The sequence below is a fragment of the Salvia splendens genome, chromosome 2, assembly GCF_004379255.2.
Source record: "Salvia splendens isolate huo1 chromosome 2, SspV2, whole genome shotgun sequence".
NCBI lineage: Eukaryota > Viridiplantae > Streptophyta > Magnoliopsida > Lamiales > Lamiaceae > Salvia > Salvia splendens.
In genome coordinates this window covers 32,862,398-32,926,354 of record NC_056033.1, presented here as the reverse complement: position 1 = coordinate 32,926,354, position 63,957 = coordinate 32,862,398, and the positions used below count along the sequence as shown (strand labels likewise).

At 37.0% G+C, this 63,957-nt stretch overlaps 4 protein-coding genes and 2 pseudogenes across 5 annotated transcripts; 4 read left to right on the top strand and 2 right to left on the bottom strand.

Annotated features, from left to right (window-relative positions):
* Nucleotides 1–5,043: 5,043 nt before the first annotated feature.
* LOC121778536 lies at nt 5,044–6,529 on the bottom strand (annotated as a pseudogene).
* Nucleotides 6,530–10,968: 4,439 nt separating this feature from the next.
* Nucleotides 10,969–13,866, bottom strand: LOC121778527 (annotated as a pseudogene).
* A 3,529-nt stretch (nt 13,867–17,395) lies between these two features.
* LOC121792273 (serine/threonine-protein kinase AFC1) lies at nt 17,396–22,379 on the top strand. 2 transcript variants are annotated; one of them, XM_042190146.1, is made up of 12 exons: nt 17,396–17,633; nt 18,167–18,332; nt 19,513–19,539; nt 19,638–19,791; nt 19,873–19,921; nt 20,037–20,151; nt 20,319–20,410; nt 20,977–21,133; nt 21,223–21,287; nt 21,442–21,539; nt 21,618–21,723; nt 21,851–22,379. In XM_042190146.1, the coding sequence occupies exons 1-12, from the start codon at nt 17,520–17,522 to the stop codon at nt 22,004–22,006; spliced, it is 1,299 nt and encodes a 432-aa protein (XP_042046080.1). In that variant the 5' UTR covers nt 17,396–17,519; the 3' UTR covers nt 22,007–22,379. The 2 variants fall into 2 exon arrangements, with proteins under 2 accessions (XP_042046080.1, XP_042046081.1); XM_042190147.1 differs by lacking the exons at nt 17,396–17,633; nt 18,167–18,332 and adding an exon at nt 18,948–19,070.
* An 18,344-nt stretch (nt 22,380–40,723) lies between these two features.
* On the top strand, nt 40,724–41,597 carry LOC121764726. The gene is made up of 3 exons (XM_042160739.1): nt 40,724–40,877; nt 40,969–41,074; nt 41,246–41,597. The coding sequence occupies exons 1-3, from the start codon at nt 40,842–40,844 to the stop codon at nt 41,395–41,397; spliced, it is 294 nt and encodes a 97-aa protein (XP_042016673.1). The 5' UTR covers nt 40,724–40,841; the 3' UTR covers nt 41,398–41,597.
* A 3,362-nt stretch (nt 41,598–44,959) lies between these two features.
* On the top strand, nt 44,960–46,306 carry LOC121764714 (protein SLOW GREEN 1, chloroplastic-like). The gene has a single exon (XM_042160731.1). It carries the CDS (start codon nt 45,047–45,049, stop codon nt 46,097–46,099), a length of 1,053 nt encoding a protein of 350 aa, XP_042016665.1. The 5' UTR covers nt 44,960–45,046; the 3' UTR covers nt 46,100–46,306.
* Nucleotides 46,307–51,861: 5,555 nt separating this feature from the next.
* On the top strand, nt 51,862–57,885 carry LOC121792272. The gene is made up of 5 exons (XM_042190145.1): nt 51,862–52,421; nt 53,610–53,698; nt 53,821–55,812; nt 56,657–56,840; nt 57,124–57,885. The coding sequence occupies exons 1-5, from the start codon at nt 52,373–52,375 to the stop codon at nt 57,726–57,728; spliced, it is 2,919 nt and encodes a 972-aa protein (XP_042046079.1). The 5' UTR covers nt 51,862–52,372; the 3' UTR covers nt 57,729–57,885.
* The last annotated feature ends 6,072 nt before the right edge of the window (nt 57,886–63,957 follow it).

Below are 63,957 nucleotides of genomic sequence, written 5' to 3'. Positions count from 1 at the left end.
AATGAGTATATGAAGAATTCTGGGTTTCTGAAATCATCTTATGATGGGTGTGTGTACATCAAGAATGTAGGTGGAACTGCAGTTGCCTACTTGTTATTGTATGTGGACGATATGTTGTTGGCTGAGGCCAATGTGAATGAAGTCCAACAAGTGAAGAAGGATCTTAGTGAGGCCTTTGAAATGAAGGATCTAGGGCCTGCCCGATGAATTCTGGGAATGACTATTGTGAGGAATAGAGAATGCAAACAGATATGGCTCACTCAGAATGATTATGTATCCAGATTATTGAGGAAGTTCAAGATGGATAACATCAAGAGTGTGGCTGTGCCAATGGGACAGCAGTATAAACTGACATCTGAGCAGAAACCGAAATCAGAATCTGAGATAATGGAGATGCAGAAAGTCCCTTATGCGAATATCATTGGCAGTATAATGTATGCCATGATATGTACACGGCCAGATATAGCACAAGCCATATCAGTGACTAGCAGGTACATGACTAACTATGGTAGGGAACATTGGTCTGCCTTGAAGTGGCTGATGAGGTATTTGAGAGGAGCCACTGATTATGGAATCATGTTTGATGGTGGCAATAAGTATAAGGGAGATGCTTTGGTGGGATGGAGTGACTCTGATTTTGCTGGAAATTTGGATACAAGGAGATCACAGTCTGGGTACTTATTCACTTTATTTGGCTCGATTATCAGCTGGAAAAGCAGTTTGCAATCGGTGGTTGCGTTGTCTACAACCGAGGCTGAGTTCATGGCATTAACCTCAGCGGTGAAGGAGAGTTCATGGCTCAGAGGCATATTGAGAGACTTTGGTATACTTCAAGAATCAGTGAGCATAGGCTGTGACAATAACAGTGTCTTATGCTTGGCTAAACATCAAGTATACCATGAAAGAAGTAAGCACATTGATGTGCGATTACACTTCATTCGGGAGAGGATAGAAGATGGAGAGATAAGGGTCTTCAAGGTTAACACAACAGATAATCCAGCAGATATGCTTACTAAACCAATACCAAAGGCGAAGCTGGTGCTGTGTATGAGTTTGATAAATCTCAAGAAGGGCAGCTGATTGACAGTCGAGTCATCAAGGTGGAGTTTGTAGAAGTTAAGTGATGAATCGAGCTGCAAATGAGCTGCATCAACACTGAAGAAGTCGAGGAAGCTGAGACGCTTCAGCAACCGTCAGATCTCGCGTTTTAAGATGGATTAAATCCTGAGCGTTCGATTCTTTCGACCGTTAGTTAGCTTAGTTTTAAATAGCCGTTGGTTTGTTTCTTTTCAGTTAACACAACAGCTGATTTTCGTTCTCTCTCAATTCAATAAGATTTCTTCTTTTGCGAAACATTCTTGATTCTTCTCCAATCAAATACTCATTCACACTCTCGCAATCATAACCTGCTCGTAATCATAACAATCCATGTAATAATCATTGACCTTCTCTGCATATTCACTCAAATCCCTTACTTCTGAACACAAAATATTATGTATGTTAGACAACTCCAGCAACAATTTCTTGTGTACCTGAGGTTTTGTATATTTCAAGTATTAGCCGGTTCTATCAGAGAACGCAAACATGTTATTGTTGCTATCAAACATTAAACTAAAAATAAATACTTTAAAAATAACCATTCAATATTTTCTAAATAATACTACAAATGCATATTAATTTCCCGATTCTAATGCACTGATTTAATTAATACTACAACGATTTAAATAATTCATTTTTATATAACACTACAAAAATTTAAATAATTTATTTTGAGATAATATACAAAGATTTAACAACAAATGTTTTTTATCCTTAAAAAATCACAAAAGTAAATAAACATTCAAAATCACAAGTTTGGTCTTCAAATCAAACTAAATGGACAAATATACTCCTCCAGGACTAAAGGGTAGAATAGTAGAAATCGAGACTGAATTTGGGATTTATGGAACTTTTTAAATGTTAGAATTTTGTAAATGTTGGGTACTAAAAAGGTGCAAAGCCTATTTTCTAGGTACTAATTTTGTAGTTCACTCAACAAAATAAAGGAACAACTTATCATACCAGTTGTTTGTAGATGTCAGATTTGATAATATGGCCCATAGCTAATTTTTCTTCTTTAGAAGCTTCATCTTGTTGCAACTTACAATAGTGTATTCCTTAAATGCCCAGTATGTGATGCAGCCAAATAATATGGCAGAGGCTCAGATGAACAACAAGCACCTTACCAAATTCATACAAATTAGCAATATGTAAAAGCTAATGGGGTGTCAGGTGAACAAATTCGCCCCAGATTGTTCCCTTTCTCCTTGAAGGATGAGACCAAAGATCGGTATGTCCCAACTTGGGATGCGATGGTGGAGCTCTTCTTGGATAAATATTTTCCACCCAGTGAGGCACTCAAACGACAAACTTAAGTGATTGATGCAGCCAAATAAGAATGTCCAAGAGGCATAGAAGAGATTCAAGCATTTGATGAGAAGATTCCATAACCACGGTTTGAGTGGGGAAAAAAGATCTTAGCCTTTTACAAGGGAGTGGCCTTTTATCAGGAGAGCACTCCTGAGGCAATGTGTGAGTTGAACATGAGGGCAAGGGGATCTCTCCCTAAGTTAGGAGAAGCTTAAGCTCTAGAGGTGATTGAAAAAGTGGCTTCGAATGAAGAAGGGAGGAAAAATAAGAGAATGAAGTCCTACATGGTAGCATCCACATATGATATCGATAGGATGGACACGATGTCCAAGCAATTAGACTTCATAACTAGTAAGTTTGGCTACATGGGAGCAGAGCTGGGTTGGAGAGCAAACAAGGGGTTGAATATGTAAACTATGTGCACCAGGGAGGAAACGATATGAACTTCACCAATTACCACCCTAATTAAGGGGGTGGGCCGTATTGGCGGTAATTGTTAAGTTCATATGGTTTCCTTCCAGGTGCACATAGTTTACATCTTCAACCCCTTGTTGGCTCTCTGACTCAATCTGCTTTGCTCCCATGTAGCCAAACTTACTAGTTCTGAAGTTCAGCTGCTTGGTCATCGTGTCCATCCTATTGATATCATATGTAGATGCTACCCTGTAAGACTTCTCTCATTATTTCACCCTCATTATTCGAAGTTACTCTTTCAATCACCTCTAGAGCTTCAGCTTCTCCTAACTTAAGGGGTGATCTCCCTACGCTCATGTTCAACTCACGCACGTCCTCAGGTGTGCTCTCCTGATAAGAGGCCACTCCCTGCCCCCTACTCACTTCTACTCAGACCGTGGTTAGGGCATCTTCTCATCAAATGCTTGAATATCTTCCATGCCTCTTGGACATTTTCATTAGGCTGCATCACATACTGGATCACTTAAGCTTGTCGTTTGAGTGCCTCACTGGGTGGATAATATTTCTCCAAGAAGAGCTCCACCATCTCATCCCAAGTTGGGACCAAATTGGGCCCCATGCTGTCGTACCAATCTTTGGCCTCATCCTTTAAGGAGAAAGGGAACAATCGAGGGCGAATTTGTTCATCTGACACCCCATTCGCTTTCACCGTATTGCTAATTTGTATGAATTTGGTCAGGTGCTTGTTGACATCTTTTGTAGCCCTACCACCAAAAGCATGGGCCTCTGCCATATTAATCAATTCCAGCTTAAGTTCAAAATGGTCGGCGGTGATCCTATTATTGCCAATTGGTGGGTTAGCAACCCTTTGTATGCAAATAAATTCTACACGGGCTCCACAGCTGGCCTCTCGTTCTGTTGATCCAACTACATCTGCATGGTTGCCATCTCCTGTAGTAGTTGAAGGACAATAGGATCTGAATGTCCCCCAATGTTCTCCTCTGTGTTATTGTTCTCATTGTTGTTCCTAGGGTGGACATTCTCCATTTCGTTCTCCATTAGAATTAGAGAATGAGGCTCGTACTGTATGGGTGATGGTGATGGAGTTGGAGATGGAATAGGTGATGGAGTTCTCTAAATGGAAGAAGGTGGACGCCTTTAGCCTGGTGAAGAAACCCGGATCCTTTGGTTCAACCTCCTCTGAGCGTTCCTTTTCTGTTGGATGCTTGGATCTCGGGATTGCATACTCCGCGCCGTAGTGCGAGCGAATGAGAGGTATACTAGGGACTTAAGCATGTAGCGCAACACGGGGTTCCTGACTGCATTTATCTTGGCTTTGGAAGGATTGAACTTGGAGACCTCATCTTCCTTGGGAAGAGTGATCAGGTTCATAACTCTAATCTCCGTCATAGTCCTCAGGCTCTTCAGTATATCTCTCTTCGTCTTCTCCGATGAGTCTGAACAGAGTGTTGCACTGAGATAGAGTGATGACATGTTCCTTGTTCAAGAGGCGGAATGAGATGAAGTCCATCTTCTTGTCCATGTAGGATACCTCCATGCTTGTGAGGAATTCGACGGTGAGGACCTTGTAGGATTGATATTTCACGCCAAACAAGTGGGCTAGACCCTCTACCTCGACTAGTCTATTCCATGAGGTTTCGATGCCTTAACCATAGATCGCATCCCAATTTGGATATCGGGAGGATGTACACTCAGGGCTGTGAGGTTCTTCCATCTCGTCTTCTCTTCGTCCCCTCTTAGTTTGACCTTAGCATCGCACACAACGAGGTGGAGTACCACACAACTTCCCCAAACTTTAATCCACTTCAAGAACTTGCACTTAGTCATTCAATAAACTCAAATTGCAACTGGAAACCAAAAGTAGGAAGATAGACTCGATTCCTAATAGTTCCAACTAATTCAATCCATACAAAAAAGGCAAGACAAGCTAGATTTTAGAAAGATAGACTAAATTCGTAAAATCTTCAACACCACAAGCCAAAGAATGAGATACTACTCGATCCTTACACATTGTACTCATCAATTTAACAAATGCCAAAACTCAATTCCACAATAAGAGTAACGCAAGTCAACCTAGATTGTAGGGAGGTAAACTCAATCCGTATATCTTTAGCACATGCATTCATCCAAAATCGAAACCCAACAATTCATCAAGAAGTTATACTTCAACTCACAAATATCCCAATTTCATCCAATCAACTAGGGAGATAGACTCAATCCCTATATCAATTTCAACAATGTCTTAACTAGAGCACATAGAACATAACCGAGATTGAAAACTACTTGTTTCTAATATAACCAAAATATCAACAGTTGCTCTCACCTTTACATGAACATAATGCTCCACCAATGCATTGATGACATGACCTAAAGTTAGTAAGCACTTATTTATTTTGTGCAAGTAATGTTTCTGGAAAAAAGATCCTTAGCTAAATCATGCAGGAATTATCAAATTTTAATAGTTGCACACTTGTTTTCAATCTTTTAAATGTGATTGGGTTTTACTACCTCTGGAATACCTGAACAGTAGATGTTCTCTGATCCTGCTAAATCAATAAGATTAAGCTTCCTGCATTTGATGAGTTCTTCCTCGAATGTGATCAACTGCAAAATAAAGGTAATAGGTTTTATTTTCAACATTGTTGAAGAAAGAAATTCATTGATCAAACTAAAGCAAACTAACCTTGATCATCTTATTCAATAAAGTATCTGATGTGCGTCTTCTTGCAGCACCTCGCTCCAAAAGGTTGTGGATCTCATTAACACTATACACCATTTCCTTTTCAAGGCCTCTTACAACCACCAAACCCTTTCCATCCTCCTTCAAAGAAGTAGGCTTCTTTGGTGTATCTTCTGTAGATTTTAGTTGATCTTCTGGGGCTAGCATGTCGGTTATATCCCCATTCCAGAGTTCTGAAAAGGTCACTTTATACTGTAATAAGCATTTGTGCTTCAAGGGTGTCAAATTTTTGGCTGACTGCTCTAGGAATAATACCTGCATCAGTCGGCAGTTCACCACCCCACCAAAAATAACTCAATATCGAATTCGAAAGCATACCAACAATTTTCTGTGAAATATAAATCCTCACCTTATTTCTCATGTCTCCGTTCATTGGATATGTCTTTCCAGTTCCACACTCCCTATATGCAAAGGCAATGCAGTTGAAGCCCTCTAAAACTTCAGCCACAATGGGTGAAATAGCTTGATCCTATATAGACCTTTGTTGTGATTTTGGCCCAAAAACCTTGTAAACAACAGAAAACGGTATGTATTGTTAATTTGTTATGGGGCAGGAACTTGGTATATCGGGTAAGCTTCAAATGTAAACAATCATAAACTGGTTCGAAAGGAAAATACCTTATCAAAGGTGAAGACTCTATCCACAACCTACTGTTCAACCTTTGCTCATTAGTAGTTAAGGGCCTGAGGTCAAATTCAAATCAAGCAAATTTATCAAAATATTTTTCAGAAAATTATGCCTATTTACTAACCCATCAGTTCCGTGACCATGACATTGCTTTAACTAAAAGGGAAGAGATCGGATACTCTACCTGCATTGAAGCAGAGCCTGCACGTTCCCCTCTTTATCCTTGTCTGGATGATTATAATTCCAATCGGAACCTCTCGAATCAGGGCGCCTCCTTTCGGCCGCGGCGTTAGAAAGGGTGCCGGAGAAGGAGCCATTGACATTTGACACGGAGTTCAGGAAATCCGGTGTCAATGAGAAGATTTTGGAGTTGAGAGCCACAAATCCGATTCACCTTGTTTAGATGAGAACCTAGGGGAAAATTAAACAAGAGATCACAGACACGAACGGTGAAGCGATTTTGGAGTTGAATCGGACGAAAAATTAGGAATCTCATACCGAATTGTTGGCTGCATGGAACAGGTAGTTGATAGAGAGCAAGGGCTTGTGAGCGGTGTGTTTGGGAGAATCGATTTTCATTTTTGTCTCAAAAAGAAGAATCGTTTGAATTTATTGCAGTGTTTGTGTCTGGTGGGCCCAGATGCCAAATTCAAAATTTTATTCAATTTATAACGTTCATGAATATAAATTGGAAATTGGAAAATCAATTAATAAAGCCAGTTTCATTTAAGTAGTATTAGTAAAAAAAATAAAATATTAGTAAAATTTCTCCAGATCAACGTGCCACAACAATTAGGTTAGACATCGACTCCTATATTTTAAAAGAAGAAAAAAAATAAAGCAAGATAACTCATTCAATTGACACAAAGCTAAAGGAGATATGCATCCAAACACAATAAACAAACCAGAGTGAACATGATCATTGGAATTTCTTCTTTCATTAATTGGTCATAGTATCATTAATTAATTACATTTGCAGCAATTAAGTATAGCTGAATTCTAAAAGAAAAAAACAATGAAATTTCAAACCACATGAAAGTTTGGTTCTTTCATATTTAAGAGTGTGGACAAAAATGGAACATCCAAAGATACGAGGTTCAAGAGTTAAAGGTGGAGGAATTTTGATAAAGGTGGATCAGAGTTGGAGTGGTGTTTGATGTTTGAGGATACTTGTGGGTAGTCGGTTTAAAAGGTAGGCTGAGGAGGCAATGGCTTCTGGCCAGAAGTGTTTTGGGGTTTTTGATTCTATGAGCATAGAGCGGGTCATGTCGAGGAGAGAGCGGTTTTTTCTTTCGGCGACACCATTTTGTTCAGGAGTATTAGGCATTTTTCTTGAAAAAATTGTTTCATGCTGGTATTAACAAACTCTACCCCATTATCTGATCTCAGGATTTTAATAGTTTGCTGAAACTGGGTTTGGATAAGATTGAAAACAAGGGAGAAATGTGCAAAGACTTCGGATTTGTGTTTCATAAAATACACCCATGTCATACGGGTACAATCATCTACAAATACTAAGTAGTATTTAAGGCCCTGCGCCCCAGTAACTGGTGCTGGCCCCCATACATCCGAATGTATTAAGGAAAAAGGAGAATCAACACGAGTATTATTTAAAAGATAAGAAGTTCGATGGATTTTGGCTAAAAAACAAGTCTAGCAATACATGTCATGATTAGGAATAAAATCAGGAAATAATAATTTTAAGTAACCGATAGAGGGATGTCCCAAACGTCGATGCCAAAGCCAAGCTTTCCGATCTGCAGACCCGTGAGTTGGCATGGTAGTCCCTTTTTGAGCTATCTCGTCTACGTAGTAGAGCCCATCGCGCTCAATACCACGTCCAATTATTTCCCCGGTTTGGATATCCTGTAACAGACAGAAGTGCGGCTGCATTAGTAAAGTACAATTCAACTCTTTTGTAACATGGCTGATAGACAACAGTTTATGAGACAGTTTGATAACTGCAGGGTAGGCGATATATTCACAGTTCCTGCCCCTTCAACTGTTGTAAATTCACCATTAGTAGTCTAAATATAAGATTTCTTTGGTTTTTGGATATTCTTAAGATCTGAAGCATCATAAGTAATTGTGTCGATAGCACCACAATCAAATATCCATCGATCATTTTTCCCAACATCATTAGATATTTTACATGCAACAAGGTTTTCTAAGGGCTGAAATCGATTTTCACACAAAATTTGGGCATTTTTGGAGTTATTTCGTAATTGAGGGCTCAATTTGGGTGAAAAAGAAGTATAGGGGTCAACTTGCAAATCTGGTAAGTTTTTTTTTTTTTCATACAAAGGAGTGCGAGATACATTTTGGCAAGCGAACTAGCTCTACACAGCCTCTCGTGGCTCGAATACTAGCCCCCCAGCCGAGCACTAGCCTGTGAACTAGCCTTTTCAAGCCCGTTCTCTAGCCCCCTGGTCAGCCGGGTCCGGCCCCGTAGACTACCCACCACCCTCAGACGTGCCCAGGCTCGAAAGCTTGCCAAGCCCCAAGGAAACAACCTTGATCAGGCCCACAGGGGAAATTAATCCCAAGTTGCACCATCCAGGATTCGAACTCAAGACCTCCTGGATGGTGCCATATCCTTGCCATCCTTCTCAACCACTTGAGCTAGGAGGCTCGGATTTGCAAATCTGGTAAGTTATGGGGTAGAATATGAGATTTTTCAAAAATTTAGGGATCCAAACATAAAACCTCCCCAAACCCTAACCCTAACCCTAACTTACCTTGTTGTGTCGTTTCCTCAGTCTCGGTCAATTCCGCCTCCGCCTAGTTTGCAATCACGGTCCCGCCGGCAAAATTGGCCGCTCTTGTCTGATTCACCGACTGAAAACCTCTGTGCGCGCCTCCTCCATCGCCGCCCCGAGTTTGAGCGACCTCTCGGTTGCCCTCGGTGGTGGCGAATCGTCCTCCATCTCAGGCACGATCCTGTTCTCCGACGGTAGCGGCAGCGTGGCCGTCGCGGTTCCATGGTGTTGTGCGAGCAATCGGCGGTTTTCCACATTTTTCTATCCACCAATCGGGGTAGCCGACTAGCTCGAAACATGACTCTTTGGTGTGTTTTTTTCTCTTGCAGTACGAGCACACCAGTTTGGATTTGTCCTCGTCGTCATTCCGCCGGTTCCATCCAGTTCCGCTGCAGCGACCGTCGTCCCGCGAGCCGTTAGGCGCCCAGCCGCTGGGCTGATTCTGTCTTCCTCGAACGGCGAGTCCAAACATAAAACCTCCCCAAACCCTAACCCTAACTTACCTTGTTGTGCTGTTTCCTCAGTCTCGGTCAATTCCGCCTCCGCCTAGTTTGCAATCACGGTCCCGCCGGCAAAATTGGCCGCTCTTGTCTGATTCACCGGCTGAAAACCTCTGTGCGCGCCTCCTCCATCGCCGCCCCGAGTTTGAACGACCTCTCGGTTGCCCTCGGTGGTGGCGAATCGTCCTCCATCTCAGGCACGATCCTGTTCTCCGATGGTAGCGGCAACGTGGCCGTCGCGGTTCCATGGTGTTGTGCGAGCAGGCGGCGGTGCATTCAGCGGTTTTCCACATTTTTCTATCCACCAATCGGAGTAGCCGACTAGCTCGAAACATGACTCTTTGGTGTGTTTTTTTCTCTTGCAGTACGAGCACACCAGTTTGGATTTGTCCTCGTCGTCATTCCGCCGGTTCCATCCAGTTCCACTGCAGCGACCGCCGTCCCGTGAGCCGTTAGGTGCCCAGCCGCTGGGCTGATTATGTCTTCCTCGAACGGCGAGTCCAGCGCCTACACCGTCTGAAGTAACTCTATTGTTGGAGTTGCCGGGCTGTAACAGGTTGTAGGCTTGATCTACAGAGGGAAGTGGCTCCATCTTCACTATCTCCCTCTTGGTAGTTTCATACTTACTGTCAATTGCAATTAAGAATTGATAAAGTCTCAGTTCTTGGATGAATTGATCGTGTATCTCGATATCTTCGGGGTAATTCATCCGAGTTGTTTGTTTTTGATCTATTGATAACCACAAATCTTGTAGGGTACTCCAAGTTTCCTCCAACGATGGGTTGCCCTGTTTCACCATACTTGCTCTCGTGTACAGGTCGTATACTTGGAGTTTGTCTCCTCCGCTCCCGTACGTGACGGCCAACGCATCCCAGATATGCTTGGCCATCGGTTTCTTCGAAACCCGGTTGCCCAACCGTGGTTCAATGTTCTGTATGAGCCATGTAAACACGCAATGGTCGGCTTGCTGCCATTGCGGGAAGGCTGGATCTGTCCGTGGCGGGGAAGACGACACTCCAATTATGTGAGAAACCATCCCCCTGCCACTTATCGCCGTTTGCATCAGTACGACCCATGTGGAGTAATTCTCCCCATTCAATTTGTTTCCTCCGATGTGGAGAGGTTGAGTATCGATTTTGTAGGTTATTGGTAGTTCTGGTGGGTTATTTGTATCTTCTGGTTTGACTGTTGTTGGTGGCATCATCATGGCAAAACTTTTGCTCATGATTTCATCGATTTGCCGAGCGATCTCATCCGACTGGGATGAGACCAATGTTCTATCGTCTTCTGACATGGTTTATTGGGTGGTTTTCTGCAGATTTTGGCTATAGGGTCGAGAGAGGTTAGGGACGATGATGATATGTTTCTGAGTCCTGCTCTGATACCATGTTAAGCGGTACAGAAGAAGAGATAGAAAATAGTTTGTAGAAAATGATGATAATTCCATTGAATATAGCTCCCTTTAAATAGGGAGTAGAATACAATATACATGGTAAGTATTGCACAAGGAAAAGAATTATCCTATTCTATGAAACTTATTTTATCAATTACGTGATTTAGGTAATTGATCTTAATTACAATCTTTCCTTTCTTAATAGTTGAATATGCAATTAAGAGGGAGTACGAATGAGTATGAGAGCAAGGAATGATCAAGTATTGAGTTTTGATGCAGCGGAGCTGAGTATGTGGAACTCTCGCCACCCTCCAAATATCATCAACAATCATCTCTCTCAAATTAATCCCATTGTGGAGCAAAAGATCCACCCACAGCAGCTCATCTCTTCCCATGCTGAACCCCTTCATCTTGATCTTCTTCATGTGTCTGAGCCGACCGCCTCATCCTTGACCGTCGCGTAATCCTTCCACAGATGAGGCTCATGCCAATTCTGGTGCTGATTCAATGGAAACTCCACATTACTCAATCCCTCCTCCATCTGTACTTGATCACAATTAAAATTAGTAAATTAGTTGTATGATCTGAATTATCTGATCAAGGTAATAGTAAGAAAAACTGACTCTGATGAGATTTAGCTCCTCCATGGCCGGTGCGATGTGTAAGAAACAGGCGAACGAGTCGCGTGTTTTGGCGCTGATTTGGGAGCACATGACCTTCAAATCCTTTAGCCTGCTGAACTGGAAATCCAGCTTGCTGAATATCACTCCAGCGCTGCACAGAGCCTCAATGAGCCAACTGCTGAGCTGAAGCGACTCGATGTCTTTGACGGAATAGATAAGAGACAGAGAATCCTCGCAGTTGAACTCGCTCCCGCCCAAGCCATCTCTGAAATCCAACGCTGCTCGAACCAAATTCGGAACGTTGAGAAGCTGAACAAGCGCGAAAGCTCCCTTATACGAGAAGGAGCTGAGGTTTTGAGCAGACGCCAATACTATTCTAGCAATGCTGGGACAGTCAGAGACCTCCAAATTTTTTAAGCACTGGCTCGATTCGATCTCAATGCTCTGTAATCCGCTACATTTCTCGATCTTCAAGCTCTCTATAGACGACCAGCTCGAGCAGAGATCGCTCACCGTCTCCCCCACGAGACGGAAGATGGATCTCAGTTGCAGAGTTTTTATTACAGAGAAGGTAGGACGAGAGAGAGGAGAGCTGGTTTGTTTGATGATCAAACCGAAAAGTGATAGTAATGGATGTTGGTTGTGTTGTGAGAAGTTGAGGTGGAGGTCGCCGTTGGGCCCTAGGGTGCAGACGGTGGAAGAGGCGTCAAGATGGAGCGTGATGTTGGCAATTGAAACATAAAAATAAATATAATAATATCTCACACTGGTATACACAAAGAGCTTTATCCACTATATAAGTCTCATGGGCCTCTCCTCTTATCACCAATTAGTTTTAAGATGGAACCCATGAATTTCTATCATGGTATCAGAGCGGATCGCCGACTGTCAGTCATATTTAACTGACCCAGCAGTATATCTGAGCTGAAACCGAAAAAAATAACTGACCCAGCAGTATAACTGGGCTGAAAATTTGGGCCAATGGTCCAACCGATCGAAAAAAATTTGGCCAATTGTCCAATCAATCATAAAAAAGTCCACCGAAAAAAATGACTGACCCAGCAGTATAACTAGGCTGAAAATTTGGGCCAGTGGTCCAACCGATCGAAAAAAAATGACTGACCCAGCAGTATAACTAGGCTGAAAATTTGGGCCAGTGGTCCAACCGATCGAAAAAAAATGACTGACCCAGCAGTATAACTAGGCTGAAAATTTGGGCCAGTGGTCCAACCGATCGAAAAAAATTGGGCCGATTGTCCAATCGATCATAAAAAATTCCAACCCCTCCAAGATTCACCTTGAAGGGTTTGAGGGAGAGTGTTAGCAATTGAAACATAAAAATGAATATATAATATCCCTCCAAGATTCACCTTGACGGGTTTGAGGGAGGGTGTTGACAAATGCTTCCAACCCCTCCAAGATTCACCTTGAAGGGTTTGAGGAGGGTGTTGGCAATTGAAAAATGAATATAATAATATCCCTCCAAGATTCACATTGAAGGGTTTGAGTCACCTCGAAGGGTTTGAGGGAGGGGCAAATGCTTTCAAACCCTCCAAGATTCACCATTAAGGGTTTGAGGAGGGTACCTTGAAGGGTTTGAGGAGGGTGTGACAATTGAAACATAAAAATAAATGTAATAATATCCCTCCAAGATTCACGTCATCTTGAAGGGTTTGAGGGAGGGTGTTGGCAAATGCTTCCAACCCCTCCAAGATTCACCTTGAAGGGTTTGAGGAGGGCATTGGCAATTGAAACATAAAAATGAATATAATAATACCCCTCCAAGATTCACCTTGAAGGGTTTGGGGAGGGTGTTGGCAATTGAAATATAAAAATGAATATAATAATATCCCACATCTTTCTACACAAAGAACTTAATCCACTATATAATTCTCATGAGTCTCTCCTCTTAAGTCTCATGAGCCTCTCAGCAATTGAAACATAAAAATGAATATAATAATATCCCTCCAAGATTTACCTTGAAGGGTTTGAGGGAGGGTGTTGGAAATTAAAACATAAAAATGAATATAATAATATCTCACATCTTTCTACACAAAGAGCTTAATTCACTATATAAGTGTCATGGACCTCTCCTCTTAAGTCTCATGGGCCTCTCCTCTTATCACCAATTGGTTTTAAAATGGAACCCATGGATTTCTATCACGTGAGTGTGCGAAAACCTGCGGATTCGGAGAGGGATTGGATGATCTGCTTCAGCTCTTGTTTGGATGAGAGGCTGAGGCGGGAAGGGCACATTAGACTTCTCCACGATGTGGATAAACTGCTGATTTGAACTGCTTCTTTTAGAGGAACTTTTGACATTATGTGGTGTAGGATTTCGTTAGGCAAACTGCTGATCAGATCAGCTTTTTCTTCCATTAGCATGACTCTTTCTGTGAGTTTTGAAGACTGATGAAAAGTGTAAATGAATGGATTGTGAGTAGGATGATTAGTCTTCAAATTATTTGAGTAATTAACAAAGTGGTTGTGTTGTGTTTTCATTGATCAAGTTGATGATGGGATTTATAGGTACAAATGAAAGGGATTGAAATTTGGAATATGGAATATGTATTGACGTATTCCACTGTGGCCTCCGATTGGGAAGAAATTGTGAAGTTCAGATAGTGAGGGATTGAAGACTTTGCACGTTCTATTTAATATAGATAATGATAGGATCAACTAGCAAGTACGGATTAATAAGCTTTGACTAGGAGTATATTATTTCAATTACTACTACGAACAATTAGTCAATGATCTAGGATTTCTTTATTTTTTTCAGCACAAGGTTTTACCTTCCTGAGAACTTCAGTAATTGTTTATGGTATATTAATGCAAACTAGTAGTATGATTTTCTGATTATCTAGGAACAGATAATAAAATTAATTTGAGATGTCACTAGAAATATATGGCAAATGCACATAATATACAGCTAGAACAATACATAATCATGCAGCCACTGTTGTAGGTAACTTTTAAGTTTCTTTTTTAGTTATTTAGATATTACTAGTTTATTAGTAGTCATTCATTATGTTTATCTTTTAGATTATTATAGGTAATTAGGAATTTTTATTAGTTGTTATAGATAGGACCTTGTAAGGATTGTTTGTAATTACATATATTGAGATTTTGGCTTGCTGGGGCCTTTTTAAAGTACTAGTACTATTATCTAGTATTACTTTTTCGATATTTCCTTCCAATAAATGTGTGCAGTTTTAGTATTCTGTAATTTTCCATGCTTATTTCTTTTAACAAAGTCCACGAATAGCTCTCTTATCACAGCAGCTACTGAATGATCCACATTTGTTAGTACTCCTTCAGTACTACTCCCATCGCACAACCATTTTTCTTTTTAATTTATCTTATTCAAGATCACTTGTTATTAAAAATAGGAACATATTTATTTTTATTTTTTCTGTTATTTTATATTGTTCATTCAACATATAAAATAAAATTTTGTGTCGCCTAAAGAAGAAATCATTTTCTTTGGGATGGAATACCACTCGCTATGAGATTTACCACTCTTATGAAATTTAATGGAAGTTGAAACAAAATAACATTAAAAGCCGACATATTTGGAACGAGTATATTATTTAATAGGGAAAAATTAATGCAAGATGATTTATTAGGTAGAGACGGCAGCTGGCAGCTTCCATGGTCAGCCACTGAATAAAACTACTCCGGAATATATAAGGAACAAAAAGTAAACGCTCCCTTTCTTCTTCTTTTTTTCATCAAACAATAATTAAATCGTTTCATGGAAGAAATCAAGAAAAAACAATGCTGAGGAAGATATCTTCGCATGAAAGTAAACTATATGACTACTCCCGACTTATTACATTTATTATATAAGTATATAACGATGAATTAGTTTTTGTGTGTTTTAAAAACAAATTTTTAAAAAGACTAAGCTTAACCCACTTAGTATATAAAAAAATCCATCGGACTCACCTACTTAGAGAATAAGAGAGTGGAGTATATAAATTGGAGGAGTCTAAGTTAGAGATAATTTTATTAGACTTGGACCATTCATACTCCCTCCATTCCATGGTAGAGTCTAATTTATAGATAATTTTATTGGACCTGGATCATTCATACTCTCTCCGTTCTGCGATAGTGGAGGGTTTCTTTTCGACACACGATTTAAAAAAAAAATTATTTTAAGCGAGTTAAGTAAATGAAAAATAAAGTTAAAAATGAAAATTGTAGATAGATGAAGAAGAGAATAGAGTTGACTTTTACTCCCCCTCATTCCAATTAAGTTGAGTCAAAACTTTTGGACTTGAAGATTAAGAAATTGTGTTGAAAAGTAAGAGATGAGAATAAAACAGGAAAGATACAGAGAAGGTAAAGTATGTGATATAATAAAGTAAGAGTGATTGAAAGTTTTGTTTTTTTGTCATAAAAGGAAATGACTCAACTTAATTGAGACATCCCAAAAAGAAATACGACTTAACTTAGATGAGACAAAGGGAGTACGAAAAAGGGAAATGACTTCACTACTATGGAACGTACAAAAATGACAAAATAATTCCACTAATGTGGAACGAAAAAAGTATTAATCAGGCATGGTCCATTAGGAGTGACATCATAATTAAAATGACAATCAAGACAAGAAATCTGCGATATAAAGATGATGACTCATGCTGATATAAAATATGTCACATAACATTTATATATACACACATCATTAAAATCCTATTTGATCCTAACTCAAATGCGAAGCCCGAGAAAGAATGTTGTGGGCCTGTTACAAATTAAACCCATTAGGATGAGTGGGCTTTAAATTAAAATAACCCAATATGTACACCTCCTCTAAATAATTTCTATTTAAGCTGCTTAACTTTTCGATTGCCATTTAATTTAGGTTTTAATTCAAATTAAATTCAGCATTTAGAAACGTAAGTACGTAACGGTCATTTTATATTCCACCTGACATTTCAATCCCATTTTTCAAATCGCTCTGCTCCAGCGGTACCCTGATTTTGTCTTAAAAACGCGATTTTACAACACAGCGGATAAAACCGGACCAATGAAACCGGACAAATAGAAAATACCCCTTAACCCACGGGGTTTAACTGTAGTTAACTAACTACGATTACTTTCCGCTCGTCTTCTCTCATTTCAGCTTTTCTGTTTCGCTTTTCAAATATGTTTTTGGTTACACGTTTGATGCAAAATGTTTTGCCTTTGTTTGAATTTAATACAAAATATATTAAGTTTATATATTTTATATAAAAAATTTACTTACTATTTCAAAATAATACATTCCGTTAAATATTTTAAACACCGTTAGTTAGTTTATAATTTGCTCAACTTATCATCATAATAAAAGAATAATTAGAGATTTAATACATTTAATCACTCTAAAAAATAACAGTCAATATCAATTCTTCCAGTAATTTATCATAATTTTAAAAAATTCTATTTTTATTGTATTCTTTATAGAACACATTATAAAATAAGTCCATATTTCATCTTTACAAAATGACTAATTTGAGCTTCAAACAGTCAATAAGTCAATATTTAATTTTTACAAAAAAGATTCAATATGTTTTTAGTTGTATTCTCCATTGTTACATGAGAAAGCTTCGACAATAAAATATAATTCGCTAATTTGATGCTGAAGAGTGGTGATTTTTTTCACTGTGTTTTTATTTTTGTGAGTAATAAAAATAATTGTATTTGAAATCATTAATGGAAAGTTTTAATTTAAAATTTTTTGTACAAATTTGAAATATTGATGAAACTTTTTGTATGTATGATTTAATTAGAAGTAACGGTGTTAGTGGAGACTCAGAATGTATTATTTTAAAAAACTAAGTAAACTTAATAGTACTTTTTATACTAAATTAAAACAAAGATAAAACCTTCTAAATATGTAATTAGGGAAATTCTGTGCTAGATGAGATTTTGATTTAAAAATTTCCCGAATCATCTCATTTTTGGCTTGCTTTTTTTTTGTCCTTGACTGAGTGATTTTTTTCGTATTATCCTCCACCGATGTGAACTTTCTTTGATTTCTTTTTGTGTGAATGGAGACACAGAGAGTTGTGGAATTTCCTCACAGGAGCATGGATCAAAGGCCTCGGAAACGACCTCGTTTGACATGGGATCTGATGCCCACTGTCCCTCCAGCTCCTCCAAAGGTTCGATTTTCAGATGCATTTGTTTTTTTTTGTGTTGCAAATTCGCAATTGTTCAAAATGTATGTTCTGAATTGTTTTCCGGTATGCTGGATTTTCTTGGCTGTTGTTGGTACACATCAAGAACTAGTGTGGAGTTATAACGAAAATATATTTAACCGCCTTCACACGAATCTTTTTAAGTTTATATGATTGAGCTTCAGTAATTAAGCTAATTATTCATGTCCATATCTGTTATTTTTTGAAAATTAAGTGTAGGAGTGCTGTCTGTTTCTGGAAATTAGATAAACAGGGGACACTATAAATTATAAGGGGTCAGGTTCCTCCTGTTCTTTAGGCCTTTCTTCTATTTGTCTTATTTCATGTCTAATTTTGGAGTTGTAAAACTGGTGTTTGGTAGAATGAAAACATAGTTTGCTTGATGATGTTAAGAACTGGATAAAGCATTGGAGGGAAAGTCAGCTAGAAAATAAGTTTATATGCATTTGTTTGTCATTTATTTTCCTTGTAAAGATTAAAGTTTGTCCCTTGTGCAGATTCTTCCAACTGTATACTGTGCCCAAGAGTTTGGGGCTGTCCCTAGTTATGCATGTTCGTCAATATATAATAAAGGGATTCCGCGTAATGGTTCTCCACCTTGGAGACTTAATGATAAAGATGGGCACTATGTTTTTGCTATTGGAGAGAACTTAATTCCTCGTTGTAAGTACAATAGAAATACCTAAGATATTTTTCATATGAAATGCTTTGCTTCAGGGACTTTATTAGCATTTTCTGTCCAATAATTTTGCTATTCCTCCTTTAATGTCAGTACATAGGGAAGATTACTGCATTTTGACTATTACATTGAAGATATTTTTATATTGATGAACCCCTTGAACATTAATATAGTGGAGCCTACATCCTAAGTGTTTATTTTCTTATATATGAAAATATTGTTCACACTGCATGTCTTCAAGTTACTCTGTGCATGCTATGTTTCTATATGTCTATATTTGTTTGCCTTATTTTGATGAAGAACAAGCCTTTCCTCATCTTACCGTGGATCCTCAGATAAATGATTGGTGGATCATGTAATTTAGAGATTTCCACTTTTCTGCTTTAGTGATATTTTTTTGCAAGTCAAATTATTTTTAACTTAAGGATATGAGGGCATCCTCCCTTTAACTATTTAATATACCCAACAGCTGACTGATACTGACATGCAACCACTGTATGGGAATTCTTTGAAATTTTGAATTATAAATCTGGTTCTGAAGTGATACTTGTTAGCGAATAGCAATAAGAGTGTATGTTTCCAACCAGTGAGAAACAAAGATCAGTCTGTCTACTATAGATTCGGCTTAGTTATCCGTAATCAGAGTTAACGATCTCAATCTCCTGATCCATCTCCTTCTAATAGTTATTCCTGCATGTGAAGGAAAACAATCTATTCCAAAGGTTAGATCTAGTAGGGTAGAAGGTCAAGCAACATCGATTTTCTCTTTGGATAACATAACAATGGGAGTTGACCAAATTGACTTTATAATTAATAATGATTGGGCCTAGTTATCTCTAATCAGAGTTAAGGATCCCAATCTCCTGATTCGTGTCCTTCTAATAGTTATTCCTGCATCTTTTGTACCCTGAGAAGGAATTAAGGAAAACAATCAATTTCAAGGATTAGATGTCGTAGGGTAGAAGGTGAAGCAACACTTGCCTTCTATTTTGATGATACAACAACAAAAGCTGTCCATATTGACTTTATAATTATTATATCTTCTCTGACATCAACATATTCTTTTTCCCTCTTGTTGTCTATTTTCAATTACATTTTGTTGTCTTTACTTCTAATTCTTTTATTAATTTGTCCTTCTCTAATTGTCTTGTCCCTGATTTGCAGACAGGATACTAAGTAAAATGGGTGAAGGTTAGTTGTTTCATTGTTTCCCAGTTTCCATGCTCTAATCCTGTATTTAGTTAGTAACGAAAAAAAATCTCTTACTATGCTGGATGGTTTGGTTGCAGGGACTTTTGGGCAAGTTTTAGAATGTCTGGACAATGAAAGGAAAGAGATAGTTGCTATCAAAGTTGTCCGTTCCATACAAAAGTACCGGGAAGCAGCAATGATTGAAATTGATGTCTTACAGAAACTAGCAAGGCATGATATCTGCGGTACACGGTAAGGTTCCCTTTCCAATTACAATAAATTGTATCCTAGAAACTGAAGTGATTATAGTGTAAGCTGTTTCATTCTTTGCAGTTGTGTGCAAATACGGAATTGGTTTGACTATCGTAATCATATTTGTATTGTAAGTATTTAATGTGATGTATGGTTTTCTTTGATTTGAAAGGGTATGATCTTTCTTCATGCCTTGATTATTTGTGGGTTAAATACCTGTGGATGAATTTAAATGGTCTTAACAGGTGTTTGAGAAGCTTGGTCCAAGCTTGTATGATTTTCTACGCAAAAATAGCTATCGTTCATTTCCCATTGATCTTGTTCGGGAGTTTGGCAGACAACTTTTGGAATCTGTTGCATGTGTGTCTTTGCAACACTATAACTCCTCTTATTACTATATGAACTTTAATTAAAGTTATACCTTCATTTTTCGTCATTACACTGATGTTATACCTCACTCTCTACTTATTCAAAAATTTTGGATGCATGTCTTGGATATCTTCTTAGATTTTTTGTTCACCTTGCAGTTATGCATGATCTTCGCCTGATTCATACCGATTTAAAACCAGAAAATATTCTTCTGGTGTCCTCAGAAGATATTAAAGTTCCAGACTATAAGGTAATCTCTAGTATCATGTTATTTCTCTTTCTAAATTGTTCCGCTTTCTGTAGAATGATTTCCTGAAGATATTTTTAATTTACCCTCTTAATGAATGATTTATTTCATGGCTCAAGTCCGGTTTAGATTTCCTCTGTAAAAGACTGGCATTCATTTCTTTCTTCTTCAAGTCTATTTCTTCAGCATGAACTGTTCTAGAACATTTTTGTTGTCAGATTATTAACAGAATGTTATTATTCTGTAAATATTATTGTTAACAGTGGCAATCACTTCTGATGTGTATTGGTTTATCAACTGAAATGTCATCATGCAGGGTTAATCTTTGTTATATATTTGGCTTATTCAAACAGCTCACATCAGGAATGTTTTCTGCCATGTCTTGTAAACTATAGATGCCTTATTGTGCTTGTTTTCATCCTGATTTTTTGTGATTCCTATTGAGAATCACAAAAAATCATAATCCCTTCATTGATTTGGTGAAAACACTGGCTTTCTGTTCCTGATGGTATTCCTTTTTTATGATCAATGCCTGATTCTTCTGTTTGCAACTCATCTCTGTTTTGAAGTTTCTATCAAGATCTGCAAAAGATGGTCCCTACTTTAAAAACCTACCTAAATCAAGCGCTATAAAGCTTATTGATTTTGGAAGTACTACTTTTGAACATCACGATCACACCTATGTAGTGTCTACACGCCATTATCGTGCACCAGAGGTTATTCTCGGTAATTGGTGGATCTCTAACAGATTTTGCTTTCCATATTTGATATTTTGCATTTTATGTAAGGAGTCATCTTTGTTTTGTTTCCACAAGGTCTTGGATGGAACTACCCCTGCGATATGTGGAGTATAGGTTGCATACTTGTTGAACTGTGCTCTGTAAGTGATAGATATTAAATTTTCTTCTGCAATCTGACGTTGCTTGTAGATTATTTTATTGTTTCTTCTTCTCCTCCTACTAATGACTTGTTAAAGTATGATCTAATGTGGCACTGGTATGTTGATATCAGTTTAATTTTACAAACTGTGGCAGGGTGAAGCTCTTTTCCAGACTCATGAGAACTTGGAGCATCTTGCAATGATGGAAAGGGTGCTTGGACCACTACCTCCAAATATGATCATGCGAGCGGAGTATGTTATTTTATGAATTTCATGGAGTATGCCTTGAGAGTGTGAGGCTTGATACTGATTTTGTTTCTGATTTCACAGTCGTCGGACTGAGAAATATTTCAGAAGGGGTACAAGACTGGATTGGCCAGAGGGCGCCACCTCCAGAGAAAGTATGAGGGCAGTCTGGAAATTGCCCCGACTTCCGGTATTGTTACTGAAAATGGGTGTGGTGTTTAGTGCTAAAATTAGCTCTCTGTTGTTATCCATTGCTATAGCCTTATTATATTTGCTATGAAGTTGAATATTTTGAATAGAATTTCCATTGTATACAGAACCTTATCATGCAGCATGTGGATCGCTCGGCTGGAGACTTGATCGATCTTCTGCAAGGACTTCTACGTTACGAACCTGCAGAACGGCTGAAGGCAAGAGAAGCTTTAGGGCACCCGTTTTTTACGAGGGACCTCAGGCGATTTGGATATCTGTAAACGAAGATGTGATGGAAGATACGATGAAGCCCTCGGGTGAATAAAATTTCACATGCATGGGTGAATTGCAAAATGAAATGAATAGATAGAGAGAAAAGAAAGGGAAGGGGGTGGAGAATACAAGTTCGACATTGGCGCGTGTCAACTACAAATGTACTGACGTCGTTCATTCCCCGATCATGTTGTAAAAATATGCAGCTTTTGCAGGTGTGTATTATTATTTTTTTCTTAAATTATTGTCTTTGCTTGTTCTTCTTGTTGGTTGTGACTGAGTGCCCGTCTCTTAGTACATTTTTTTTTTCTTTTTCGGAAAGTTTGGCATATTTTCTTATACATGTATTTTCAATGTGTATGATATTCTTTACTGCCTTGCCTTGCCTTGCCTTTTCTATTCCTATTATCGTTTCTTCTCTCTTTCTCTTGTATTTCTCTTGGCCTTGTATACATTTTTTGGAGCCAGAGATTGAAATCACTTATTTTTAATGTGGATGATACATTATCGTCGCGAGGTTTGTTTTAAACTAAAATGGGTGTTTGATTTTTGATTGCATGAAATTAGGTCCTATGTTTGACCACAAATAATGATACCACCATATCATATTAATATTACTAACTATGTTCCTGTATAGCTGTGTCATTTTTTTTTACTCGTTTTAGAAAAATCTTGCAGACCCAATTTCATTCAGTCTTTTAGTTATTTTATGTGATTATTAGAACATATTCCATTGATTTAATACTGAAAGTCTGAAATTCAATTGATTTTGATTTTTGATATACTAAATCCACTACAAAAAATCAATAGTTAAAGTGACTAGCATTTGGAAATTCAATTGATTTAATACTTTACCCTCCTCCCAATTTAACTATATATTATTATTATTGTTATGAGGATTGGGGCAAAACTGCACAATCAGTTCAGTTCGGTTACCAATATACTGTTCGGCGATTAGGGACCGATATGCTGTTCAGTGATCTGACGAACTGCAATCATGCTCGGTGATTGGTCGAGTTTGTAGTCGTGCTCAGGGATTAACCGAGCTCAATGTTCGGTGTTGAGCTCGGTGCTCAGTGCTCGGTGTTGGTGCTCGGTGTTGGCCGAACTTAAACGAGTTCGGTGTTGGTGCTCGGTGTTGGCCGAACTTAAACGAGTTCGGAGTTGACAGTTGTTATTAACTGATGCACGTCGTCGGATGCGACTAGTTAGTTAGCTTTAAATGAAAGCCGTTAGGTTTGAACTAGTTGTTAGATAAGTGTTAGTTAAATAGAGCCGAGCTGTGGAAAAAAGAATTTTTCATCCATGAGTTTTGTAATCTTCCACACAAATAAAACACAAGATTTCCATTGACTCTCCAAGAATTGTTTTTTTGCTTATTCATTTTCATATCAAGTATTCGTTCTTCTCGTTCCGGAATCGATCTCGTTGTGATAACAAGATTGAGTCGCGTATCTGATAGCATTACAAATTGGCGCCGTCTGTGGGAATCGAAGAAGGACGACGAATTCAACAATGTCTACCGCAAAGTTCGACGTTGAGAAATTCACCGGCGAAAATGATTTCGGCCTGTGGAGATTGAAGATGAGAGCTGTTCTGATGCAGCAAGGCGTCTGGGATTATGTGAAATCCAAGACGGACAAGAAAGAGATTCAAGGGATGGATGCGGTGAAATGTCAAGAACTGGAATACAAGGCGTATAGCTCGATTGTCTTGTGCCTCAGCGATAGAGTCTTGAGGGAGGTTCAGAAAGAGGATGATGCCGCGGGAGTGTGGGAGAAATTGGAGAAAATATATATGGAGAAGTCAATCTCCAATAGGTTGCATCTCAAGCAAAGATTGTTCAACTTTAGATTTTCTGACTCCAAGAATCTGGCGGATCAGCTGGAAGATTTTCGAAAGTATATAGATGATCTTGAGGGTGTGGATGATCCCATGAAAGATGAGGATAAAGCTTTGATGTTATTGAATGCTCTGCCTCAGAGTTTTGAGCAATTCAAAGACTCAATACTTCTTGGAAGGGATTCGAAAGTGACTTTGGAGGAGGTATTTTCTGCATTAAAGCTGAAGGCAATGCAGAAATGTGTCAGCAAGCCAATCGATCAAGCTGCTGAAAGCCTCAATGTGAAGGCAACTTCAAAGAAACAATTCAAATTCAAGAAACCCCCATCTGACAAGTGGAAGCCAAGATCATCTAAGGAAGGAGATCAAAAGGAATCTAGAAGCTGCTTCTGGTGTAAGAAACCAGGACACATCAAGCAAAATTGTTTTGCTTGGAAGAAAAAGCAATCTGAAAATCACAAAGGAGATGGCACAGCAGCTATCACTGAGGAAATTGAAGAGGCAAGAGCTCTCAATGTGGTGGAGGATAGCCCATTATCAAGGCTATGGATCATGGACTCAGGCTGCAGTTTCCATATGTCCTCCAATCTCGACTGGTTCCAAGATTTAAAGGAATCTGAAGGCTCGGTGTTGCTGGGAGATGACCATGTGTGTGATGTAAGGGGTGTTGGGAGCATATGTTTGAGGATGGACAATGGAATTTTCAGAACTCTCACTGAAGTGAGATACATCCCATCCATTAAAAGGAATCTTATATCCTTGGGTCTTCTTGAGAAGAATGGCTACGAATTGACTCTCTTTGGTGGAGAGATGCTTGTCAAAAAGGATGGCCAAATGATCATGAAGGCTGTCAGAAACAATGTGCTCTATTATCTGAAAGCTGAGGCAGTTGCTGGAACAGCTAACAACACACAAAAGACCATCAATTGGCATGCTAGGCTGGGCCATGTGGGGGACACTGGGCTGATGCAGCTGGTAAAGCAAGGCATTATTCAGATGGCTGATTCAGAGATACAAAGAGCCATTGGATCGTGTGAAGAATGCATTCTTGGCAAAAACAAGAAGCTGCCATATGGAGTGGGCAAACATAACTCAACGCAACCTCTCCAATATGTTCACAGTGACATATGGGGCCCTGCACCAGTAAATAGCATTGGAGGAGGCAGGTATTTCTTATCATTTGTTGATGATTTTTCAAGAAAGGTTTGGATAATGATCATGAAAGAAAAGTCAGAGACCTTCAAGAAATTTCAGGAGTGGTGTACTGCAGTTGAGCTAGAAAAGGGGAAGCCTTTGAGATGCCTAAGAACTGACAATGGGCTGGAATTTTTGTCCCATGAGTTTGATGAGTTTTGCAAGAGAAAAGGAATTAAAAGGCATAGAACGGTGCCTCACAACCCACAACAAAATGGGGTCGCCGAGAGAATAAATAGAACCATTCTTGAAAGGGTAAGATGCATGTTGATAGCATCTGGAATGTCAAAACCATTTTGGGCAGAAGCAGCCTCCACAGCTGTTGTTTTAATCAACAAATGCCCCTCTGCTGCCATTGAAAATCAGACTCCGGATAGTAGATGGTATGGATCTTATGGAGACTATTCAAAATTAAGACCATTTGGGTGTAGAGCATATGCTCACATCAAACAAGGAAAGCTGGAACCAAGGGCTCTCAGATGTGTGATGATAGGCTATCAGGTTGGAGTTAAAGGTTACAGATTATGGTGCTGTGAGGAAGGGAATAAGAAGGTTGTCATCAGTAGGGATGTTATTTTCAGGGAATCTGAAATGCCTTTCTTCATGAAGCAAGTTCAGACTGTTGAGTTTGAGGTGGAGGGTCAGAGGGAATCCTCATCTGATGCTGTAAGAAGTCCACCAGATACTGTGAGAAATTCACAAGAAACCAGTGTTGGTGGATCCTCTGAACATGAAAGTAACATCAAGACTCCACAGAGACTGGTTGCAAGAGACAGAACCAGAAGAAGGATCAAGCTCCCTTCCAGATTTCAGGATTTTGATATGATGCACTATGCACTGGCCATAGCTGAGGAGATGGACTATCATGAGCCTTCAAATTACAAGGAAGCAATAAGGAGTCCGGAGAAGGATCAGTGGCTATTAGCCATGCAGGAGGAGATTGATAGCTTGTACAAAAATCACACATGGATTTTGGTGTTGAGGCCAACTGATCAGAAAACAGTTGGTTGTAAATGGATTTTTAAGAAGAAAATTGAGGCCTTCAACAACAATCAAATCAGATTTAAAGCCAGGTTGGTGGCCAAAGGCTTTACACAAAAGGAGGGAGTAGATTATAATGAAATATTCTCCCCTGTGGTAAAGCATAGCTCCATCAGGATTCTACTTGCCATTGTTGCTCAGAGAAATTGGGAATTGCAGCAACTCGATGTCAAAACAGCCTTTCTTCATGGAGAGCTCGAAGAGAAAATTTACATGGAGCAGCCTCCTGGTTTTGTCCAACCAGGAAATGAAGGAAAGGTGTGTTTGCTGAAAAGAAGCTTGTATGGTCTAAAACAAAGTTCAAGACAGTGGTATCTCAGGTTCAATGAGTTCATGCATAAGATCGGTTTTGAGAAGTCTTTGTATGATCATTGTGTCTTCATCAAGAGAAGAGGTGGAGTTGCTGTGGCATATCTACTATTGTATGTAGATGATATGCTGATCTCTGCAGAGCATAAGGAAGAGGTGGAGTTAGTGAAAGGTGATCTGAAATCTGAATTTGATATGAAGGATCTTGGAGATGCAAAGAAGATCCTTGGAATGGAGATCATAAGGGATAGAGACAAGAAAAGGATATGGCTAACTCAGAAAGATTACATCAGGAATGTGATCAAGAAATTTCAGATGGATAAAAGCAAACCAGTGAGTGTGCCCCTGAGCCAGCAGTTTAAGCTCAGTGTAAATCAGTGCCCTAAAGATGATAGTCAGAGAAGAGAGATGGATAAAATCCCATATGCAAACATAGTGGGAAGCATCATGTACACCATGGTGTGTACAAGGCCAGACATCAGCCAAGCCATAAGTGTTGTGAGCAGATACATGGCAGATCCAGGTATGGAGCATTGGCATGCTTTAAAATGGATACTAAGGTATCTGAATGGTACTCAGGATTATGGCATACTGTTTGATGGAAGTAAGAATTTTGATGCACAGCCTCTATTGGGATATTGTGATTCTGATTTTGCTACTAACATTGACACAAGGAAGTCCCAATCCGGCTATGTTTTCTGCATGTATGGAGCTGCTGTAAGTTGGAAGTCGAGTTTGCAATCTGTGGTGGCACTCTCAACAACTGAGGCAGAATATATTTCCATGGCTGAGGCCGTAAAGGAGAGCATGTGGCTGAAAGGAATCTGCTCGGATTTTGGAGTTGATCAAGGAGCTGTGACTGTATTATGTGATTCAAATAGTGCCATATGTTTGTCAAAACATCAGACATTCCATGAGAGGAGCAAGCATGTGGATGTTAAGCTTCATTTTGTGAGGGATGAAGTTGAAATGGGCTCAGTGAAGATTGAAAAGGTAGCTACTGAGCACAATGCAGCTGATATGCTAACAAAGGTGTTGCCCGGACTTAAGTTGAAGTATTGCATGGATTTGGTGAATCTGATTCAGCTGGAGTGATTGTGGAGGATGGATGAAATCTATGGATTGTCCAGTTATGTCCCAAGGTGGAGATTTGTTATGAGGATTGGGGCAAAACTGCACAATCAGTTCAGTTCGGTTACCAATATACTGTTCGGCGATTAGGGACCGATATGCTGTTCAGTGATCTGACGAACTGCAATCATGCTCGGTGATTGGTCGAGTTTGTAGTCGTGCTCAGGGATTAACCGAGCTCAATGTTCGGTGTTGAGCTCGGTGCTCAGTGCTCGGTGTTGGTGCTCGGTGTTGGCCGAACTTAAACGAGTTCGGTGTTGGTGCTCGGTGTTGGCCGAACTTAAACGAGTTCGGAGTTGACAGTTGTTATTAACTGATGCACGTCGTCGGATGCGACTAGTTAGTTAGCTTTAAATGAAAGCCGTTAGGTTTGAACTAGTTGTTAGATAAGTGTTAGTTAAATAGAGCCGAGCTGTGGAAAAAAGAATTTTTCATCCATGAGTTTTGTAATCTTCCACACAAATAAAACACAAGATTTCCATTGACTCTCCAAGAATTGTTTTTTTTGCTTATTCATTTTCATATCAAGTATTCGTTCTTCTCGTTCCGGAATCGATCTCGTTGTGATAACAAGATTGAGTCGCGTATCTGATAGCATTACAATTATTTATACAAAATGAGTGCAGAAAAGAAGTGTTCCCAATTTAACTATATATTGTTATTATTTATACAAAATTAGTGCAAAAAAGAAGTGTGACAAACTTTTCAAGAATAGAGAAAGTAATATAATTGGAATGTTTTAAACTACTGCTCTTTGTTGGTTCATAAAAATCAATCGTCCTTTATTTTTTTGTAAGTTTCCATCTGTAATAAGTTGGATTTTATTCTCATTTAATAATATTTTTGTTATATTTTTCTCTCTTTTTCTGTTGCACTGAATTTATTTGCTATAATTTCTATTACCAAGACTATTGGTAATAGATGTTATCTAGTTTATATTCGAGAGTTTCAGCGGAATGCCAAAACGTAATATCCAGAAATTTATATTGTCTTTGATATTCGAGAAGTTTGAAGCGAATGCCAAGATTTACTATTAGTTTATTTAGATTTTTGATTAACTTATGCAGGAGGTCTTAAAAGTGGAAGAACGTGATTATTGACAATTATGGCGAAATGATAATATTAATTAAATGGCGAATAGATTAATTAAATAATTTATAGGGAGAGTGACGCACCTACTTCATTAAACAATTAAAACATTTCAACCCACTAACTTTATATAATACAGTACTCCATAGTCTATAATTGTACCCAGTTCAATTATTCCACTACATTTCGCTGAAATTAGTCGTTATCAATACTAGCTGTAATCGCACTTCATATTTAAAATTTTAAATATAACCACTGATCCTGGTAAATTTTTACACACTATGTTCGTTTCACGGCATCATACTTGTGTGTCGTTTTGTTTTTTAATTCAAATTCTTTCCTTGATATGATGTAAAGTCCAATGTGAACATAGTAATTCCACCCTATGTTCTGTTTGTTCACCATTAAATTATCATGTCTCTATTGTATGAAGTGTGAATATGATTTCTACCACTCGAAACTCAAAATACATAAGTTGAGGGTTTTGGGCATCTCATTGTCACATTCATTATTACTATGTAGAAATTAACATTTGGATCTGTTAGGTAAAGTTTGGAGACGTGGATCAGTTAATTTTTTTTTCCCAAAAAGAAATCATCTGTAACTATTTGTTTTTAACCATAAACAGAAATAGTGAGATGTGATTTATATTTATCTCGGTATATTTCATAAATGAACATGTGACTATATGTGAATGTGAGTCGTTGGTGATAACGAGTTGATACATATAGGCCAAAGTTCGGCTGCCTTTTAACGAAAGAAATAGTGTTTCAACTTTCAAGAGAATATATTCCAAAATATAATTAAAAAATAGTAAAATATCAGACAATACCAATTTGTATATGCCAGCATCAGTTCCTTCTAATTTTGGAAAGAGATAATATTTTTGTTCTTTACTTCGAGTAATTTTTGTATTCATACATACTCGAATATAAAAAAACAATCGTACTATTTCACTATATTAATCGTAAAGTTAAGAACATCCAGCAAACTTGTGATGCAGCGGGCCATGGGCATCTTGAATGCCCTACACTATAGGGCAGTGGCGGATCTAGGGGGGGCAGGAGGGGGCGGTCGCCCCCTCCGTGCGACTATTTTTCCCTTATCGGGATGTAAATTTACCATGTCCGCCCCCTCCGTTTGCCTCCGGCGTCGCCCCGAACAATAAAAAAAACAGCCATGTCCGCACTAAACCAAGCTAATACTATATATTCCGCCCCCTCCATTTCCGGATCCTGGATCCGCCACTGCTATAGGGGATTGCCCCAAATCAATGATGCAATTCTAAAATAATAAAGGTTTCTCAATTTAATTCTAATCGCTCACACCAGTTTAATATGCTACTTCGAAATATTCCTATCAAACATTCACAAAATTTGGTGCAAAGTAGTGTGAAAACTGCAAAAATTGGTGGGCCAGTGAGACAATGGTTTATAAGAATAGTTATAATGTTGGTATTCAGTCAATTTGATTTCTATAAAACTGAAAAATTATATATTTGTGAATTGAATACGCCAAACTTGCCGAACTTGCATCATGTGAACTTCTGCTCAATTAGTGCACTGTTTTTCTTTGAAGTGTTATCGCTATTTTTAATAGTTTAATTGTCTACCAGGTTTTTAATGGTTTAGTTGGTTTGGGAGGAGATGGCTAAGACTAAGATTGATATCAGCTCAATTTTAAAGTGATATATAATTATTTAATTAAGTGAAGTGTGAACTAATGATATATATTGAGATTAGCAACAAGAGAGAATATCGCTCCTAACTAGTCCTCTAAATCTAAATCCACATAGTTTCGTACTAAACATATATTTTCGTTGAGAAACATTCAAGATGCTTCACACCTCTAACTCTAGAATAGTTGAACACATAGTCCAAGAGTTGTCAACTTCCAAAGTCATACGAATGAATAGAAGCATAAATTTAATTACTATTATTCCAACTCTTAATAAGTCCATTAATTATCAATTTACCATATTTTCTTCTGACAAAGTAATTCATCGCCAATGTAAACCATCAAATCTTAAGTTAAAGACATTTAGAAAGGCTTGTAATTCTCCGTTAGGCATGTATTAATCGGTGGGGGGCGATTTTGGGGTGTTAGGGTTTGCTGAAGCACCACTACGCCAATATAAAGATAGTAATTAAAACATATTTTAAAAATGAGAAGGTGGTGAAATTTACAGAATGGGGGAAAAAGAATGCAGTACATAAGTTTGCTTGGGATTAACGTAACCGAATGAAGATTAATCCCCACATGTTTGATTGTTAATATAACAAAAGTTCGACGCATTATTAAGAGCATTCCCAGTAGGCTGGACTAACCAAAAACACTTCATGTCACGTCACTAGGACTAACCAAAAACACCTCATGCCACATCACTAGGACTAACCACAACACAATAATAGCCTAGCACTAGGACTAGCCGACACTTTAGCCAATAAAACAAATTCACAAATTTACAAATACGAAATTTAATTCGATATGAATATGGAAAAAATGAAACCATTTCATTTCATAAAAAAATAGCGTTGAAAATGAAATGAAGTGCAACGAGCCGTATATATAGAGTTGAAATAAAAAAATGAAAAATAGCGTTCGCCGGTCGCTCGTCCGTCCCGTTACCAGAATAGCGGACAAGCGACCGGCTAACGCCCGACCCCGCGGCGACTGCTCGTCCGTCGCCCGTTAGCCGACTCCAATAGTGGATGAACGCGACGGACGAGCCGCTAGAGAGCCGATACAAATTACTTAATAAGATGAATAAACACATTTCAACATTGAAAAATCGTTCGTCCGCTATTGTGGATGCTCTAAATCCCGCGTGTTAGTTAATTAACCTAATTAGAAGGTATTACACTGTTTTTCAATGTTGAAATTGTTGGAATTTATTTATCATAATATATTCAAGAATACATAATTGAATATGAATAAAGCAAGATCTTTGAACATCATGTATTTCACGTATTAACCATACACATAATAGATCGGAAACTTACCTTTATGATCCACAGCGGAAGCGATTGGGGAAGACGGAGAGAACTTCCTCGGACTTTGGTGTAGTGGCGCAACTCCAAGGATTTGTTTCTCTCTCTTTCCCTCGTTTATGTGTTCTCTGTAATGTGTGCGATTTGATGGGATCCCACACTTTGTATTTATAGGCAGAGAGAGGACAAACCCTAATTCTCAAAAACATTAAGGCCCTTTCCATCAAAGTGGCTATTTAATTAGGACGTTTCTTTTTGACCAAGTAATACCAAAATCAAATTACATAATTCCATAATCAACTAATAATTGATCATAATTTGATTTCGTTAGTAATAGCATATACATTAATATATGCACACGCTTCTTTCCTAAATAGTCAATGGAATGAAATATTCATTCCCATAAAACTATATAATATACTTTTGCCATTAAGGCAATCAACGACATATATATTATATAATTAATGATTAATTAGAAAACGTCCCACTTAAGTCAATATATTCAATTGATAATTCTTAATTAGGGAAAAATGTGTCTTATACCAAGTTAATATATTATATATAAAATCCAATTCTATTTAGGATTCTATCACATGTCACATATGTGAGACATAAAACTTACATTCTCCCACTTGGCGAACATGTGGGACACAAAGTTTTCGATTCTCCCACTTGTCACACTTGACAGAGCCACAGTAAAATAGACATAATAAACATAAGGCGCGCATAATATTGGACTTTACAAAAATACTTTCATCATTGGTAAACATAAGTATTATATTAGAGAGACTACTAATGCGGGTCATGGCGGGCGTATATCATTCAATCGATATAGTTCCTTCCATGTACCACATCACCAATATCCACTCTAATATAATCTATAAGTGACACCGCGTCCGTAATTGTCTTATTTCAAGACCTCCTGCATTAATACTAAAAATTATATGCATGAAATAATAAGTTTAAGCAGGAAAAGTAGGAACATCATTTATTGAATTCAAAATATCCATAACTTAAGTGTCTGAACCAACATGGAAACATACAGATTAGACGTTTCCATACCCAAGACTCATTCTGTTAACTTATTCCATAAATGTCTTAGGCGGTAACGCCTTAGTCAATGGATCAGCAACCATAAGCTATGTGCTTATGTATTATATAGATATTATTTGTTCCCAAACTTCATCTTTCACGACAAGAAACTTTAATTCCATGTGTTTAGCTCCTTTGAATACTTGTCATTCTTACAGAAAGATACGATTGCACTATTATCACAATACAATTTCAAGGACATTGATATTGAGGAGACAATACCAAGGCCTGAAATAAAATTTTGCAATCATTAATGCTTCAAAGCAAGCCATAAATTCAGCTTTAATGGTGAATGTTGAATTAGAACTTTGCTTTACACTTTTCCATGATATAGCTCCTCCAGCCATAAGAAGAATGTAATCAAAAGTTGATTTTCTAAAGTCAACACATCAATCATAATCTGAATTGGAATATCCAATCACTTCTAATTGATCAGATTTCCTAAATGTGAGCATACAATCTTTTGTCCCCTTTAAGTATCTCAATTCATCTTTGCAGCTCTCCAGTGTTCAATGTCATGGTTACTTTGGTAACGACCTAACATTTCGAGTGCAAAGCTAATGTCTGGTATACAGACTTGAGCATACATCAAACTTCCCACAATAGATGCATAAGGAATATTTTCCATCTCTTTACGTTCCAATTCAGCTTTTGGACATTGATCCAAACTGAATTTGTCGCCTTTATGAATTGGAACAACACTTGGAGAACATGCACTCATCCCATATCTCTCTAAAATTTGATCTATGTAGCTTTTCTGAGACAATCCTAACATTCCACGTGAGCGATCACGTGATATTTCTAAACCAATGACGTAGGATGTCTCACACATATCTTTTATGTTGGAATTTTTAGAGAGATAATTTTAGTGGCATGTAGTAATCCAATGTCACTACTAGCAAGCAATATATCATCAACATACAGAACTAAAAATATGAACTTGCTCCCACTAACCTTGAGGTATATGCACCGATCAACGGTGTTTTCTTTAAAACCAAAAGCAGTAATAGTGTCATGGAATTTAAAATACCATTGTCTAGAAGCTTGTTTCAGTCCATAAATTGATGTCTTAAGTTTGCAGACTAAATTTTCATTCCATTTCTTAATGAAGTCTTCAAGTCGTTTCATGTAGACTTCTTCCAAATCATCATTTAGAAAAGCAGTTTTCACATCCATTTAATGTAGTTCCAAGTCAAAATGGGCTACAAGTGTCAAAATGATTCTAAGTGAGTCCTTCTTTGATACAGGAGAGAAGGTCTCTTTATAATCAACACCATCTTTCTGAGTGTAACCTTTGGCAACAAGTCTGGCTTTAAATCGTTCGATTAAACCGTTCATGTCGAATTTGGTCTTGAAGACCCATTTACACCCAATGCACTTGTGTCCATCAGGCAATGCGACAAGGTCCCGGACTTCATTAAAATCCATAGATTTCAACTCTTCTATCATGGCATCAACCCATTTATTAGAATTATGACTTTTAATGGCTAGTGAATATGAAACTGGATCGTTGCGTATTCCTATATCACATTCAGATTCTTGGAGATAAACCAAATAGTCATCAGAAATGGCCGATCTTCGTTCTCGTTGAGAACGCCTTAGTGGCACTTCTGGAGGTGGCTCTACCACACCTGTTTCAATGACTTCGGCATCATCATTAAGTGGTTGGTCATTCAAGTGTTCAGTATTGTTAGGTTGTTCAACAATATTTGGCACACTTGATTCTTGATGAATTAAGGGAAGAGAGAATTCTACCCTTATTTCACTAATGACCGCATTACGAGTGTTAGTACTCCCACTGATCTCACCTTCTCAAAGAATCTTGCATTTCCAGTTTCAACAATTCTCATGCTATGATCAGGACAATAAAACCTATACCCTTTGGATTTTTCTGGGTAACCAATAAAGTAACCACTAACTGTTCTAAAATCCAATTTCTTTTCTTACGGGGAGTATACTCTAGCTTCAGCTGGACACCCCAAACATGAAGGTGCTGTAAACTGGGTTTCCTACCTGTCCAAAGTTCAAAGGGAGTCTTTGGCACAACCTTACTAGGAACCCGGTTTAATATATACACTGCAGTTCTTAGAGCATACATCCACAACGATACGGGTAAGGTAGAATTGCTTAACATACTTCTAACCATTTCCATGAGGGTTCGGTTACGTCTTTCAGCAACACCATTCTGCTGAGGCGTACCAAGCATTATGTATTGAGCACAAATGCCATGCTTTTCTAAGTATTTGGCAAACGGTCCTGGTAATTGACCCATTTCAGTGGTACGACCTTAAAATTCACCACCTCTATCAGATCGAACAATTTTCACCTTTCTATTTAATTGCCTTTCAACCTCAGTCACAAAATGTTCAAGTGTTTCTGCTGCCTGAGATTTTCATGCAATAAATAAATATATCCATAACGCGAATAATCGTCAATAAAGGTGATAAAATACTTTTCTCCACCAAAAGTTGGGACATCAAAAGGTCCACAAATATCTGTATCTATGATTTCAAGGAGCTCAGTGCTTCTTGTGGCATTTTTCTTATTGTGTTTGGTTTGTTTACCTTTAATACAATCCACACAAACGGTAAAGCTTGTAAAGTTTAAATTCGAATGAATATTATACTTTATAAGCCTCTTAATTCTTTCACTGGAAATATGATCCAGTTCCTTTATGCCATAATAATGATAAATTTGAATGAATATTATCCTTTAGACGCTCCTTTAGTTGCAATGTGAGCTTGAGATGCACTCATTCCATGCTTCTTCAGCTTTTGCTCATCCTGGACCAACATGTTTATCAATTCATAAAAGTCCACTTATCATTTATAGTGATAATGAATTGGAAATGGTCCATATTGAGGAGGTAAGAAGGTTAGGAAGAATTGGACAAGGAAACCCCCGTCCACCGATAATCCTAACTTTCCTAGCTTGGAAGCGTTATTCATGTACATCACATGCTCGTCCATGGTCCGAGAACCATCATATTGCATGCTCATGAGATCCTTCATAAGTTTTCCTGCAAGAGACTTATATGCAGTTTTGAAGCGATATTCAACATTCTGCAAAATATTCTTTTGCAATGTCAGTAGTTGAGAGATTTAATCTGTAACGAACATTCTTATGAACTGTAAACTTAGTCCTGTTAGATTTTACTCAAGCATTATGAGCAATCAGCCAAACTACTTTGATCATAAGATAATTGGCTTATCATTCAACAGTGTTAGGTCCAAGTCCATTACTCCAAGAGTGAACTTAAGTTTCTCTTTCCATTCAAAGAAGTTAGTTCCATTAAGTTGGGGAACGTTTGAGGTAAACATACTAGTAGAAAAAAAAATATGTTTTTACATTATAGGAGCAATTAAGAGATGAATGCTCACATATAAAAGCTTTTAATAACACGAACATTAATTTGAAAACCCATATCATGAGGCAATTATGAAAACTCCTTTGGGTAGTCTTCATACAATAATAAAAAATCATGCTTTTAATATCCATATCCCAGTTCAATAATTGAGTAATAATAAATTGGCGTTACCTTTGGGTAATCGACACCAATTTAAATTATTAACTCCATTAGTGTTCATTATGTCGCAAAAGACTATTTCCTTTGGGAATCTAGACTTTTTATGACAAACAAACTATGTAGATACCGAATAGCCACAACAAGCATGATGATTAATTGCATAAATAAATTTTCATATTAATTTGACTATAAACTCTTCTTATTTTACCTCACTTTGGAGATGGCAAAATAAACATAATATAATCAATGTATAGTGAGTAATTGCTTACGCAGATTTTCAATTAATTTGATTATAAACTTTTATTATTTTACCTCACTTTGGTGATTGCAAAATAAACATGATATAATCAACAAACATAGTGATTAATTGCTTAAACAGTTTTTCATATGCATTTGATTATAGACTCTCCTTATTTTGCCTCACTTTGATGATTGCAAAATAAACATAATATAATCAAAGTACATATTAAAACAAGAATTGAATTATGTAATCATTCATTCTACCGATACATATATTCAAACTTAATTTATATACAGTATACACAATTAATATACCCAAATCAATTCCATATACATAAAATGAATCAATTTGGAAACAAATATTTCAAAACATGGAAACCATTAATTCTCGGGATTGAGCATACAGATATGAATTGTCAAAAAATATCAACTAAAAATATCCATAATCGAAACTATGCAAACAAGATTCGGTTTATGAAAATCTAACATACTCAAAATCAATATAATTCACAATTAAATTATGCGGACCAAATTAAACATCCCACTGTATTGATAGTCATGCAGAAAACAATTTTCATAGAGAGAGGCAATCCGTACATAATTGTCCAATTGGTCATGTGGATTCTTTAAATCCACAATTACGTGATACGCTAATTGAATTCAATAGATTTGAATTCACAATATGCTGACCATATTTGAAAACAACCGATTCAAATAATTTATCAAAATTAAATTCAAAAAATATGGTTTACAACAATACGAAAATACATGAGTTCTCAACCATGCTTTGATACCACATGTTGGAATTTATTTATCATAATATATTCAAGAATACATAATTGAATATGAATAAAGCAAGATCTTTGAACATCATGTATTTCACGTATTAACCATACACATAATAGATCGGAAACTTACCTTTATGATCCACAGCGGAAGCGATTGGGGAAGACGGAGAGAACTTCCTCGGACTTTGGTGTAGTGGCGCAACTCCAAGGATTTGTTTCTCTCTCTTTCCCTCGTTTATGTGTTCTCTGTAATGTGTGCGATTTGATGGGATCCCACACTTTGTATTTATAGGCAGAGAGAGGACAAACCCTAATTCTCAAAAACATTAAGGCCCTTTCCATCAAAGTGGCTATTTAATTAGGACGTTTCTTTTTGACCAAGTAATACCAAAATCAAATTACATAATTCCATAATCAACTAATAATTGATCATAATTTGATTTCGTTAGTAATAGCATATACATTAATATATGCACACGCTTCTTTCCTAAATAGTCAATGGAATGAAATATTCATTCCCATAAAACTATATAATATACTTTTGCCATTAAGGCAATCAACGACATATATATTATATAATTAATGATTAATTAGAAAACGTCCCACTTAAGTCAATATATTCAATTGATAATTCTTAATTAGGGAAAAATGTGTCTTATACCAAGTTAATATATTATATATAAAATCCAATTCTATTTAGGATTCTATCACATGTCACATATGTGAGACATAAAACTTACAGAAATGCTTTTATTCATCTTATTAATTAATTTGTATCGGCCCTTTCTATCTCCTTCACCTTCTACCTCTTCTCTCTTCCTCCCTTACTATCCCTCACGGCCGTTGTCTCAGGCCACTGTCAACTTCTTCCTTCTCTCCTTGATGTGTGTGTGCGCGCGCGCATGTGTCTCTTTGACGTGGGTGGGCGGCGGTATTGGTGTTCCAAATAGAGACAATTATGTGTTAGAAATTCGGGTACAAATTAACTTGTTGAATGTAATAACAGTTTAAAAGGCTGAACTGAACACCACCTAAATATTATATGTGCCCGACTTATATGAGATTAATATTCGATTTTAGAAATGTTTCAAATTTTCGATAGATCTCTTTAAAATTCAAATACTACTCATTAAAAAGTAAATACAAAATAACCTTTTTTATCTATGTATTGACAAATAAAACAAACAAATATCTCGTATCATTGTAAAGTGAGACAAAATCATTATATAAATTTCATGGACTACTCTACTTATCTACTTATCACCTATTGATTTTAAGATAAAACTTTATTGACTTCTATCATGGTGTCAGAACATGTCACCGAATTTGAAAAATAAAAGACACAAAGTATCTTAAAACATGTAAAAAGATAACTAAAATTAGTATATAAATCTCAAATCTCATGTGCTGCTATATTTTTTGGATTTAAAATGACCCTTTATACTTCTGTCACAAAATTCAAAATAGTAATAACAATTTTAAGTTTGATCATATCTCTCTCAAGAAAATGTGTGTACACAATCAAGCTAAATGTTGTAATGCATGCTAAAAATATTCTTTTGACTTAATTTTACTTTTATTCAATTTAATAACTGAAACATCCATTTTTATGGGAGTATATTTTGGCGAGGAAACAAATTACGTCATGAGTCCCCCCACCCCCCACAGGTGATCGTATGTTATTAATTAACTAATCATATCACGACGACGAGTCGACAATCAACCAAGCATAAAATACAAAGATCTCCATTCATAAGAAAACAATATAGTACTACATATATTACGAATAAGAAAAAAAAGGAGGAAATATATTTTCAATAATACTCGTACTCCTTCCGTCCCCAAAAAATATGCATTTTGGATTCAACATATTTTAATTCAAAATTAATAAAGTAAAAGAGAGGTAAAAAAAAGTAATTAGATTATTGTTAGTGGAGAATTGGTTCTACCATATTAAAGAGAAGACTGAACTACGCAAATAGTCCCCGAACTATGTGTTTTGCACGCAAATGACACCTAAACTTTGAAAATATCATGGGTAGTCCCTGAACTAATGTGTAATCACATTTTTGATACTTTTTCACTATTCATCACAATTTTGCACCAAAAATACCCCCAATGCATGAAGGGCATTTTTGGACTTTCATATCTAGGTATTAGATTTGATATTTTCCTTATCATCCTCTCTAGTACTAAATATGATATTTTCTTATAGTTTGAGTATCTAAAATGATATTATTCCCTTTCACTTTTTCAGTCACTTTTATGTCATATCTTCTTTCTCTCTCTTTCTCTAAAAATTTTAGGAAGTAACAAACTAAAATAAAAAATAATATGAAATTCTTAAATAGATTAATTATAAAAATCAAAATTATAAATTTAATTTTAAAAATAATTTGTCGCAAAATTTAATTTTGATTGTGATTTGATTATTTTTTTAATATTAAAAATTAATTTTATTTAATTAAAACTAAATTCTTAATTATTAACTAATTATAATATTTAATATTAAAAAATTTATTGAATCAGAATCAAATTAAATTTTGCTAAAATTTATTTTGATAATTAAATTTATAATTTTAAATATTATTCTATATTTAAGAACTTCATAGTGTATTTTTTTTATTTTAATTTTTACTTCCTAAAATTTTTAGAGAAAGAGAGAGAAAGTATGACATAAAGTGAATGAAAAAGTTAAATGAATAATATCATTTTAGATACTCAAACTATAAGAAAATATCATATTTAGTATTCAGGGAAAGATAAAGAAAATATCAAATCTAGTACCTAGATATGAAAGTCCAAAAATGCCCTTTATGCCTTGAGGGGCATTTTAGGTGCAAAATTATGATGAATAGTGAAAAAGTATAAAAAATGTGATTACACCTTAGTTCATGGACTATCCACGATATTTTTAAAGTTTAGGTACCATTTGCGTGCAAAAAATACATAGTTCAGAGACCATTTGCATAGTTCACTCTAAAGAGAAAAAAATTTCAAAAATTTAAAATATATAATATTCTTGTAGGATAAATTAAAAAGAAAATAATTCACTATCTATATCACTATCGACGTGAGATAGTATTTATTATCACTATCCATAATTCCATATCATTCCCAGTAAAATAAAAATCACATATAGTACTAGAAGTACTGCAGTATTGTGAGTTGGAAGTTCCAAGGAAGAGTGGGTTAATACGCCACGGCATTAGCAAGTACGTACTGAGGCAAAACAATTGGTTGACCGTGGGGCCCACACCCGTATCCTAGGTGGCCCGCTAGTCTCCGGTGGGACCCAGTTACTCCACGTGAAGTGGGGATTACAACAAGGATGGTCGGTTTGCTTAGTAGAATCCGCCCTAATCCCGTCGCAGCCAATCAGCACGCAGCTCCCACGTGGGAGTAGCGGCCCACAAGTTCCTCACATCACCGGATCACTACCGGTGGTTGGATTTACTCTTTTTAATCTGTGTTTTATAAGTATTGCCATCTTTCTAAACCCTACCTTTCTAATCTCATTCTTGCATCTTTGGTCAAACAACCTGCACTTGTTGCTTTCGCCTTCTTAATTCTCTCTCTCACACATTTTCTGTTGAGAATCATGGGATCTGAATCCTCTGCGCAATACATCCACAAGGTATCATTCACTTTCCCCCTCACACACACACACACACACACTCAGAGTAGAAAAAGAGGAGTATCTAGTTTTATGCATAAAATATTGGCAGGTACAACACCTAATTGAAGAGTGCATCGTATTCAAGATGAGCAAAGAGGAATGCATGGATGCTCTCTCCAAATATGCAAATATAAAGCCTGTTATTACCTCTACCGGTAATCATTCAATACCACATATATGTGTGCATATGAGATGTACTACTTATTACTATTAGAATTCCATTCCATCATTCCATGCATATATGCATAATAAACATCACAATATGTCAATATCAATATATGAATGAATTAAATTGGATTAACATGGTTGTGATGAGATAATATTAGTGTGGAAGGAGCTGGAGAAAGAGAACAATGAGTTCTTCGAAGCGTACGCGAAGCGAAGAGAGGAAAGAGGCGCATCACAAACGGAGACAAGTGAAAGCATCCACAATATACTTTTGGATTCCTCCAAGAAAGATGACAACAATGGTGAATAGATCCATTCATACTATATTCGGAGCTTGCATTTCTTGCAATAATATATAAAATATACTACTACTACTACTACTACTACTTAATTAGTAGTATATAAGTTTATAAATCTAATTTCATAAGTCTCATGAATATAAGTTGTACGATCTATTGTACCATCCAAAATACTATTTCAACTTTGAAGGGGCAGAATCATAAGTTTCAATCGTCACACTCAACAATCAACATAGATTTACAAGCAAAGAATATCGTGTAATGACCCGCTCCTCACACTTTATTTGCACTGTTTGTAAGCTTATGATGTTTGGAAATGAAGGTCGGCCCATGGGTCGGGCTGCCATTGGGTGCTTTCAGTTGATAGAGATTTGATGATGACTTATGTAGTATATGATGGGAAAGATTGCGAAATATAACTATAAGAATTAAGAGGGTATTTTTGAAATTGCATTTGCAAAGTGTTTGGCCAAATAAACTATAGTAACAACTTCTGGGCTGTAATAATAAGCTTCCCAAACATAAATTTTTGGATCCTAACCTATTTTCTATACTCTTATAAGCAAAAATCTTTTTACAAAAATAACTCTACTAATGTTTATTATTTTTAATGTATAGTAATAATTTCATTTCATTTTTTCAAACTTCAAATTTTGATTTGGTGACCTTTTTCGGAGAAAATTATATTGGTATTATCTGCTCATATAGCTAAGTAGCGATGGAATCAGCATTGTATGATGGAAAGGAATGGAACAAGAGAATGAATTGATGATATTCCTATTCTCGTTTCATTCATTTGACTGATACATACTCCATTTGTCCGTCATTATGAGTCTCGTTTTTTGGCGGCACGAGTTTTAAGAAAAGTGAGTGGAATATGAATCTCACTTGCATATATTAGTTTTAAATGAAATGTGAGTATAATGAGTTAGTGAAATGTGAGACCCTATTATAGTAAAAATGAACCGTGACTCTTATTCCCGGACGGACTAAAATAGAAAAATGAGACTTCTATTCACGGACAGAGATAGTATTATTTTAGGAATGACCATTCTGTTTTCTAGTCATTCCTTCCATATATCCAAAGAATGACCATTTCATTACTTTCTCATTTTCTATGATTTTAAATTTTAACGAAATTATAGTACAAAGTAGTATTAGTATTTTAAAATTTCATAACTAAAGTAAAATTTTGGAATTTCAAATTATTAAAAAAAATATTCCAAACATTGCACATACACAACACACATTACACACAAAATATACATGTACACTTCCACACACACCTACACTTCCACACAAAATATATACCTATCATTAGGTTATGTTGCATATTTAGCTTGTCATTTTGATTCTTATTATAGTCATCGGGTAGACATAATAATATTTGTTCCAGTATTGATAAATCTTTATATTTTTCTATAATGACAAACAAAGACCACTAGTGAAACACATATTGTCAGTTCAAATGTAACATATCGGATTGAACGTGCATGCTACTGTTCTAAAGGCTTCCCAGCATACAAGGTACATAGTAGTATATATTAGTTATTTGTTTTAAGATTTAAGCATTGATTTAGATATCCTAACTGAGGACCCCCCGGGCCACTAGTCTTCTCATGATTCATTTTTCAGAATAGTAGTAGTGTTTTATACAAACTTTGAAATTAAAATATACACTCCATCCATAAAATATCAACAAACAACATCGATTTTAATAAAGTAACGTGACCGATTGTTTACGGATAGAACAAAAAGAAATTGTGGCAATTTTTTATAAAGGGAGAAAACACTATTTTTGCACCAACAAATATGGCAAATTCATACATGAACGCAGTAAAAATTTTAAGGAAGTCGGTGTGGGTTTTTTTTAATAAAAATAATACTCCTTCCGTACCTGAAAAGTTTGAACATTTGATTTGACACGGGTTTAATGCGTAATTGAAAAGGTAAGAGAGAGATAGAGAGAAATAGTTTTTAAGTACTACGTTTATAAGAGAAAGAATTGCCACGGGTTTAAAAATTTAATGTGTATTGTTAGTGAAGAATGAGTCCTACCTTATTAGAGAGAAAGAAATTTCCAAAACTAAAAAGTTATAAGTACTACGTTTCAGGAATGGATTAAAAAGAAAATAATTCATACTTTTTAGGGATAGAGAATATTAAAATACTATTCAATTTGATTTTACATATTATGTCTAACAGTTTTTAGGAGACGATAAATGATCATTGTAGTTGACGGATCGCCATGACTTCGAAGAATAGTCTTGTTAGTTGTCTTTTTTTTTTTTTTGTCTCATTGATACTTTGACGATTTTTCATATATTCTTTTAATACATGGGAGAGGACGTCCTTAACTTCACCTCCGATATTTTTCATAGTGGAAAGGAAGTAAATAATAAGAGTAAAGAAGTATCATAAATAATTATAGTACACGATAATACTAAAAAGATCACCAAAATATTGAACCAAAAATGGTGCGTGGAAGCTTAATGGAGTACTTAGTATAGCTATTGTAGTCTCTTAATTAACATTGTGAAGCAGTACAAATTAGGTACTCCACGAGAAACTTAGTTGGGCTTCCATTCCAATCTCTAAATTCTAATGGCCCAAGCCCAACAGAATATAATACTAATAGTCCAACACTCAAGTCATCTTCTTCCCCATCTCGACTTAGACTTTATCACGACCACTATTTAAAAAATTGTCTATTTTTATAAGACAAAGTGAAGTACTAGTAGAATATGTTAATTCTAATATATTTAAATGAAATAATCATTTGGAGTACAAATCAAATCGTATTTTGTATATGAAATCCAAACAAATGTATTGTAAATAAAAAATCTACACAAACAGGCAATATTATAAAATATCGAAATTATTCTATACCATAAAAGAGCTTTTGAATACTCTCCAAATATCCTCTTATTTTACATTAGAAGATTACTACTACATCCATATTTGAAAAGTAGAGTTTTAGTAATATAGTATAATTTAAAGTAAGAGAAACGAATTAGTCTAACGAGAAAGAAAAAGAGAAAAAATAATTAAAATAAAAATTCAGAAAAGGATTTTTTTTATAAGTGACAATCCAAATTTAAAATAATTTTTATTTTTAAGGAACAAATATATAAAATAATTACTATTTTTAAATAATGGATATAGTACTATACTATGGGATGAAGAGAGTATAAGAGCATCCGTCCCGGCGGAATTCCGCGGCGGACGTCCGCCATTGTGCATGGTATGCACGAATACGGAATTCCGTCGCGACGAGCGTGCGGAAGTCCGCCATTGCGTTGACTTCCACGGACGTCAGCGAGGAATTCCCGTTTATTGCATTAAATTTTTTTAATTGTGGGAAGTCTTTCGGGAAGTCCTTATGACGTGGCAGTCACTGTGCAATGGGAAGTCCCTATGACATGGCAGTGCAGTAGGAAGTCTATATGACGTGGCATGAGGTGTTTTTAGGAATTACGCCGGAAATTTCGCGCTGCTGTGCTTTAATGCTTCAGTTTTCTGAATACTCACTAAAAATTAACTTAAATATGTATATTTAAATGAACGAATCTTATCTTTGCGGATCACCATTTTCATTTCCTCAGTCGCACTTTCATCAAATGGTTTAGCACTCTTTGAAATTCTCTAAACCCTAACGCCATGAGCCCTATCAATTCCACCGCCGTTAACCCCACTGCCTCCCGCCTCCCGCTTCTCAATCCCCACCGCCCTTCATCCTCCAACCCTCTATCTCCCCTCTCCCTCAAGTTTCCGCCTCGGCCGCTACCCCGCTTTTCTCTCCCCGCTATCCGCGCTTCTCTGCCCACTCCCAACCCTAATCATCAAAACTCCGATAATTCTCCCAAATTGTTCAAATTGCAAACCTCCAACCCTCTCAAAATCGCCTTGGCCACCACGGTCGCCGCCGCGGCGCTTTTCGTTTCTGGATTTTATATGTCCTGTAAACCCGCAATCGCCACCCCGATTTCACCGCCTAATGTAGAAACAGCTGAAAGGGATTCCATTGCTGATGAAGAAAGGGAAAAATCTGTTGAAGAGCACTTAATTTCCAACCCTGACGATGTTGAGGCACTCAAGACTTTGATGGAAATTAAGATTAAGAGCAAAAAGATTCCCGAAGCTATTGAGATTATCGACAGATTGGTGGAACTCGAGCCGGAGGAATTGGAGTGGCCGATGATGAAATCCCATCTGTTTGCTTACAATGGTGAGTTTCCGCTAGCTAGAAATGGCTTCAACGAGCTGGTGAAAAAGGATCCCTTTTGCGTGGAGGCGTATCACGGGCTTGTGACGGTGGCATCGCAGGAGGAGTCGAGCCAGGATCTGGTGGCTATTGAGAGGAGGGTTGAAGAGGCGATTACATTGTGCAAGAAGGAAAATAAGAAGACCGATTTGAGGGATTTCAAGCTGTTGCTTGCTCAAATTAGAGTGCTTGAGGGGAAATATGAAGATGCATTGAAATTATATCAAGAGTTAGTGAAGGAGGAGCCGAGGGATTTCAGGCCCTACCTTTGCCAGGGCATAATTTACACCTTGTTGAAGAAAAATGGTGAGGCTGAGAAATGTTTTGAGAAATATAGGAGATTGATTCCGAAAGGGCACCCTTATGCTAGCTATTTCGATGACAATATGTTTGCTACTAAGCTTTTCGCGCAGAAGGTGGAGAATGAGAGAGCTATGGCGAATAATTAGTGTTTCCTTTTGTAGCAGGAGGACAAGTGTTGCTGATTAAGGTGTGATTGATACGTAGGTTTTTGTTTATTTTCTAATGAAGTTTATGATTTCTGCAATGTCGTCGATAATGGATGAATAGGGGATTGCATATCTTCTGATTATCACAGATTGTTGGAATTCGATGGTAGACTTGATGGGAAAAACGATTATTGCCTTAGCTTTTAAGCTTTGTTTTTCCACGATTATTAGTAAGTTGATCTACCACTGCATTATTATGCTTATAGATGTTTATGGACAACAGGGCAGAATTCTCAACTTCATTTGGTCATTTCCCAAAGTAGCATTTTCTGTTTCTAATGTCAGTTGAACTTAGAGAGACCTCTTTTGGAACTCCTATATCTCCCATAACTTTAACTTTGTCATTCTATCTATAAATCTTGAATTGTATTTGACTTTCATGAGTGCAGTTGTTGTCTTTGATCTTTGAAAGGCATTGCTTGCCTGTTTTTTATTCCAATTAGAGTCTTGTTTGACTGTTCTTAGTTTTAGAATATGTACAGATTAGAATGGCCGTCTGCTATTTAGTCATCATATAGTTTAAGGTTCTACCATTACTAGTATATTGGCTTCTTTTTTGTTCAAGGCCGAAGTACTTTTGAATGAAATGGAGCCCAGAAGCTTTTCTTTATTTTGTAGTGAAAGTCCTAAACTCTTACTGCAAAATGCGGTATTTGAAATGCTATGTTTAAGCTGATAAGCAGGGCATGTTATGCATATTCATCATTTCATTCTATCTGTGTTGGAGTAGCTGCTAAACATCTTAATGGTGCTAACTTTTTATGTGATGCTGTGAAGATCGAACAACTTTAGTTCAGACTAGTTGCTCTTAGGATGAAATAATCTTATTATTGGATTTGGGCACATGTCTTATCTGTTCAAGCTATATCAAAAGCTTGGCACAACACTTGTATAATGTAACTAGTGGACATTTTAACAATGCCGTTTAACAACACTTTTATAAATGTGAAAATATTGCAAAATTCGACGTTTTTATGATTTGATGATGATTTAACCTTTTGTTTTGTTTTATTTAATACTCCCTCCGTTCCTAAAGAATATGCACTTTGGGGACGACATAAGTTTTAATGTAAAATTGGTAAAGTAAGAGAGATGTAGAGAGAAAAAGTAATTAAAATATTATTAGTATATAATGAGTCTCACCTTATTAGAGAGAAAAAGACTTTCTAAAATTAAAAAGTGCATATTCTTGTGGTAACTTATTAAAGAGAGAAGACTTTTTTTTAAATTAGAAACAACATATTCTTATCAGATAGATTAAAAAGGAAAAAGTGCATATTCTTTTGCTATGGAAATATGTAATTTTTTTAAACAATCCACCGATAGAATTGAATTGATGCGCTGGTCCTGTTTGTACCAAGCATACCAATGTAGAACGGCATCATAAGTGCTACTACTAGTTGTTGTCTATTAGGCATTTTATCTAATTCAAATTATTCACATTGAAATCGACTTTATGCTTATAGACACATGGATTCAACAAAACTAGATTAAAATAAAAAAACATGATAGAATCTTGTCACATTTAATTTGTTAAGTATAGTTTAATTATTGGGATTTAAGTTGTTAAGTATAGTTTAATTATTGGGATATTGGTCTCTTTCCCAATATCATTGAACTTTAAAAGGATTGAATTTTTTGAACGAATTTTCAATTTGACAAATAATATGATGAACTTTACATGAGTTTGTTATTTCTCATCGGCAATTTTTTTTGGCAAATAATATCATGATGCGGATTTGTTTTAGTAATTTCTCGATAACAATTTTGATAGCTTCAATTTGAGGATACTTTTTCTTAAAGCACACCCCCAAAATTGTTCTTAAATCCATTAATATAACTGGAATTTTTTAACTGGTAAGAAATAACAAACTCGTAAAGTTCGTAATATTATTTGTTAAGTAGAAAGTTCGTGGGGAAAACCCTTTTTTTAAAGTTCCATGATTTTAGAATATGAGATACATACAGGAGAAAAAGTTAATTATATATGAAAGAAAGTTTTCATTTTTAAAATATGACTATTTTTTTGACAGTTAAATGAAGTTATTTATTTTTGTATGAGGGAGTATTGTCTCCAAACAGAAAAAGACTAAAGTCCATTTTTTATTCCGTACATTTATCCTAAAAAATATATTGATTCTATACATTAAATGTGTGATCGATTAGTCCCAAATAATATATTTTGATTTGAGCTTAATTTTTTCGGTTAAAACTAAGAGCATCCATAATATGGATGGATGTCCCGGCGGACATCCCAAAACACCTTCTGCCACGTTATATGGACATTCCACAGCACTGCCACGTCATGAGGACATCTCATTCCACAATAGCGGACATCCCACTCCACAATAGCGGACATCCCAATAATTAAAATTCACAAATTTACAATTATGTAATTTTACGAAATTAAAATTTCGACATGAATAAGGGGAAAATGCAACCATTTTATTTAAAAAAACTTACATAATTAAATAAAAAAATACATAGTTAAAAAAAACATCCCAAAGCTTCAACACACGCAGCCCTTGTCTCACTGCTCGCCGTCCCCTTGGCCAGACTCGCCATCACTCCCGGGCAGGGGTGCGAGACCCAACTCGCTCCTCATACTGTCGATGACCCCCTTCAACATCTTCTTATACAAGGGGTCAGTCGCCACCCGCCACTTTTCTATGGTGTCCAGCAAAACATGATTGTGCTGCATGCGGGCGAGGTGGGTGAGTTTGGCACTGTCCTCACCAGGAGCTACCGATTGGACCTCGTGGGATCCGCTGCCGCTTCCCCTAGCCGTCCGCATCGCGGTCTTTTGACCAATCGAGCGACGGCGGCGGGAAAACGATGGAGGGGTAGGGATATCTGCGGCGGCTTTGGGGATTTCGTGGGAACCGACGCTGCTGCTATACTAGCCGGAGGAGTTGAGCTTCGCCCGCTTCGGCCAGCCAGCTTCAACACCCGCACGAAACTTGGAGGAATCCTGCAGCACAAGATAGACTTCCCAATATTTGAAGACGCTGAACTTCTTCTTGTTGTTAATGTATTGCTGCATGGACAAACTCTTCACATCCTCCATGGACATGCCACTGGTTGTCGTACAAGTGTTATTTTCGTAGATGCCAAAAAATCAGGTGAGCGATCTCTTCAGCCACTCCCACTATTTCCGGCATTGCTCTCCATTGTGATTCTTCCCACCTGCCGGGCTGAATTTGACGTAGTTCTGGCTAATGCGCCACCACATCCTATCGATAGTCTGGTTATCCCCGATGTAGGATCCTCGACTATATTCATCCAGGCCTTTGCCAGGGCGACGCACTCCGCCTCGCTCCAGACGGTCCTCTTTCCCTCGCCGACCTCATCCTCCTCCTCTCCCTCGTCCGCCGCCCCCCTCGTCGATGAGGACATATGAGGACTCACTAGTGCCCTTACCCTTGCCTTTGCCCTTCTTATTCGCCTTTCCTACCGCCGGTGGTATCTCAGTGGGAGACTCCTTGACCGGAGATATCCCCAACTCCTCCATAAAGAAAGTCTCAATGCCGGTGAACTGAGTCTCAAGTGGAGTACTCTAGGAATCACTAGACAATAAATCTATGTAGGGGCGATACACATTGTCCCCAGGCGATTGGGGGACCCCCACTCTGCTACCCCCCGCATCAGCAGGCATGCCCTGCATCATACAGGACATCATCATCCCGGGCATCATTCCCCCCATCACGGACATCATTTGGGGCACCATCCCTCCACTCCCCCCGGACATTTGGGGCACCATCCAAGGGCACATATTATAGTACCTGCCCATCATCGCCGCCATTTGGGGCATCATCGCCGCCATTCCGATCATCATTTGGGGCATCCCTGCAGTTCCGCCGGCGTTTCCCCCACCTCCAACGGAGAACGTCGACATTTGTGACTCGCTTGTGGCGGGAGAATCACTATCGTACTCCATTTTTCTTCGTAAGAAATGAAAGTAGAGAGAGAGAAAATTCGTTACTACAAGTGGTGCGAATGAAATAAAGTGTAACAAGCCGTATATATAAAGTATTTAAAAAAAATAAAAATTGGGACCTCCGTCGGGACATCCGTTGTGACACCGCAATAGCGGACGTCCGCTGAAACTGACGGACGACCTCTCTTCCGTCGTTTTTGACGCAATAGCGGATGTCCGCTATTGTGGATGCTCTAACGGTATGGTTGCCAAATTAATAACTTAATTATAATTTAATTAACCAAATAAATTTAAATATTCTAAGGCCATTCGCAATGGCGCCTAGCGCACCGCCTAGCCGAGCGCCGGCGCTAGGCGGTCCATTGCAACCGCCCAGCAGATTTCGGAATTAAAAATCGCCGAGCGCTCGGCGGTTTCACGGCGCTAGGCGGTGCGCTGGGCGATCCGCTCGGCGCTATTGCAGCGCTCCGGATCGCCGAGCGCATTGCCCAGCGGATTTATTATTTTTTTTTATTTAATGTTTTTTTTATGAAACTCATTATTGGTTGTTTCTCTTTTATAGAGACATCCGTGAATGTTTTATGTTCCACTTTCGATGTGGGACAAACTCATTCTTGGTTGTTTATCTTTTATAGAGACATCCTTGAATGTTTTATGTTCCACTTTCGATGTAGGACAAACTCATTCTTGGTTGATTCTATTTTATAGAGACATCCGTGAATGTTTTATGTTCCACTTTCGATGTGGGACAAACTCATTCTTGGTTGTTTCTATTTTATAGAGACATCCTTGAATGTTTTATGTTTCACTTTCGATGTGGGACAAACTCATTCTTGGTTGTTTCTCTTTTATAGAGACATCCGTGAATGTTTTATGTTCCACTTTCGATGTGGGACAAACTCATTCTTGGTTGTTTCTCTTTTATAGAGACATCCGTGAATGTTTTATGTTCCAATTTCGATGTGGGACAAACTCATTCTTGGCTGTTTCTCTTTTATAGAGACATCCTTGAATGTTTTATGTTCCACTTTCGATGTGAGACAAACTCATTCTTGGTTGTTTCTCTTTTATAGAGACATGCTTGAATGTTTTATGTTCCACTTTCGATGTGGGGCAAACTCATTCTTGGTTGTTTCTCTTTTATAGAGACATCCTTGAATGTTTTATGTTCCACTTTCGATGTGGGACAAACTCATTCTTGGTTGTTTCTCTTTTATAGAGACATCATTGAATGTTTTATGTTCCACTTTCGATGTGGGACAAACTCATTCTTGGTTGTTTCTCTTTTATAGAGACATCATTGAATGTTTTATGTTCCACTTTCGATGTGGGATAAACTTATTAATGAGGATGTTGTAATGTTATTTTAATTTTAATGAAGTGTATTTTTTAATTAATGTACTTTTTAAAATTTTAATATTATTATTGAATTTTTCCGTATGTGTGTGGTAAATTTAATTCCGTATTTTGTGTGATTGTTAATTATTTGTTTTATATAATTTTGAGTGATGTGGCTAGTCTATGGCTAAGCTATGACTGAGCTATTTGCTTGTTTTGATGATGTGACAGGAGGATTTTTAGTGTTGATGATGTGGCAGAAGGAGTTTATGGCTAGGCTATTGATGAGCTATTCTTATTGTGGAGGGCCTAACCGAGTAAGTATACTTTAACATGCGAATTTAGCAGTCGTCCACGTGTACATAGTCTCACTAGCTAGTGCAGTCTCGTGTCAATAATTCAAAATTCCATCTTGTAAATTTTGAACCTCTCTCTCTCAAGTCCATTCAAAATTGCAACTCCTTTCCGTCATTAATGCCCGCCTGTCTTCCCTCTCTCTGTCACTTGTTCTCCGTGTTTTCTCTCTCTACAAGTGTCTGTTTGCATTTTCTTTCGATCTACTTCCATTGTTCTCGCTTTCTCTTTTACTATCATAATTCATTACTTCTTCGGCTGTCATTGTTCCTATATGTGCACGGTCTTTCTCTCTTGAATGTGTAACAGGATCTGCTGTTGAGTATTTACTTCCTCTTTCAGCTCTCTGTGCTTGAAATGAACTGCATTGTCTAGGTTGTATGTGGCGATGGGTATCGAGGTTGCGGTCTCGTGCTTTTTTGCGATAATTCCGATCTGATTTCTCTCAAATTCGAGGGCTTCTTTTTGGAAAAAGAGAAAGTTATTCTTTATTATAATAGAAAACAAAATTATTCCTCATTTCTCTCTTCTTTTATCTTTTTTCGCTGGTGCTGTCCTCTTAATTTCAAAATTTGAAAAAGTAAATGGAGAGAGCTCGACACAGGAAAACCAAAAGTGCTTCCGGCATTGAAGGTAATTTTTTCATCTCATCTCTGAGCCTGAAAACACAATTGTGCTAACTTGTTGAAGAATTCCCAGCTAATAGCATTTTGTGCCTTTCGGAGCCTGTGATTTATTCATTATGCTGTTACTTTTTCTGGAGATGTTAATTTTGGAAATTCATTGATTTAGGTCGTTGGCGCCGCAGCCTTCCGCCTTTTCACTCCTTTACAAGAAAATTTGAAATACTTCTCAAAAAAAGGAGGAAACTAATTTTGCAACATTAATTGGTAGTCCGAATTAAACTTAAATGAGAAGTTTTAATATGGCATTTAAGATTGCTCTGTCGATTAATGTTTCATAGCTGTTTCCCCGTATTATTTCCACATTTTCGGTTGGGCCATCGTCTTCATTCTTTTCCTTTTTCCTTTAAGTCACGGCATTAAACTTTTAATTTTTACGATGATCTTTCCCTATCCATCTTCTAAGCAAAAACGTCAACTCTAAATTCTAATATAGTCTTTTGGTTGGCTTGCGTTGAACTCTCATGATAATGTTGCGTTGAACTCTCATGATAATGTTACCAGTATTATCCAAAGACTCTTTATGTCATTCAATAAGACTGAGGGAGGTCAAAGGTGGTTTTACATATCTACATGTTTAGCTTCTTTTTTCTTGCTTCAGTGAAGCGTGAAGTCACTAATGAGATTGATACTTAGCACTACTCATGCTTTACTAAAGCTAGTTTTGTTGGCTGTGGTGTGGATGAAAAAGAACTTTTCTTTATTGGTGTTATCATAATTTTGTTCCTCTTTGGATTTTCTGTTTGTGATGCGTCATTATTGCTTACTAGACATAATGCTTTTGGAAAGGCCATTACTAAATTTCTATGAACTCCTTGATATCTAGTTGCTGGTATCTAAGCATTCCTTTTCAATTTGTTAATAGCTTACCTTAATTCCAGGTATAGTTGTTATCTGTGGGTAATGAGCCACTTACTTTTCCTTTTTAATCAACAGTCCATTTTCTTATGATCATTGAGGTGTTTTTCTGATGCTAAATCCAGCTGACAATGTTCTTTGTCTAGTCACGGTGATTAGCAGTCTTGAATTTTATCTTTTATCCTGCTTTCGAGAGTTTAATGCTAGAGAGATGTTCTGATTACAATTTCTATTATTCTACGACCATGGAGCTTACCATTTTTTTTGAACCTTTTCCCAGGTTTTTGGCCAATTCAGAAGCAGAAAACTGTTCCAAGATTGTCTTCAGATTCTCGTTCTTATATTGATGGGAGCAACAGGGATGACAAGGTCTGTGAAATAATTTGTATTTCGTAATAAAAAAATTTAATACTTTAATTTGTGACATATTTAAGTTTCTCCATTTCTTCGGCAGCTTTGAAATCTGATGACTTTTTTTTTGGCATATACAGCTCATGCTCGAGTTGGGGCAGAGCACCTTAGGAAGAGCAACAGGGATTCCAATGAAGAAGTTACTGGCAGAAGAGATGTCAAAAGATGTTGAACTCAAGAGAAGATCAACAAATGTTGTTGCTAAATTAATGGGTCTTGAAGGGCTGCCATCCCCTCGGCATGTTCATAGACAACAAAAGAAGTTCCCGGAGAACTACCAACAGAAAAACATTGACATTCCCATTAATAATCAAAGAAGTAGCCAACATTATGATAGCCGATCGAAATGGAGAAGCCCGATAGACCAGCAAGAATTCAAGAATGTCTATGAGGATTTAGAAGCATCACATGTTGTCGACCGCCAGTGTGCTTCAAGACGGAGGGCAAACTCATTTCTTAAAAAGCCTGAGATGGAACTGATTCAGCAGAAATTTATGGATGCAAAGCGTCTTTCCACTGATGAAAAATTTTTATGTTCCAAAGAGCTCAATGACGCTCTAGAGATGCTAGACTCCAACAAGGACTTACTGCTGAAGTTTCTCGGTCAATCAGATTCCTCGTTTACGGAGCATTTGCATGATTTACAAGTCGATCCTGGCAATTCTCTTGGCAGTCGCATAGCAGTATTAAAGCCATCAAATTCCGAGAAGTTTGAAAGTAAAGCCAAAGCATGGAGATCAGAGAAAGATAATTCTAATAAACCTCATGCTGCTTCTCACCTGAAACGTCAAGATGGTCTTCTGCTTGAACCACACAGTCGCCACAGAGTTTGCAGTTCATCAGGGATTACAGTGAAGGAAATGAAAGACGAAAATACTAATCCTACTAGGATTGTTGTTTTGAAGCCAAACCTTGGGAAAGTTCAAAATGCTGGCACATCTTTGTCATCACAAGATCTTTCACACAGTTATCAACCCGGTTTCAAGAAAATGAAGGAATATTCAAATGTCAGTAATGCAAAAACAGTGTCATGGAGAAGGAAAAACTTATCTCATAATGCAAGATTATCAAAATCCATGTCAAATGAAGCTAGAGAAATAGCCAGAGAAATTACAATGAGGATGATAGATGGTTACGGCGAGACCACAGATGCAAAATCTATTGCAAACAGAGGATATGTTGGAGATGAGAGCTCGTACGATGCTAATGAGAGTGATTCTGATAGTGAGTCTGAGGTGTTTAGATTTGCTTCTAGAAGGTCATTTGATGGTAGTAGCGTGTGCAGATATCCATCTTCCCATTTAGGTGAATCACCTGTAAATACAGAAGCAAAGAAGCGACTATCTGAGAGATGGAAGAAGGCTCACATATATCAAGATTTGGAAATGATTAGTAGGGGCAGCACATTAGGGGAAATGCTTGCCCTGCCCAGCAAGGAAACTAGGCACTGCCAGTTAAATGTTAAGACGAATCCTGGCCAAGCAAGTAAAGAACTTAGTAGTAATGGACCTGCTACTTTGGATGTTCCTTTAGGTATCAGAAGAAGGGATGGACGGAAAGATGAAATGTGCAGAAATTCCTCTAGATCAAGGTCACTTCCTCCACCCACTAGTGGGAGGGGGAGAAGCCACAGAAGAAGCCCCAATCATAATAATTTGGTTGAAGAGAAAAGCCCAGTGCATAGTGATTCTGTACATCGTAGTAGAAGTAAGGTTGTAAAGGGAAATCCGAGTCGCAGAGAAAATTATTCAGCCAGAGATTCAAAATCTAGGATCAAGAAGTTTCATCCCCGCCAGCACATATTTTCTAATGAGATAGACTCTTCACCTAGAGCCAGTTTTGAGATTCAGATGGAACCAAACACCAAGGACTTATCTGAACAACAGCCCATGTTTCCAATAGTCGAAGAGACAGACAATTATGAAGTCCCTGTGGTTGATGTAATGATGATTTCAGATCCTGGAAGCACTGCTATGTCTTCAAAATCTTCCGAGCTTCTTTCAGAACAGTCACTTTCATCTTTAGCGGGTGACAGAGCTGTTGATAATAACCAAGAGGGTTCTTGTCTCCAGGTCGGTCCTGACTTTCCTTGAACTGAAGTATCTTGTTTTTCTCGCTTGGCATAGCTAAACTATGACAAAGTGCTTCACATCTGTTATTCCTACCTTTACTTGGAATTTAAAATCCCCTGCTTTCTTTACTTTACGACTTATAGTTTTTAATTCTTTTGTGTGTGCAGAGGCATGGTTACTTGTGTATGATCCTTTTAATGGTTTACAGTTGTTTCCGTTGGTTGTTAAGGCTTTATGTTAATGTATGATAATTTGATAATACACAAGCTAGAGTACCTATTGGCTTGCTTTCCTCAACTTGCGATATAACACTTGATTCTTTATTTGAATGTAGTTGGTTAGCCTAGTCTTTCCCCTCAGGCATAGGGATTATGTTCACCAGGTTCATTTAATAAACCTCTACTTCTTTGCATTTAATAAGTGAATGTGGATCTACTGGAACTAATAAAGGTGTCATTGAAATTATGCTGATTTGGTAACTTCATTGTGCTTTACGGATATGTATTGCTTAGTTGCTTGATGATGGTAAGTGCTCTTATGTTAAACACAAATATTTATCTGTATGAAAGGCTCTTTGAAAAATTTGTTTACAGTGTTTCTTATAGTCCTCTATGGTATTCAATAAGATGAGCTTCTACTTATGTTTATATTTTTTTAAATATCTTTAAAGGACAGATAGCTAATTTTTGCCTTTTATGATGCACCTCGTGAGAGATGACTGCATAATCTGCATCTTGCTTCTCTGTCGTCACACAGGGGTTTGATTATTCAAGATCTGAATTATGCCCGAACTGTTGGTGCTTTGTAATTTAGTATATATACTTAATCTATCTTGTGTTTTCAGGAACTGCACAAGGAATTACCTAATCAAGGATCTCCTCACTTGCAGTGCCTCAGAGCTGAGCCGGATTCTTCTGAGTGCTCTAAGGAAGCAGACCATCCTAGTCCAGTCTCAGTGCTTGAGGCCCCTTGTAGTGAAGAAACACCATCTTCTGAAAGTTTTGAGAGAGTCAGTGCAGAACTTCATGGTATGAAATCACCACCTTCCAGCCTTGACTATAATAGATTAATAACCATTTTCTACTATATCCAAGTCCACTTTTTGAGAGATAAGAACCATCATCATAGTTACTTAAGCATGCATTCTCTTCAATAACTGTCAAACATAATTATTAAAGCATGCTTTTTCCATGGTCCTTGATTGATATTTCCTTTATGCTCCTTATGCTGTTGAAGTTTTGTGTTCTCCTTGATTTTTGATTTCAACAATGATAATCTCGTCGATTATTTTTTTATTATTCTCCGGTGCAGAACTTCGGATGCAACTGAAGCTCCTCAAGTTGGAGTCAGGCACATATCCTGAGATATGCGAGACATCAGCACTTGTTCCCATCGAGGAGGAAGAAGCGCAACTACTTCGAGTAGTTTCTGAAGGAGACCCTGTCTTAGCAGCTGACAACTGGAGGACTTGTTATGCTGTTGATGTGCTGATCGATTCTGGTCTTGAAGAATCCTACTTTCACATGTCGAGGACGTTGTGGCACTCCTCAAATAGCCCATTGGACCCAAAGTTGTTCGACAAGTTGGAGAAGAAATACAATAATGCCAAGACCGCCAGATTGAGGTGGGAAAGGAGGTTGCTCTTCGACAAAATAAATTCAGCAGTGGTGGAGATTTTCCATGAGCGCGTGAACCTGTGCCCCTGGGTGATGCCAAAAGTGTCGGGATCGAATCTGCAATGGCAGGGTGTTCAAGATGATCTTGAGAGACTGATTAACCAAGAGTATGGCAGTGGGTATAGAGAACTTGATAGAGAGATGTTGTGGTCAGAATCTAGAGGAGAAATTGAGATATTAGGTAATGAAATTGAGAGATTGTTGATGGATGAGATGATTACTGAGGTTATATGTAACTAATGTTAGCTTTTCAACTGAACTGGAATAGGATAGTTGGTAACATAGGTAGATGAAAAGCTTCGGAGTACAAGAATTGAGAATAATCTCAAATTTAATGTAAAGTTTACAATTGGTTAGCAATGCATGTTTGTATAAATGCTTACATGTATATTTATGACTCCGGAATCTTTAATCTTTTATTTAGCCTAATTTATTTATATTAGGCACTTTTATAGTACAGTTTAAAATAAAAATAATTCATAAATTGTTATAATATTATTTTTTAGTATTATCAGTTTTTTTAATATATATACTTTTTTCCCGTGCTATTCATACTTTTCATTTTAAGTTGTAAATGTATGATTATATAATTTGCATAATGAAATTAGTAAACGTAATAGAAGAACAATTAATAATGGAACAATTAAATACTAAGTAGTATATTCTTATTTAAAATTGAAATAATACAAATAGTTTGGGACGACTGAAAAAGAAAAATGCAAGTAGAGTGAGACGGAGGTGGAATAATATAGTAGTAGTATCTTATGGGTTGAGATATGATTAGCATTTATTTATATACTAGGTGTTTACGTTTGTATATTAGTAATTAGTATGAAATTTAAAGTATAATTGAGTATTATATTATTATTAATATTTTAAAATATATAAATTTTTGTTTACAAATGAGTTGAATAATCTAATTACTACTATTATTATAACGACATAAATGACACAACTTCAAGTTTTGAAATTATTACTAACATCATTATCTTTTTATAAATAATTGAATTATAAACTATAATATGTCTCAGTGTACTGTAAATATAGATATTTGCATATATTTTTTTGTTTACATTATTATGTTATATTATAATGAGGTCTGCCTATTATATCGATTCCAGTTAATCGGTTATAGATTTTGGCTGCACCTATTAGCTATTATCGAAATTAAACCTGAATTTTAATCGATTCCTACACTAACTTGTCCGTTGATAACTGACTGATTAGTGTAGGAATCAAAATATCCAAAATCAAGTAATAATATAATAACTAATACTTAAAAATTCAATAATTAATATATTATCAAATAATCCATGCCTGAAAACCTAAAAAATCAATAGAAATTAAGAATAAACCCAAGATCAGTTAAAATTTTCAATTACGTGGAAATATCATTAATCTTCGATCAAAATTTGTGATTGTGAAGTTCAATATATTAGAATCAATTGTATATAATATTGTATTAATTGAGTTTGTTTATGACAATAAAGATTCCTTGTTTTGTAGGACTTTATTGTATTATTTATACCTTTAAATGACAATTCATTTGATACAATTGGCTACTACCTCTGTTTAATGCTACTCATGCTTTTTTTGTTTTTGCTCTTCCCAAATTACTAATACTATTTATATTTTAAGTAAGAATTATGGTTTTACTTAATATATTAGATTTATTAGCACGAGACGAACTACAGATGGAGAATTTATTTTCATTTTTTTAAAAATAACAATTTATATATTGCTATGGTTTTAAACTTAAGAATTTGATTTCCAAATATCTTAAAAGTTGACATAAATCAAGAGTGTGCACTAGCAATAATTTACACAAGGTATAATTACTTATGTTTTCTATATATAGGATTTTTGATTGATTTTATTTTTAATTTACTAGTTAAGTTTCTCAAATGATTTTCAACTAAGGGTTCAAATTCAGTGTAATTGAACAACTAAGAGTTCCCATTAATTTGTAGATGTAATATAAAAATTAAAAATTTCTAATTGATCATATATTCTATTAATGATTTAATTAATTTTTATTTGATTGAATTGTTGAGGATTTCACTGGAATTTTTTTATTGTGAATTGCACAATAGTTTGTGTCCCAATTTTTTTGTGAACCATTCAAGATTTCAATTAATCTCCAACCATCAATTTTATATTTCATTTAATAATCATATATTTTCTATATATACTTTTAATATTGGAACAATCTTTTCTCAAAAAGTTTGATTTAGTATATAAAATAATTGTATAGTATAATGTTTACATTTATTTTATTTATAAGTTAAATATTAATGTTAAATATAATATACTTTAAACTATTTCTTTGTAAGTGAATCTATATGCATAATCAACAATTATAAAACTTTAATATCATAAATATATATACATATATAGATATATAGGTGTGTGATCACATACTAACTTTTCAAAGTAATAACTAATAACTAAATATCAATTTTATATGTTAAAAATATCAACACAAAGACATAAATTTATCAATCTTCTTCTGTTCATAAACTTATGTCTTTGTGTTGATATTTAAATTTACATGTTGTATTGATATAATTATGTCTTTGTGTTGATAATTTTAATACACAGGATTGGAAGTTATTAGTTATTACTGTAAATTAGTTAGTATACTAGCGCAACCATATATATATATATATATATATATATATATATTCTGATTTAAAAATAGTTATATATATTAGTCAATTAAATAGCAAAATATAAAACAATAAATAAAAGTTAAAAAAAATCGAATAGAAATCTACATAAGAAACGACAATGAGCTACATAGACAAAGTTGAATGTTTCCAAGATGATTTGATGATACATGTAATTATTTGTGGACAAAGGGTAAACTAGTCTTAGAAAATTGTTACTTTTAAGATGAACTAGTTCCAAGTAAATCAACATTAAATATAACAATATTTTACTAATATTTTATTTTTATGGCTGACCATATTATGACCATTTAGCACTTGATTTCTATAGCACTTGATTCGAAAAATTTAAACCATAATTTTATTTAATTCGAAATTAATACCACAATATGGAGTATTACACATAGGCCTGTAAATTCGGGTACCCGTGGGTACCTGAAAGTACCGCTCTAGAGTGTGTCGTGTGAGTGTACGCGTGCTAAAGTTCTGGGTCGAGCAATGAATCCGCTAGAGCACTAGGTCTAGGAACTCAAGGCGACACTGAAAATTCTGACGACGGACACATAAACTCTTTTGCATTCAAAGATCCCTCAACCCTTTATACTATAGAGTAGTATAGAGAAGCAAGGGGTCGATCCCACGAAGATGGACTCGCAAGAAAGCATCTAGAGGTTTTTGGTTAGAAAACGGCTGCTGCCACGCAAACTTTGGTTGAGGTATTCTACTTCTAGACCTAGGCACAAAATCAAATACTAGATCTAGGAACTGTAAACTTCGTGCAGGCATTGATCATTCTTAGAACTACGTAAATTTAAACTCACTTCCTAGACAAAACAAACAATCACCAATTATAGCTAAACAGAACACAGACCAAAGTGGTGACCAACTTCAAGAAATATCAAATACGGAAGTAAAGCTGCAACTAACAAACTAAGAATTTAACTGACAATGACATGCATAACTTCAACTCTATCAAACACGAAGATGAAGAAAACAGAGCACATACCGAGATTCAAACAAAATGTAAAATTCGGACGATGAAAACTTGCAACCAACCGGAAATAAAACAGATCTACATCTACGAGACGAAATGAAAGCACGAAAACTAGGCATAAATCCTGATCACTCTGTTTCAGATCCAAACGTCGGATGCTTAATCCACTCCGGATCCAAGCAATCCAAACCCAACAACAGCCAATCTCAGCTCCATAACTTCTGATTCAACAGATCTACTCCGATCAACACTAGAAAACAACGATTCTATTCTAAATAACAACCAGCATGTAAACCAAACATCTAATTCAGTAACCAAAAAGCTCAAAGTAAACAATATCCATAACCAAAACTCAAAAGCAGCTCAAATACGGAAAACAGAAGTTGCATAAACCACGAAAGTTTCAGTCGAAAACAAAGCCGAGCTTCGAACGGCGAAGCTCGGTGAAATCCACAAAATAACTAAAATAAACGGGAAATTATTTCTTCGCCCTCTGCAAGGACAGTGCTACTCCAACGACTAACTAGTACACGGTGACCCAGAACTACCCTACAATTTCCCCATGAAAACCCAAAAGTGTGTAGAAGTGAAGTGAGTTGCAAGCTAAATCTGTTACTGAGGTCCCCCACCGAGAGGATCCCTCCAGATTGCATGCTTCCTTCCTTATATAGGCGCGGTAGGATCTTCTTGAAACCTTCGCAGAAATCTCCATTCTGCCCTTCAGCTTCACGATATCTCCGTCTAGCTGTTTCCTCCGAATTTGCTCACTTATTCACCATAATTGCATGGTCTTTGGAATCCACCTTCTTTGTTCCTCGACCCGGTGAATTCTTCTACACACCTGGCTTAAAACATGTGTTAGACCTTATAATTGTATGAATTTACCCCCTAGACGTATGCATGAAATTAGCCTTATCAGACTGCTCACACTTAAACCTTGCTTGTCCTCAAGCATGAAAGACAAGAAAAAAGAAATAAGGCAAATTTCAGTGCACAGTTCCCATGAACGACTCTACAGACAAGACACGAACAAACACCAACTACTAGACCTAGACATACTACAGACTCAAAACGAAACACTTAAAGAAAAACACATAAGCATGAACTAGTTTCAACTTTTAGGCGATCGTCCCCACAAGCTTAAGTTCTATCCGATTGACTACAGTCTTCAAATCCTCCTCCTCCCTTCTTCCACCTAAACGGTCTGTCAGTTTGTCAAGAGAGCCTGTCGATTTCCCAGATGTTAGGTTCGCTCGATCACTCATTCCTCACCAGGGATGTTAGGACCGATTCACTCTTAAGTCAACGACACACCACTGATGCTTCGGGTTATGAGAGTTTCTCCTTTCTATAGTCCCCATTCCTTTTAATTCCTGGGTCAGGTTACTTATTACTTCCTGCCCTTAGGGTTCCTTCTTTTTTTATATTTTATATTCCCCCTTTCTTATATATTCCTTTTTACCTTGGACTTCGTCCAGTTTATGCCTCCTTTCCCAGGACTTCGTCCAGCTTATACCTCTAATTTTTTTAAATTTATTTCCCCCCTGGACTTCGTCCAGCTTATACCTCTTTTTCCTGAACTTCGTCCAGCTTATACCTCCAGGACCCTCTTTTTTTTTTGTTCTCCTTCAGACTCTTCTCCCTAAGCATTCAGTGGTGCCCCCCCTTTTTACATGTTAGCTAAAAGTGTATAGGCTTATAACTCACTGTTATAGAGGGGCTTCACAAGCCGGTTATCTAAGGCGTTTTCTATCATTCTTACTTCATTCAGACCGCATTCAGTTTATTAAGGTAGAAAGGCCTCAAAGTTGACATGCATCCTATCTTCAATCGCTTTTACTAAGGGAATCTTACCTTATTATATCACTAGTTCATGCGACAGACAAAAACATTAAACCTAGACTAGACCTAGAGACTCCTAATCACAAAAACAAATACTGCACTCACTCCCCCCCCTCCCACGTCACTCCAGCTTGTCCCCATGCTATCCTAGTGAAAGGGGGAAACATGGAAGTAAAACCCAGTACAAAATACTCAACAATAAACCAAACAAGACAAACAACACAAACTTCTCACACTTAGACCGAACATCTGGCTAAGTGGGAGAAGTGCAATAGACAAAAGCCAAAACATGCATAAAAGAACGACCTCTTCTCACACTTAGACCAAACATTGGGCTAAGTGTGTGAAAGCACAACACATATATACAAAATAAAACATGCTGGTAAAGAACATATATAAACCGAAAAGAAAGAAGAAAAGGAAAGAAAAACTGAAAAGTAAAAGTTACTTGTTCATGGGGGATTTACTTCAAAGTCTGGCTCCCGCGGGAGCCAGACTGGGGCGGTACGTACGATCGGGTCACTTTCGCTGTCTTTCTCGCCAGTGAATCCGGCTTCTCCTTCACATCCTCACTCGGTTGCTTGGTCAGTTGCTTCTTCACTGTCAGGGTCTTCGATGCCGACGGGGCTAACAGGAGTTTGGACGCGGACGGGGGATGCTGGGGAGTCGAACTTCCTTGCCCTGGCTGGGTGGACACTTTGCTGGGTCCAGTAGGCAGTTTCACCTGGGGCTCGGAGAAGTTCTCCTTTATCCACTTCGTCATCTTCATCATTAACTCGACAACCTCCGCCATCCGATCGGTGTGGGCCGACGACTTCTTCACCAAATCAGTCACACTGCCCCGTAGGGCCACCATCTCTTCCCTGACCATCTTGATTTCTGACCTCATCCATCCTACCTCCGTTCTCATCTCCTCAACTTCAATCTTTGCTGCAGACTTCTTCCTCGGGATCATATCGTTTTC

What these genes read in the sequence shown, in the direction of transcription:
- LOC121764714 (XM_042160731.1), top strand. Translation starts at nt 45,047, where the DNA reads ATGAGCCCTATCAATTCCACCGCCGTTAACCCCACTGCCTCCCGCCTC.
- LOC121792272 (XM_042190145.1), top strand. Translation starts at nt 52,373, where the DNA reads ATGGAGAGAGCTCGACACAGGAAAACCAAAAGTGCTTCCGGCATTGAA. An exon ending in AAGTGCTTCCGGCATTGAAG is followed by an intron (nt 52,422 to 53,609) that starts GTAATTTTTTCA and finishes ACCTTTTCCCAG; the next exon opens with GTTTTTGGCCAATTCAGAAG. An exon ending in GGAGCAACAGGGATGACAAG is followed by an intron (nt 53,699 to 53,820) that starts GTCTGTGAAATA and finishes TGGCATATACAG; the next exon opens with CTCATGCTCGAGTTGGGGCA.
- LOC121764726 (XM_042160739.1), top strand. Translation starts at nt 40,842, where the DNA reads ATGGGATCTGAATCCTCTGCGCAATACATCCACAAG. An exon ending in CTGCGCAATACATCCACAAG is followed by an intron (nt 40,878 to 40,968) that starts GTATCATTCACT and finishes AAATATTGGCAG; the next exon opens with GTACAACACCTAATTGAAGA. An exon ending in GCCTGTTATTACCTCTACCG is followed by an intron (nt 41,075 to 41,245) that starts GTAATCATTCAA and finishes AGATAATATTAG; the next exon opens with TGTGGAAGGAGCTGGAGAAA.
- LOC121792273 (XM_042190146.1), top strand. Translation starts at nt 17,520, where the DNA reads ATGGAGACACAGAGAGTTGTGGAATTTCCTCACAGGAGCATGGATCAA. An exon ending in AGAGAACTTAATTCCTCGTT is followed by an intron (nt 18,333 to 19,512) that starts GTAAGTACAATA and finishes CCTGATTTGCAG; the next exon opens with ACAGGATACTAAGTAAAATG. An exon ending in ACTAAGTAAAATGGGTGAAG is followed by an intron (nt 19,540 to 19,637) that starts GTTAGTTGTTTC and finishes GTTTGGTTGCAG; the next exon opens with GGACTTTTGGGCAAGTTTTA.